This window comes from Musca vetustissima, unplaced genomic scaffold (assembly GCF_032173495.1).
Source record: "Musca vetustissima isolate MV318-11 ecotype Yass unplaced genomic scaffold, APGP_CSIRO_Mvet_v1 utg99366, whole genome shotgun sequence".
In the NCBI taxonomy this organism is placed as follows: Eukaryota; Metazoa; Arthropoda; class Insecta; order Diptera; family Muscidae; genus Musca; species Musca vetustissima.
Window position 1 is genome coordinate 4968 of NW_026886852.1, and position 72089 is coordinate 77056.

At 35.7% G+C, this 72089-nt stretch overlaps 2 protein-coding genes and 1 long non-coding RNA gene across 3 annotated transcripts; 1 reads left to right on the forward strand and 2 right to left on the reverse strand.

Annotated features, from left to right (window-relative positions):
* The first annotated feature begins 11451 nt into the window (after nt 1–11451).
* LOC133334337 (uncharacterized) lies at nt 11452–18192 on the forward strand. Its single transcript, XM_061542626.1, is given in 3 exon segments — nt 11452–13260; nt 17253–17455; nt 17529–18192. Coding segments are annotated over 3 exon segments (2676 nt in total).
* A 158-nt stretch (nt 18193–18350) lies between these two features.
* LOC133334336 (uncharacterized) lies at nt 18351–26791 on the reverse strand. Its single transcript, XR_009754490.1, has 2 exons — nt 26707–26791; nt 18351–18542 (listed from the first exon to the last, which is right to left on the reverse strand). It is a non-coding gene; the product is annotated as an uncharacterized LOC133334336 (long non-coding RNA).
* A 29-nt stretch (nt 26792–26820) lies between these two features.
* LOC133334339 (alkaline phosphatase 4-like) lies at nt 26821–27976 on the reverse strand. The gene is made up of 3 exons (XM_061542628.1): nt 27546–27976; nt 26889–27482; nt 26821–26826 (listed from the first exon to the last, which is right to left on the reverse strand). The coding sequence occupies exons 1-3, from the start codon at nt 27942–27944 to the stop codon at nt 26821–26823; spliced, it is 999 nt and encodes a 332-aa protein (XP_061398612.1). The 5' UTR covers nt 27945–27976.
* Between the last annotated feature and the right edge of the window lie 44113 nt (nt 27977–72089).

A 72089-nucleotide genomic window follows, 5' to 3' on the forward strand; every position in this document is an offset into this window, starting at 1 on the left:
GAAAATATACATATGTGTGATCCTAAAACATGTACTCCATCCACACACCTTTTATATGTATGAACGGTATGACCAGATTTATGTGGGAAACCAATGACAATGCATATTCCTTTTCAAGGTGACAAAATGGATAAAATAGAATAATCAAAATACTAATTTTCCCATTTCAATGGAAATGAGGTAGAATTTTTTAAACATAAAATGGAAACAAAATTTTCCGAAGGGTTAAGTCGGCCGGTAAATACACTAAGGCATTATACCCTTGATACGATACGAAAATGTGCCTCATCGAAATGTCGGTTTCAGAGCCCATGTTTGGGCTCTTTCCATTTCAGATTCGAAATCGTTCAAAAAGAACAAAAAAAGGGTCCAACCGATTGGTTCAAACTTGGCACATCCTGGTACTCATTCCAAACAAAATTCAAGGATCAGAGTAGGATAATTCTATGCCGATTTAGCCATGCCCCTCAGTTCAAATCACGTATTTATGTTACTCCTACTTTTTGGATTTTTGACATTGGAAATGGGATGTTTCAATCCACTTTTTCATATAGTCTTCATATAACGGTAAGGATCAACTGTAGTATCTTAAAGCTTCTAGCCACATTTTCCAACTGAAGGGTCTGTAATTTGGCATTTCGAATTTTTAAATAGTACAAAAACTATATTCAATATTTGGACACAGTCCTCACAACTGAGTCCTTTAGATGTTTTGATGGTCCTAGAGTCAGTTTCCGTTATTAGTGGCTGTAATACACAATTCCGGATTATTGGTTAGAAAGGACCGTATGTTTCACCTTGATGTCATACAAAGTTCCAGCCCCATTTTAGAGGAAGACAAAGATAAGCAGAGCAAAGACATATTTTACGAGCGCCTAGAAACTGCATAGATCCGCTGCCCTGGCTATGCCATTAAAATTCTGCTAGGAGATTTTAATGCAAAATTCGAAAGGGAAAATATTTTTGGCCAAACCGTCGGAAAATTCAGCCTCCATGAAGAAACATACGACAAGGGCATGAAGTTGATTGACTTGACGGCAGCATAAATATGGTAGTTAGCAGCACCAGATTTAAGGGGACCCCCCCCCCATTCTCGGGGTCAAAATATTTGTTGATATAATTCGAATCTACACTGATTAAAGAATGTCTCTACAAAATTTCAAGTGAAAATCTCAAGAACTCTTGAAGATATAGCCGATTTATTTTGTCAGCATCAAGTGACGGCTGAAGGGCTTCTCAAACTTTAAACGCGTTTTACTCTAAACATTTTTTTGCGAATGGCGGGCACGATAAATCAAAAACTAATAATCCAATCGGTTCCAAATTTTGCAACGTTTCTCTGGGAGTGTATAACTCTCGTATGAACTAGGATAAAGCCAATCGGTGAAGATCTTCCTTATTTTTTAACTTGTATTTTGGTAAAAAATCGGCGATTTTCCAAAAATATTTTTTCAAAGGTCCGCCATTTTGTTAATTTTAAAGCGAAGTCAATAATCCTAGTTCATACGAGAGCCAGACATGTACTCTTTCTAACACCGTTTCGGATTCCGATGTTCCAGTGAGGAGTTATCATGCCCGCCATCAAAAATAAGGTCTTTTCTTCAATTACAAAAAACAACAACAAAACAAAAACAAAATTTTTTTGTAAATTATTTTTCTTCTCTTTTAAATCTTCAATTATATATGTGTAAAGTTACAAACAAACAAACAAGCATTTGTATTCATTTACCAGCCCATTGAAAATCTTGAAAAATTAAAATCGAGAATGGGGGGAGGGGGTGTTCCCTTAAGCATCTCGATATACACACGGACACCTGGATTTCTCCTGATCAAGCAACGAGAAATAAAATTGATAATGTTGTGATGGACGCAAGGCATACATCTAGCGTTTTAGACGTTCGATAGATCAGAGAAGCAAAAGCAACATTTGGGTACCAAAGACCACCATCAAGAAACCCGTGATACGATCAGGGGTGCCGTAATACTACTGAGTTGAAACTTCCAGCGTATACGACAACCCTGCCAACAGTAGCATCACGCAATGCGAGAGAGAATTATTGAGAGAAAAGTAGAGAGGAGAAACGTATTAAAAATAATAATAAAGAAGAAGAAAGAAGAAGAAAAACGTGAGTGTGAGCAAATCGAGATGTACAATATTCGGAATGAAGACCGGACATGATGAAGAAGATACCCCAGAACTAATAAGAGATGACGGTATAGATTGTATACCACCTAGCCAAGATGAGTTCAGAATAACATTTGATCGGCTGGAGTATAATAAAGCAGCAGATGCCGATGGATTACCACCCGAAATATTCAAGACTGGTGGTTAAACACTGATCAGAAGTATACACCAGCTGGTTAGTACAATTTGGCTAGAGGAATGTATAACCAATAATTGGAACCTCAGCAACCTGTGTCCCGTGCACAACAAATTGGGAAATAGACGATATGTGTCAACTTTAGAGGCATAGTCTGCTTCCCATCGCATGTAAAGTGTTATCCAGGGTGCTGTGTAAACGACTGAAGCCTATGGTCAATGATATTATCGACCATACCAATGTGGCTTCAGACCTGGCAATTGTACCATACACCAGATTTTCACACTACGCCAAATCCTAGAGCCCGATTCGCTCAGAGATTTTTAAAGTCATGTTTGCGTTCGGCATTCCTGCAAAATTAATACGGCTATGTGGGCACAAATATAGCATTTAAAGTCGGAAAGGACCTCTCGGAGCCGTTTAATACCGAACGAAGATTCAGACAAGGCGACAGTTTGTCGTGTGATGTTCCCAATTTTCCAGTTCCTGTATTCGCATTCCTCGAAGAAGACTGGGAAATTTATTGGATAGGTGCTCATATTTTCACATATATTTCGTTTTCAATCGACTCACCCCTTACAAGGAGCTTCTTCAGCTTCTCCATTAGAATGTGGTATTCGATCAGCAGGTTTAAATCTAACAACTGCATATGTTATAATATCTCCAAATTTACTTTCCTCTAACCGTATGTGAATCTATCACATACAAAGGTTGACGAATCCTCGCCAGTATGGTTAGCGAAAATGTGCCTTTCGATTGAGAAGAGATGGTCTGAAATTATGGACTCTCAGTTAAGGACATGTTTCAATTATTGTACACAGCAAAAAGTGTTGTCAATGTCCGGGTTTCCGCATTTTATGAACGCAATTCATAAAATTTTACATGCCGGTTTCCATATCAAAGAGAGTGGATGCAGGTATGTGGCTCAACACTCCTGTTCACTTGTTTTGGATATCAACACATATTTCATATATTGTATTTAGCATTTATATCGAAATAATTTGGAAAATGCATATGCGAATTTTGTAACACCAATGCGGTAGTAATGCCTGAAATAAGGAAACAATGGAATGCAAAACTAACCACAATCTTGTGAGTGCAAAACAAACAGTAAACTAACAACCACCAAGTGAGAGTAGGGGAGAGGACAATACAGAAACAAAAAACACCTGATGAACGCAAATATTGGTATAGAGCAAAATAGGAAAATACGGTTGATATTAAGGACTTATTTAATTTTTTTTTTGAAAAATAAAGGCATGTATATTAGAAAAAAATAAAGTATGACACTATAAAATTATGAAAATAGTCATTAAATATTTTTTCTGTGTATGGGAAATCCAATTGTACCGCGCACAGCTTGGAGTTATCAATTTGCTCTGTGCCGTTGCAGTCATTACCTAGAACTGAATGCCGTATGAAGATGGAGTGTATAAAAATCATCTAAATCATCATCTAAATAAGCTATTATTCGGGCGTTCGAAACATTACTGTTACTCTATACTATCGATTGTCCATGGCTTAGCTCAAGGGAGATAAGTGTATATTAAAACAAGTGAGCTGAGCAGTATAGTCCGATGGAGCCGACCATACGATACCCTACACAACTACCACGGAACTCAAACTTTCTGCGGATTTTTATTCCCTCTTGACCGACTAGAGGTAAAAAAATATTACTAATATTCAGTACAGCCCTTCTAATCATTTGTCCAGATTCGCTTCCTAGTGAGTTGTGTAGTGATGTTCGGCTTTCAATTGTGGCCTATAAATCGACTCGAAAAAACATAAACAAATTAAGTTTTCAGTCCAATTCATCCCAATATTATTAACTGATCATTAACGAAAATTATAGGCTTTATCCTTAACCATATGTGGATCCTCATGGAAATTTAAAAGCGATCAGCGCTATATTTCCGCCCTCTAGTGTGGTAATGGGTTACTAAATAATATATGAAGATTTAGGTGTAAATCCCACATTCGAGTACATACGACAATAATTGGTATCAATTTAAAGGTCAACCACTCCTCTTGGATACAATATCAACTTCTCGGGTGTATGTCCTTCAGGTGTAAATATATACGCCATAGAAAACAAATTTTGTCATTTTTCACACAAAAATCCGGATCCATTTGACCCGATCCACTTCTCTATGTAAAAATTCGCGATGCTTAAGCCATAATTATGGCCTCTGGAGCGACCAGAAAATCAGACAAAAATAAAGTTTTTGGTTCATATCATCCCCTAAATATTAACCGATCTTTACCTTAAACAATAGGGGTCTTCATTGGCCAGAACATTGCTACATGCAAAATTTCGTGAAGATTTGGCCCATAACTGTGGCCTGTATCGTGTTTACAAATCATAATGGAGAGACGGACGGACGGACGGATGGACCCACATGTCTAGATCGACCCAGGTAGTCGAGATATGACGATCGGTATACTCAAAAATGGGTCTAGGGCTGCACAAAACAATAGAGTAGAGTATAATTATTATGTCCGGAGATTTCTGATCATTTGAGAAACGAAAGTGTAAAATGCAGGTAGAACCTATGTCAAAATATTGTTCGATGTTGGAAATGTACCAAATATGGACTATATCGAACTTTACATATAAAAAAAATTTACTATATTGAAAAATATAGCTCCATTTTATGGTTGAGGATTTAGAAAAGGGTAACCGTTCTTTTGGTTAAACTCAGACTCTGGATCACTAACCGATTCCGATACCACAGTGTATTATAGGGTATAACATGTTCGGTTCCGGTTGACCATAACCTTAGCTCTTCATTGATTTTCTTTGTATCTTTTTTTGATATCGATTTAAAAATTAATTTATAAAATTTAATCAATGAACATTTTCAAATGACATTTTTCAAATTTCTTTCTTCACACGAAAAAATATTGAAAAATTCCAAATTGTCCTATATGGAGCAGTAGGGACAACAACAAGAACAACAACATCATTATCATTGTCAAACGCAAAAATTCATGTCACTATAACTATTTGTTGTCGTTAAATCAGAAATATGGGCGGTCCTATGCATCCCGTCACACACACACACGCATTGGTATGAAATCAAAACAAAAACCAATGGAATACCCCTAGAAGCAGGATGCCAATGCATGGTGAAATTTGTTAAGGTTTTCTTAAGCCCAAGGACAAAACGTAAACATCAACAAAAATAAGCTCTGACACTGGGACTGGTGTATGAAAGAACTCAGTTTTTTAGCTGTGGGCGGTTACGTTCATGCGCAGTGTGGAGATTTTCTTCATTTGTCCAAAAGGGGGTGTTGTGCATTGGGGGATGATGTCCAGCAATGCCATGTAGCCAGCCAAACAGGCAGCCAGCCAGCAATCAAGCAATAACTCAACGGGTTTTTGTTGTGTTGTGGAGAAATGCAAAAGCAAGGCATTCCAACGCAGACTGCCACTGCCATCGACTGACTGGTGACCCAAAACAACAATGCCCAGTGAATGGTTAGCAGAGTAGGATGTAGAGCAGGGTAGTCTATGCTTTAGGCTATTTGGGTAAGAGTAAGAGAGCGAATGTGTTTTAGAGTAGCTCATCAATGCGTTCCGATAGTTTTTTTAGGCAAAAGGATGAGTAAAGACACACACACTCAGCCAAAACATTATCGTGACGGGTGGTGGTTGATGCGCCCCCAGAGTGGGTGAATGGGCTTGTGGCTTTGTTTTGGTGGTGGTTGTAGCGCATTGTCGTTTCTTGATAGGTTATAATACCTTTTTGGTATACACCCCCCTGTTCACATGTCATTGGCGGCATTCAAATCTAATTTGAGAGCGAACAGCAGTCAGGTGTCCTAAAGCTACGTAATGTCTTGTAGCTTTCAGTTCTTGGCGACGCGTCCAACAATAAGGATTAAAATTGTCCGTGATACGGTAGTGCAAATAAATATCTAGAAATAAAATTGAAAATCAAGGAAATTTTCTTAGAGAAATAATAACTGAAAAAGAGGAATATTTAAAATCTTAAAAATTTATTGTGCTGAATAATTGTAAATGTTAAATATTCGAAAGTTGTGTGTGCGTTTAAGGATACAAATAATAAAAAAATACGAAGAAAATATACACATTTGGTAATATTATATAAAAAACAAGGTTTGACATACATATCTAAGGAATAAAAACAGCGGGTTCAGTAATTAAAAACATTTAAAAAAGCCGAACTAAGCCATCTATCTACCAAGAAGAATAAAAAAAAATTAAAAATTCGGATCGAATCGATATATCTGAAAACATGTAATACGAAAATTCCAGCAAAATCGCAAAATGCGTCTAGGATCATGTAAATAGCTTAAGTTGGGGCGTGGCCGTTATATTAATGCAATTTCAAACCATGAAATGCCTATATAGGCGTTTTTTTTAAATGTCAGGCAAATAGGATGGCACCTCTATATGGACGTATGTCAAAACCTCTACAATAAACGTTCTTTCCGAGGAAGCTATTTACGCTTTGATAACCTCGGGGAATCAGTATAAAAATTCATCCACCGTTAGATTTGTGTATACTATTCGATTTTGTGATATTGTTCGCAACACCTCGAAATATCCGTCAGAGACCCCATAAAGTATAAATATGTTATTGCTCAGAATAAAATTGTGTTAAAATCTCGATAGAGATCACAATATTAAGCATTGGACTTTGCAATTTTGACATTACTACAATCCAAGGATGTTTGGTATTGAAAATGGGATATTACGATTGAGGGATCAGTGTAGCACCCATAAAATCAAACTACCAATTTTCGGTATTTTCGATTATCGATATTCGAAAAGATTTTACAATAAATAAATATTTTGACTTTTTCCAGAAGGAGTGAACAAATGGGTTCCATCTTCCTACTTGACAAATTTGGTTCAAATCTGACATTCCATTCGCCTGATATTGGATTTATGAATATTGAAAATTTTGAACCTCTGAGGGAGCGGTACCAGGAGTAGTGAACCAATGGGTTCCATCTTTCTACTTGACATAGGGTCAGTAAAGATAATAGGTTGCACAAAGTTTCGTTAAAATCCGTCCCGTCCGTAGCCCGTTATTATAAAATTAATTTTTAGCACAATTTTTACCCTTTTGTGCGAGAGGTACCAGAAGGAGTGGGCCAATGAGTCCAATCTTCAAACTTGATCTAGGCTTGGTTAAGATAATAGGCTAATTCCATTAGCCTGATATTGGATTTATAAATATTGAAAATTTTGACCCTGTCCTAGTACCTCCCCCACACCAGAAGGTGGGGACCAATGGGTCCCTTCTTCCTACTTGATATAGGCTTGGTAAAGATAACAGATTGTACGAAATTTCGTTAAGTCGGATAGTTCGTTCGCATGTTATTAAAAAAATATTTTTTAGCACAATTTTTACCATTTTGTGGCAGAGGTACAAGAACGAGTGGACCGATATTCTTCGAACTTAAACTAAGTTTGGAGAAAATAAAAAGATGTATAAAGTTTGGATAAAATCGAGTATTCCCTTCGAGAGTTATCGTGCGCACCAGCCAGCCAGATTGACGGACAACGGACGGACGGATATGTGTAAATCGACTCCAAATTTTCTGAAACGGGTCTACAACCAATATTTCGCTGAGGCACATTTTCACCGTATCAAAGTGTATATACCCTAATTAACCATAAGGCTGAAAGTATAAAAAGGGAATACGTGTTTAGCTGCCACCGCTGTCGTCTCTTTTTTGTGCATTAGTGTTCTAGACGTTTTTTTTCAACCAAAGTGGCTGTAATTGGCCATTCATTTTTATTCCGATGTTCCGAATGTGAATAATAAATTACAGTCACTTTAGTTTTGATATGTGGTCAAGGACTTTCGTGTAAGTAAAATCGGACGGTACATTTATGGATGATTTGTCAAGGTACTGATCTATACTTTTCTCAATATATACATATATATTTCTGGTTGAAATTATTCCTAAAATCCGACTTTGAGGCTAAATTGAAAAGCTTTTCAACATGAAATAAAGTCGTTATCCCACGGTACTGCTGTATGGATAATACATCAAACAGTAAACTGGGATTAATCTTTTTTGTAAATAGATTTTATGGCGTATGTCAATTTATCAGTTTCGGATCTTCTGGAACTCGAAAGATAATTTTGGTTTTCTGTCAACCGAAAACCGCAAAGCCATAACATTTGAGATACCTATAATAAATACTACACATGTAAAATAAATGATCGGTTTAGTTTAGCTTTGACCTGCTTTATGCCGAACATTTTTATACCCTCAACCTTGTGGCTAATGAGGGTATATACACTTTGATACGGCAAATATCTGTCTCATCGAAATATTGTTTTTTTTTATATCTCATGTTTCTTTAGACCATATCAGTTTCAGACAATTTAGAGTCGCTTTAGAAATGTCCGTTCGTCTGTCTGGCCGGCTGGTGCAATTAATTCTACCTTGGATTCGAAGATGGAGCATATCGGACCACTCCTTATTTTTAGTAATGGATCAAATTTTTGAAAACTTGTACTTCTCATAGGAAGCGAATGGAATATCAAAATCCATCGAAGCTAAGGACTTGGGATTATGTTAACCTTTCCTAGTTTATGTCACGATATGAGACCCTTCGGCCCACTCCTTCTTGTGCTCCACAACAAAATGGAGAAAATTTGGCTGAAAATTAATTTCGGGAATGGACTATCCGAGTTGAACTAAACTTTGCATAACTACTCCGGCATTAATTAGTTCACATTATTGAGAGTTCATTGTTTTGGATATTCACATTATTATGTGAATTACAACATTAGAATGTTGTTAGATAGGACTTATCAGTCCACTTCTCATATGAAGCGAACGAAAGGAATATACAATTTCATCGAAAATTTGCACATCGTAATAAGTTTACCTTTCATAGATCAAGTTCGAATGTGGGACCCTTCGGTCCTATCCTCAGATAGGTCAACATTTTAAAAACCTCTAAATACATTTTTAAGTGAATTTACAACAGATGGGCATCCTCTTCACAGATGGCCAAAAAATTGAATCAATGTAAAAGTAGAATCGGCTCAGGAAAACATTTTTATGCGGGCGTTCAAATTATTTTGAAATCGTTGTTTGCAGATATGTATATACGAAGGATACTATACATATTTCTGGCCTAGGCAATTCTATTGGAAAGTTTGAAATTTTTAATTTAAATTTATAATATGTGCCACAGTACATTTAAACCATTCGCGCCGTATTATCGACACAGATAACGAATCATAAAAAACGTACGAATCCCAAACAAAATATCAATAGACGGCGATGACCATAGGCAACGACCAAAATCCAATAAAAGTTATTCGTGAATGAAATTTCCAACATCTGCACCAACATCATAAAAACCCAATAACCTTATTCTAGTCTCAATTCAATATGTTGGCCAAATTTCGTTGCACTCGGCGCACCATTTACCTAAAATCTGAACTGATTTCAATGAAACTTGCCAAAGATTTTACAGATTACATTTTATGTAAATTTTACAATTTACATAACATCGGGGAAAAATATATATGTGAGCTATATCTAAATCTGAACCGATTTTCACGAAACTTTGCACATATCATTCTAGACTCAGTTCAGTACGCTATCCCAAATTTCCTGCAAATTAAAAAGATAGATAGAGGATTATAAAAATTTATATGGGAGCTATATGTAAATGTAAACTGATTTTTACGAAACTTAGCCACACATCATTGTGGTCTTAATGTAGTACGCTGTACAAATGTCGTGCACATCGAAAGATATATACGGACTTTGGTGCACTATTTACATTAAATCGGACGAAAATATGTATGGGAGCTATATCTAAATCTGAACCGTTTTTCTCAACATCGATAGGGTTCTTCCCGAATTGATAAGCTGTGCCAAGTTTCAAGTGTCAAGTTTACAATTTAACATGCACAGACGAACGGACAAAGGAACCATGGTTCTATCTCGTTTCATTTTGTCTGTTACAAACATATGTACAAAGACATAATACCCTGTAGCATAGTGTGATGCTCGTCACATACAATTTGTTTTAGTTAAAAAATATTCTCTCAAATCGGCTATTCAATTCACTTCAAATTCCATTTGTGAGGAAGGTTCCACAATGAGAGAACCGACGGGACCCACCTTCGGGTTTGATCTAGGTTTGGTAAAGATAAAAGTTTGGTTCAAATCAGACATTCCATTCGCCTAATATTGGATTTAATATTTATTTCAAATTTCGACCATTAACAGTACCAGAAGGAGTGGGCCAATAGGTCCCATGCCCAAACTTAAACTAAGTTTGGAAGAAATACTACGATGTTCGAAGTTTGGACTAGCCAGTCCGGCAGACGAACATTTGTAAATCGACTCAAAATTGTCTGAAAAATTACCACTATATTTGGGCTTTGGCAAAATATTCTTTTTGCAATGACCACCTTATTTAGACATTGCAAAAAGTATTCTTTGAAATATCCACTCCTTATTTGACCCTTATAAATGAAACATTCTTGAAAATTCCCCCTACTTAGTCGTGGCTTGAAAACATATTCGTTAATAAATCTACATATTAATATAGACACGAAATAATGATCATTAAACAATCACAATTTATTTGGGCTTTGAAACATATTTAAAAAAATCACGCCTTAATTAAGATTAGGTAAACTATTCGTAAAAAATCCTCTCTTTTTTGGGACATATAAAATATTCTTTAAAAATGAACGATTTATTTGTGTCTTAAAAAATTCCACGCTTTATTTTGGGGTTTACAAAAATCTTCGCTTTTGCCCCCCTTCATCTGGGACTTGAAAAAGATCCACACTTAAAAAGAAATAGGTTCTAAAAAAACAGACCTAATTCCGATCTTACAAATATATTCCCTGATGGTTCTCCAAAAAATTGCGCTTTATTTGAGGGTTTGAAAAATATCTTAAAAATCTCCCCTTTGATTGGGTCTTCAAGAAATATTTTAAAAAATCAGACTTAATTTCGACATTACAAACATATTTTTTATTTGGGCCTAGACCAAATATATATGTTATTAATTGATCTGTATTTTAACAAAAATTTAATATACAAATTCGAAATTAATTAGACATTCTTCGTTTTCGTTTCTCAATTACAGTAACCATTGAAAATGATGAACGAGGCATATACGGAATGCCGTGTTCTGCCAGCGATTAATGAAACATTTCCTCAATTCAGTGCCAGACCAGCAATATTAGAACATCAACATCACCTGCAGCCACAACCTTCTCTGCTCCACCCACCAACAGTGCCACAGTCTCAGACAATTTCACATCAACAACAAAGGCAAATAACACCAGTCAACAATTTAATAATTTCCCCATTGGATCTTTCGCTGAGGGCAGGAGTTAATATTGTGCCCATAACACCGCCATCGACACCCTCGCCACCAAGGAAACGGTCAAGATTTATGACAGAGGAACAGCAACAGCATTTTTTGTGGCGACCGCATGTCATGGGAACCACAATACCGCAAACACAAGGGGACAGGCACTCACCAACAACAGCACTAACAAATACTCCACTGAGAAGAAGTCCGAATAGAGTCATGGTAACGGAAAGTCAAAACTTTGTCGCCTCCGCTTATGCTCGTCGAGAGGAATTACCTTTATTCACAATGCAGGACAATGAGGGATATGAAACATTAAGGCAACAACAACAAATGTTTGGAGAACGAAACAATGCCAATACACAGCTGCAGCAGAGCAGTGGATCAGGAGAGGATGGTAGCAATTTTCCGGAAATACCGAAAAGTCAACGAAGTGTAATGATAATGGACGAATATCGCCGGCAGCCTCAGCAACTACCCAGTATGCCAACAATTTATGTCGATGATGAGACAATTGTCCTGACCGAAGATGAGGATGAGGGAGGGGCGGATGATGAGGTCAACAATGAAGTCAATGAAAACGATGTTTCCGAAGAGGACGAAGAAATTGATGAAGAAAATGAAACACTTGTCAGTTCTCAAGAGCTCAACGAAGATGCGGAACTTAATGAGACCCATCACAACAATCATCACCACCACAACATCTCTTCGCCACATAGTTCGTCGCATAACAGTAGTTCCGAACCAACAACTAGGTATTCCAATGGAGAAAAGCGACAAGACGAAAACGCCAACGAGGAAGAGGCGGACGAAGAAGAATATGTTGACATTCTAAGTAACGATGACGACGACATAAATCCTTTGTCCAGCAAAGCCATCACCATGCTCCGACTGCAGAGTCAAAACGAAATCGAACAAGAACTGGCCAAGGATGGCCAAGTGTTGACACGCAACAAATTGGTCTACGAAAATGAAGAATTACACAATCGAGCTGTCGATGGACTGGCGAAATTATTTGACAGGGATTTTAACAAAGGAAATTCCAACAACGATTGTGGCAGCGGCGGTGGCAACGACAACAATGTGAAAACCTACATTGATTTGACAAATTGCACAAAGCCCTGCGAGGAGAATCCTTACACGGCACGGACGGACACCCACGACAAACTAGACACAATTATGATAACCTCAAACTCCAGTGTACCTAATAATGTGAACCCCCAACTAGACTCACTGCCGACACATATTCGACCACCTTCGTATAAAACCCATAAGACCGAACGTAAACGTATGAAACTTCGTAAGCACATGTCACTCGACGAGGAGACCATTAGTCCAGTTTCTGGCACTATTATTCGAAAACTACGAGACGACGAGGAATTGGTGGTGCGTAAAGGCGACATTGATCCAGCTTTCAATGTGGTCGAAGTCACCGAGGAAGCTAAAGCGATTTTGGCCAGTATCGATAATAAGATTGGTGCGTATTTGTGTCAGCTGTGTCGCACGCTGTACGATGATGCCTTTAAGTTGGCCCAACATCGTTGTCCTCGAATTGTTCACATTGAATACAAATGTTCGGAATGTGAAAAGGTGAGTAGTGCAAGGGAATTTTATTTAAGAAAATAAATTTAGTTTTTTATAAAGCGAGTAAAAGTTTTGAAGTTATAGTTTTCGTTTATTATACCCTTCACCATAGCATGGAGGGTATATTAATTTTGTCATTCCGTTTGTAACTCATCGACATATTCATTTCCGACCCTATATATTGTAATCACACTGTCTTCTGATGGAATTGAGATAGGGTGCTGAATTTTTGCATCGAAGATTAGCTATATCGGTTCACGTTTAGGCATAGCCCCCATGTAAAGGTACCCCCAAATTTTCTGGGGTTGTACAGGGCGTTTGGGTTATTATTGGGTACCAAATGTCTCCACTAAAAACTATAAATACAATGTACCATCCAATTTTCGGTATATTTAGGATTTGGAGCATGTTTTCAACTGAATTTGCTGTGATTTCGTATTAAGTAACAAATTTCCGTTTCGAAAATGATTTATATTCGCCGACTTTTGGGGGTAGTCCCCATATAACGCCTTTTTATACCCTCCACCATAGTATGGAGGGTATACTATTTTTATTTTTCCGTTTGTAACACATCGAAATAATCATTTCCGACCCTATAAAGTATATTTTTGATCAACGTAAAAAATATGTGACGATTTGGCCATGTCCGGCTGTCTGTTGTAATAGCCAAAATTTTGCATAGAGTCATCTTTTGTCTGCAGGCAGTTCGAAGATGAGCAGATGATATAAGGGTACCCCTCAATTTTCTGTATTTTAGGGTTCTTGAGCGCGTTTTTCAACTGAATTCGCTGAAATTTGGTACATTGGGTTCTTATTGGGTACCACATTCAATTTTTTTCTGGTAGCCACCATATGGCGGTACCCCCCAATTTTCAGAATTTTTGGGTTTTTAGCGAATTTTTCGACTGATTTGGCTGTAATTTAGTACTTTGAGTTCTTATAGAAAATCTCCCCACAACAAATTATAAATATTGGTCAGTTTTTCGGGTAGCCCCCAACCGAATTTGCTGTAATTTGGTATTTTGTAGTCGTAGTGGCAACAAATCTCCCTACCAAAAATGTATTAATATTCACCCCCCATTTTAGGGGTAGTGCCTATATAACCCCCATTTTTATATTTGTTCCGGATTTTTGGTTACCTCCATATACCCGTATTCCACCATAATATGAGGGATATGCTGTACTCTAAATTGTTTGTTTATACCCTATATAGGGTGGAATTGTAATGCGATTTAGTCGATTTATCCATATGTTGTAATCATTCTTCCTTTGGAGGATATCGAAATAAAAAAACTCAGATTCGATAATGTATATATCGACGCGCATTTAGACATAGCCCCTATATAAATGCAATCGGCTTAAATTTGAGTCTTTGGTGCATTATTTACCTAAAATCGGGCGAAATTATATATGTGAGCTATATTTTTTAAGTAAGTTATTTATACTCTTTCGAGACGAGCTTAATGATGTATGTTTTGCAGTGAAAAGGAAAGCCAGTAGAAGAACCTACGAACCCACCATTATGCGACGCGTTTCGCCGTTGGTTAAGCGGCTCATCAGGCATATTGGGCTATGTGGCTTTACACAGGTCGTATGTTGATAACTTGTATTTATTCCACCCTGACTTGCATATGCAAATTAAATTCCAATTTGTCAAGATTCGACATTTGTCTTCTTTCTAGAAACAATCCCAATCCAAAGCAGATTTTTGTTGTAGCGATGGATAATTAATCCACACACCTACAATTGCTACCTTGGTATACACATGATTTTTGCGCAACCGTTTTTAGAGGGTGTTGTTGATGGCTCAGAACGTTAAGTGGTCTGGCAACATTTGTGTTGCTCTGAGGACCGAAGTTCGAGCCCTAGCCGTGCTCAGCTGAAATAATTTTTGTTATTTGAATTTTGCCTTGTGGGGTCAGTGATCATTTGAAAGTAATTTTTAAGTGAGTTATTTATACTCTTTCGAGTCGAGCTAGGGCTAAGGCTCAAACTTCGGTCCTCAGAGCAACACAAATGAGATGTGCCAAATTTTATCCAATTTTGATCATAAATGCGACGTGTACTTTGTTTACAATTTAACGTGGGCAGACAGAAGGACGGACATACTAAAATCGACTCGGAAAGACATAATACCCTGTACCACAATGTGGTGAAGGGTATTAATATTAGGTTCGAAATTGAGCTATCGGTCCTTAATTAGGCATAACCCTTCATATTATAAAAAAACCAAACATTCGTTAATTCCTACACAATATTGTCAATATTGGTCCCGCTTAAGGTATGCCTCATATAACTTTACCCTCTAAATTGCAGTATTTTCAAGATTTTATACCCATATTTCACCCCACATGCGTTCATAATATAGATCCAAATTTTGGGGTTTTAAGTTTTTAGGAAATATCCCCATTAGAGATTTGTATTTGTATGGGGGATATTCCTACAAAGTATGGGGGATATTCCTACAAAGTATGGAAGTATGGACGATTTAGCCATCGGACGATATCGAGATAAAAATCTAGAACGTCAGGTTTAGACATATATCGGTCCGCATTTAGGCCTAGACCCTATATAACCTACAGATGTAATAATTATGGTGAAGGAAGATATTGTGATACAGACTTTGCCTTGTAAATTGCAGTATTTTGAAGATTTTATACACATTTTCAAAAAATGCCTTTTCGGGCTTTCCGATATTATGAAAAATCAACATTAAATATTGCCGAAATTTGTATTTGGTGTACATTATGGTTTACGAAAATCGATTAGGAATCGATGAGGAATGTTTATTATAAATTGAAAGAATATTCATTGACTTTTTTCCAATCGTTGAGTCCAATTGTCGATGGCTATCGACCGGCCTGAAACTCAACTTCAAGTAATCTTCTCCCGGAGTGTTTCTTCAAAAGGCGATGAAAACGCGCCGACTTTTGTCAGGATAAATTTCTTGAACCTCTTTATGTTTCATACTGTAGTGTTAGATAAAGTATAGGATTAATGAAAGTCCAAAGTATTTATGAGAAGTGATCAAAAACAATTGATTTTCATAAAATTTCATGAGTTACGTATATTCATGAATTCTTGCCACAGAATCTTGTCTGGAAAATACGTCCCGTTTTCATCGGAAACACAAAAAATCGATGCTTGCGCATAAGTTTTTGCCCAAAAGCCAAAGCGCAATCATGCCTTAAACATCGTATTCACCGGAGCTGTCCTCGGCGCACATTTTCGTCTTCCCAAAAACTGTAGGCACCGACGAAAGGGCTGATCTATTGATTATATTTAACAGCGCATTTCTGAAATCTTTCGAGGCTTAGACAAAAGTGTATTATATATATTAATAAATAAACAAACGGTTAATTTTTTATCGGACCTTTACTGTTCGATTTTGATCGGAACTGGATTATAGTTTGAAAGTTGATTTGTACAGGTCAAATTTAAATCTCAACAATTTCTATTTAAACAAGTAAAAAAGTGTCAGTCAGTGTTGGCAACAGATATATACCCTCAGTCTTCGGAATTACACACAGATTTTATTATTCGCTTTTTACATATAAGGTATACGATTTTATCAAAGAGGTTTCGGATTGGATGTTAATCAAATCGGTTATTAAAAATTAAACCAGTATTGCCATGAGGCACATTTTTGCCGTATCTAAGTGTATATATCCTCATTAGCCATAAGGCTGAGGGCAGGGACGTACGCAGGGGGGCGGCCCTGAAGGCCCGGCCCCCCCCCCCGAAATGCATTTTTTCAAAGTAAATTTATGTTTGCAACAGCGATTTTTTTCATTTTGTACTATCGGAAATGCGAAAATGCGAAGTACAGGTACATGTTCATGTTCCTAGCCTTAGAGTCTGTGACTCGGTATTTAACAAAAACATACTAGCAGTTCACGATGTTTCTATTAAAAATGTAGTTGAATTGTTTCCCTAAACAACAATCTACTCGTAGAATTCTTATTTTCCTGTTAATAATAAATTTCGATTTCTTGTAGGTCTTCAATTGTCCCGCAAATTTGGCATCACATCGGCGTTGGCATAAACCCAAATCGGAACTATTGGCTAATAGTCAGGCCAAGAAGCGACAACATTCAGAACGGCTTCCCACATCAGTTAGACATTCTCCAGACAAAAATATCAATGACGATGGAGTCGATGGGATATTCCCATGTAATCAATGTGGCAAAACATTCCGACGGTAAGTGTTAATAAAAGCTCACATATTTTAACTTAAAGTCTAATAAGAAATATAAATTTTATTCTCATTTTAGACAAGCCTATTTGAAAAAACATCAAGCTTCGCATCAGATGTTGGAAAATCTCAAATCATTGGATATATTTAAAAACTCCTCCGCAAACTCAGCAAACCTTCACCCACCCGTGGGAACACACTTAAATGCAGCACTTCACACACCATCACGTATTCCCAATACACCAATATATCCACCAATGATACCGCCTCGGCCATATCCTACAACACGTTTTGGCGCCTTTCCATTCGGAGCTCCCTTCGACCACCGACGTTTCTATACCCTGGGCGAATTCTATTTATCCCAACAATTGGAACGTTCATCGGCCTTTCAATATGTCCAAGCTAATCATTTGCGTAATCTAAGTAATGTTGCTGCGGGGAATTTCGGTAATCGTCCTACACCTCTAGTCCCGCTACCCGTTAAATGACAAAATATTTTACGGCCAGTGCCAAGGATAGCTGCAGCGGCCTCGTCAACAATTACCGCAACCACCACAATTAGTCAGGAATCTTCTACTCCGTCTGTGGCCACTGGACGTCCGCCAATATTAAACCACTCTAATCCTCCCTTACCACCACGACCCGTTGCAAATCCCTCACCCATAAAACCCTTTAACTTGATGACATCTAATATTTATGGTTCTAGTAATTCTAATTCACGTTCTGAATTTGAGGATGTGTAAATTTAAATTTTAAATAAATTTCTATTATTGTTAGCCAAATATATTTGAAAAAAAAACTAAAATAAAAAAACAACAGAATAAAAATTTACAATCACATCAATAAATTTCAATTTAAACTGTTACGCATCGATGTTTAAACTTTTTTCTTTGATTTTCGGGGTTGAAATGGTCCCATTTGTAGGGAGTAAGAGATAACATGGGCCATATAGGTTTCATCGTGTATACTGTGAAATAGATGTGAGTTGGGTCCCTTGGCAAAAAGTAAGATGTCTTCGGAAGACACACGATCGTTGGAGGATTGTGTAAAGTCCATAAATGCCACCAGCACCAGCGTGGATTCGGGTGAAAATCTGTAAAATAAATTTGATATCATTTTTAATGAAAATTTCAAAAACAAAAAAAAATAAATATTTTTCAAGCTTTAAAATAGGCGTGGATGCTCTATAATAGACGTGGATTTTTATACCCTTCACCACACTGTGGTACAGGGTATTATGGCTATGTACATATGTTTGTAAGAGGCAAAATGAAACGCGATAGACACATGGTTCCTTTTGAGAATATGCATAGAATCACTTTTTGAGTCGATTTATGCATGTCCGTCCGTCTGTTGGTGTCAAAATGTAAACAAAGTACAGGTCGCATTTATGATCCGAATTGGATGAAATTTGGCATAGGTCACTCAATTGGCCCTATTGAAATTGGGGAAAATCGGTTCAGATTTAAATATAGCTGCCATATATAGTTTCGTCCGATTTTATGTAAATGGTGCACCATAGCCCCCATATATCCTTCGATTTACACGTAGGGCATTGGCATAGGGTACTGAATTGGGTGTGGAATAATGTGTGCAAAGTTTCGTGAAAATAGCTCCCACATATATTTTCGACCGATTTAATGTAAATGGTGCACCAAAGTCCCTATATATATCCGTCGATTTGTACGAAATTTGGCATAGGGTACTGAATTTGGTGTAGAATAATGTGTGCTAAGTTTCGAGAAAATCGGTTCAGATTTAGATATAGCTCCCATATATATTTTCGTCCGATTTTATGTAAATGGTGCACCAAAGCCTCTATATATCTTTCGATTTGCACTAAATTTGCCACAGCGTAGGGAACTAAGTCTAAAATTATGTGTGCAAAGTTTCGTGAAAATCGGTTCAGATTTAGATATAGCTCCCACATATATTTTCGTCCGATTTAATGTAACTGGTGCACCAAAATCCTTATATATCCGTCGATTTGCACCAAATTTGGCACAGCGTACGGAATTAATTCTAAAATGATGTGTGCTGATTTTCGATAATATCGGTTCAGATTCAGATATAGCTCCCATATATACATTCGTCCGATTTTATGTAAATGGTACACTAAAGCCCCTATATATCTTCCGATTTGCACGAAATTTGGCACAGCGTACGGTTTTAAGTCTAAAATGATGTGTGCAAAATTTCGTGAAAATCGGTTCAGATTTCGATATAGCTCCTATATATATTTTCGTCCGATTTTATGTAAATAGTGTACCAAAGTATCTATATATCTTTCGATTTGCACGAAATTGGACACAGCGTACGGATTTAAGTCTAAAATGATGTGTGCAAAGTTTCGTAAAGATCGGTTCAGATTTAGATATAGCTCCCATATATATTTTCGTCCGATTTTATGTAAATGGTACACTAAAGCCCCTATATATCTTCCGATTTGCACGAAATTTGGCACAGCGTACGGTTTTAAGTCTAAAATGATGTGTGCAAAATTTCGTGAAAATCGGTTCAGATTTCGATATAGCTCCTATATATATTTTCGTCCGATTTTATGTAAATGGTGTACCAAAGTATCTATATATCTTTCGATTTGCACGAAATTGGACACAGCGTACGGATTTAAGTCTAAAATGATGTGTGGAAAGTTTCGTGAAAATCGGTTCAGATTTAGATATAGCTCCCATATAGAGTTTCGTCCGATTTTAGGTAAATGGTGTACGAGATTCCCTACATATCTTTCGATTTGCACGAAATTTGCCACAGCGTACTGGATTAAGTATGGAATTGTGTGTGTTATGATTTATGAACATCGGTAAAGATTTAGATATAGCTCCCATATATAGTTTCGTCCGATTTTATGTTAATGGTGCACCAAATTCCCAATATATCTTTCTTGGTGCAGAATGATGTGTGTTAATCAGATACCCGATTGAGATTAAATTTATGTAAATAAAATCGATTACATAAATTTGTTACATTGTACGCAAAAGACTTTAAACTTGCCCGAATGTAATGAAATTTAGCATAGGTTCCAGATAACATATTCAAGTTTGTTCAATGTCATGTAATTGTTCTTTCGAAAAGGCGGAGTCTGTTAGGAGACATATGTACCCAAAGTGGTGAAGGGTATCATATAGTCGGCCCAGTCCGACTTTAATACTTTCCTTACTGGTTTTAAAATGTTTTTTTCATGCTCTAAAAGGCGTGGATTTAAGAAAATTTTAAAAAATAAGGCCTACAAAAAAAGTAAGGTCTACAATAGGAGTGGATTTTAAAAAAGTAAAAATTAAGGACTAAAATAAGCGTGAGTTTAAAAAAATGCAAGGTTTACAAAAAAATAAGGTATACAATAGACGTGGATTTTTTACATTTTTTAGCGTCTGTAGTATGCGCGAATTTAAAATATTGTTACGAATATAACTTTAGATTTAAGTTAATTTAGATGAATTCCGTTAATTTAAGAATTTGAATTGTAACGTAAATTTCTACTACGCAGTTTATTTGAATAACTTCACAACAACAACTACTGTATAGATTTTTCCACATCCTTCCATTTCCTCTTTCATTTCCTATTTTTTGTTGACGTACAAATCTTGTTAAACGTCATCATTCCTCTTTCTTTGTTACCCCCTCGCCTGTATATGCGTTGTTGTTATTGTTTACTCACTGTAAGGTTGTATGTGTTTGTTGCATTTGTAGATTGTTCGTAATCTAGGTGTTACCAGATCGTCTAGAAACTTCTGTAGCGACAGGCGAGGCTCATATAAATAGGGGAAATGGAAAGGCAGTCAGTCAGTTGTGAATCAGATCCCGAATTGAAACCGTCAAGTAACGTAAAGCTGTAAAGTAACGTGCAAAGTAAAGTTGTGTAAATAAAATCATTGTAATAATCGTAATCAGAAAGAACCCGCGTTTTATTTAGTACGAACTGTGCTGGGAAATAAAACAACGTCTACACGGGATTAAGTAAAATCCAAGAACGTAACAATATATTATTCGCTTCGCTAAAATTGAGAAACTTTACACGTCTGTCAAGGCCTCCCAAGCCCATATGGATTTTGACACTACCAAATAAGGCTGTGTCCATCGAGAATATATCACAATTGGCCGTCTAACCACAGCCCCTCTGCAGATCAGAAACCACATAAATTTTTTTTTTTTTTTTGGAAATTCTCTTTAAGATTTTTCTACCGTTTAGTTTTTTATATATTTTTAGTTTAAAATTACATTAAATTGTACGCATTTTCCGATTTTAATAATTAAATTATTCTCTCTATAAATATATTAAATATTTTTCCCAAGTCAAAAAATATTTAAAAGCAAGCAACGATATTAGCGTTTTTTTTTCTAGTTTTCAATAAAGTCGTTGACCATTTTCATAACATTGACAACACTGTTCTCTCCTAACTGCTCATCCTTCAGTTGTCAATTTTTTACACGGTTGTCGGTCGTGAACGCTGCTCGTCTATTTAAAAAGTTAAGATTTTGCGGAATTAATTGGTTAAAAATAACAGAAAAGTGTGAACTTATATAAATTACAACATTTATTATATAATTATTATCAAATTCAAGTGTTTTCTGGAGTATTTCATTCCTAATTTGAAGTTTCTTTTTTTTACATTTCTATGGCAAGGCAATTGTTTTGTTTTTCTTTTTCTTTCGTCGTTGAATTCGTTCGTGTGTGCATTGTGTGAGAGAATTACTATTGTGTTGTTGTTGTTATGTTTTGCCGGTTGTGATTTATTTCAGGCATGCTTACCCATATACGCTACCGTAACTGAGGGTCGATGGGTAAACACAAGTTCTCTTTTTCTCTCTTTATGTCAGTCGTTGTTAATGGTGAATTCTCAGTTACGCTAGCACACACTTGCTCTCAATTTAATTTTGCCCAACACTGATTTATTTACGTTTTAACTATGATCTTTCGGTCGGGTGTTTTTTTCTAATCGTTTCAATGAGAGCTTCGTGCGAATGTTATGTACATATGTATTATTGTCAGAAATTGAACTGCATAAGCAAGTGTCAGAGAAAGGTTTCTTACATTGGAGAGCGCTGATGAAACTCTTCTTGCCATACCGTTTGTTTTTATTGGATACTGTGATTGTCAAAAAAGGTAAGTTCAATTAGAAAATAAAATATTTGTAAAATGCTTCAAAAATTGAAAAATCTAACAGAGAAAGAATAATGATATGCATAATAAGTTTGTTCATGCCCAGTAGTTATACCATTTACTACACTGTGGTGCAGGTTGTAATGTATTTGTGCATATTAATCGTTTATTTTAAAAGTGGTTTAATTTCAAATAGGCTTCTGATACCAATCTTGGGTTTCTAGAAAAGTTTACAAAACACATTACGTTATGTATTAATCATGTTTAAGGACACAAAGGCAGGAACAAAATCAATACCACTTAACAAAATTTTTGAAACCAATAAAAGCTAAACCTTAAAATATATTAAAATAAAGACAAAATGGACCTATACCACTTTCAAAATAAACGACTCATATGTTTCGGAATGTCCAACTTGGGCACCGTTTTTTTTTTTTTTTTTGTATGATTTGTTGCCATTTTAAAAGTAACTTCATAATGTCTCTCTTATAGAAGTCCTGCTCTCTATTTCCAAAAAAAAAAAACTCAAATCGTCGATTTTCACAATTCCCTTAGATACCAATTTATCATTAAAAAAAAAATTGCAATGCAAGAAAAATTTGATAATCGCTTGGTGCCAAGTTCGAACTGTATGGCGAATGCAATAAAACTCCCCAACCAAGCTCCCGAATTTTCTGGCGAGTCACTGTAGATGTGTGTGGCTTAGCGTTGTCCTGTTGGAACACGACACCTCTACTTTTGGCCAATTCAGGCCGGTTCTGATCAATTGTAGATGATTTAAAAATAAAAAAAAAAAAAATAAAAAAATGTATGGTCGATTTTTATCTCCTGAGTGATGTTACAACTGCTAACATGCCGGTCAACTTCCATCATTTCTCGGATTTTATCGACATTTTCAAAAATTCCTGAACGGAATCTATGAAACCAGAATTGCACGTAATTGGCTGTTACAGTATCAGAACCACCACTCACAATTTTAGCCGCTTGGCTTGCAATTTCGCCTTTGTCAAAGAAAAACTGTAAAATGTACCGAATTTTCTCTTTGTTCACTTTCACCTGTAACTCACAACTGAATGCACCAAACAAGAAAAGCAAAATATTTTTTACTGCGAAACTTCCAACGAGCATAAATTTGAAATTGTTTGATCGATACTTTACGATAAATCTATCAGTACAGACATCTGCCAAAAAACAATGGATTTCCCAAACTATTATTTTCATTCGATTTTATGTAAATCACCCATTGAGACGAAATATTTGGTCTAGAATGATGTTCGTTAAGATTCGCTGAAATCGGTTCAAATTTAGATATAGATCTCACATATATTCGGCCGATTTTATCTAAATGGTGCACTAAATACCCAACGTTTAAACGTCATGACATGTTGCACAGCATATCTAATGGAGTCTGAAATAAAGCTTATTAAGTTCAAATCGGTTCAAATTTAAATATTGCTCCCATATACATATATTTTTGTCCGATTTCAGAAAATTATGACCAAATACCCAAGTTATTTCGATTGAGAAGAAATTTTTTCAAATTGATTATAACTTGTATTAATCGTATTTATTGTCAGATTTATATAAAATTTTGCATGTATTATAGTTTTGGTCCTAACGCTAACTCTAAAGGGAATGGTGAATATTGGTCCAAATTTAAATACAGTTTCCGCATGTATAATCCGCCGCTAAAAAATATAGCCTTAAGCGACAAACATTGAGTCGCATATTAAAACAAAATATAACCTGTAGAGGATCTGAATTCCAACCAGACTGATAGCAATACCAGTAGTGTTGGCGGTTTATTTGGGATACCATTTGTATTTAATTTTTGCAAAATAGTCAGGCTGAATCCCATTTTGTTGTTTTTTTTTATAAAAAACAACTAGATAAGATGAGCATTTGTTCTACGTACTTATAAGTCTTATATATAAAACCAGTAAGGAAAATTCAAAAGTCGGACGGGGCCGACTATTTGATACCCTTCACATACTTGTGTACATACAAGTGACGCTCATATGTACAATATCCTGTAGATAGAATATACATAGCATCTTTGGGGACCATTGAAATGGTATCGGACGAAATTAACTGTCTGAACTAAATTAAAACAACCCATACATCTACCATTCTGAAATTTATTAAAAATTGAATGTCAATCATTTGTATGAAATCGAGCAAAATATGTATGGTGCTATATATAAATGTGCGTATTTGAGCAACCGTATGCCGCAGCACAGTGCGCTATCCAAAATGTAGCTCGACACAAAATCCAATACACGTTATTCTAGATTCCATTTGGTACGTTGTGCACTAATACGTCCTAATCGGAGAAACTTTAGTTATATATATGTATGGAATGTATATCGAAACATCAATCATCTTCAATCCAATACGCAATATTTCATGTAAATTGAACACCATTTGTATGTGGCAGCTATATCTACATCTGAACATGATTTCAGAAACCTTCATGGATTTTGTCGCAATCGGACAAATATTGGCAGTATGGTGCTCCAAATCGGACGAAACGAAAAGCTTTATCTAAATCTTAACCGATTCCAACAAAACTTCGCTCTCATCAATCAGGACCTAATTCAATAACGGACGAAACTATATATGGGAACTATATCTAAATCTGAACCGATTTTCTCCAATTTCATTAGGGTTTGCCCTTGGGCCAAATAAGTGAACTGTGCCAAATTTTATTAAAATCGTATCATAAATGGCCTGAATTTGTTCACAAAAATACATGGACGGACGGACATGCGTAAATCGACTCAGAAAGTGATTCTATGCATATTCTCAAAAGGAACCATGGGTCTATCTCAATTCCTTTTGCCTGTACCACAGTGTGGTGAAGGGTATAAAAACAATATGAATATCTGTACCGAAATATTCCTGAAACGTTCATAGAACTGTTACAGAAATAATTAATATCTTTACTAAATTTATCAATCTGATCGGGAATACTTAATTTTGAAGCGGAATAGGAATCTAAGTTTAAACTATGACAAATTCATCAATTCGTAACGACGAATTGGGAATGGGAATTCTCACTTTTAAGTGACAATAATTCGATATAATGTAGAAATAGTGCTAAATATGTAATTGGGGTGCTATTGTATTTTTTACTTCCAAATAGTGCTAAAATTAGTACAATTGTACCAACTTTTGCATCCCTGATATGTACTGAGTTATAAAGTCTAAACAAAAAGTGCGAAGCTGCCCCCGTCTTCCCTACCCATCACAATTACCAGTTAAATCTATGGTTCTGCGGATCTATATCACAAGCTTGCACACTCTTGACCGATTAGAGCTCAACCACCCCTCGGCGGCATCTATTTCGAAACATGTACTCCCGGAATAAAAAGTACTTCATATGATCTACATATTGTTTTTTACACAAAAATGTTTAGATTATATAGACCCGCTAACCATTGATCTTCATTATCATAGAAAAATGTTGATGTTCGGCTGGTAATTGTGGCGTCAAGAGACTATTCCATATTTCATATCCTAAATATCTTATGTTCATAATATAAACTTATAGGCGCCTTCCTAGACCATAACCAAAACTTTCTGCCAAATTGTCTAGCTATCTGGGTCTGCGTTTGTTTGAATACGCTAAATATTGACCTATCTTCATCAAAACAGTCATGCCTGTTCAATGATCAGACTACTTTCTTTTTTTAAAATTCCTTGATGTTTGGGTCAAAATTGTGGCCTCTAGAGCCACCAGAAAAACGTATAAAAATAAAGTTGTTGGTACATTTCATGAGATACCCATATCATTAAGATATTAAAATGTAGTTCAAAAGTTATTAGTTAGGATGTTGGTGCTATATGAAAGGTGGAAAGATCGACTTTCTTTCAATCCATTAAAAAATATAAAAACAAAAAAACTTAATATGCATATTTCCATACGATTTTTAGATAATGTCTCCTGTTCGGTATTTTAAAGGTTTTTAGGTCATTTTCCCACCGAAATGATTTTAAATTGTCATTTCGGATTCCTGGTGAATAAAAATCTGCTTCTCAGAAATTTTTCAATTTAAGTTTTATACAGGTAGTATACACTTCTCCAAAAATCGAAATCATTTAAATTCAATATCCTCTTCTATCACTTTATACTCACCTTGAATTATCTATAGTATCCGTTATGGTCCGATTAAATTCCAACAGTGTTTCACGAAAATCTCCCACACCATTACCTCGTACATCCGTTTCGGCCACAAAAACATACCCCGCATTAGGTCTCCACAAAACATTCAGGGCTTTTGAAACCATATCGCTAAATGCAGGACTTTTCTCCCGAACATTGCCATTGGCAAAGATGCCCAAGACATAGTCACGCGAGGTACCATTAAATTTCAGCAGATCTTTTGTTGTTTCCAATAATTTAAATTTGACATTCTCTTCCAATTTTGTGGCTTTCCAATCTTGTAAAAGATTTCGCTTATCTTTCGAATCACAAGCGCCGGCATCAACATCGGTATCGTTAGCGAGAAGTGACAGCAAGGTCTGTTTACCACCACCCATAATGACGTTGAGTTGTTGACCCGTTTCACTGTTCATTAACTGTTCCGCAACATCCAGACAATCGGAAGATAAACGTTTTTCTTTTGGCATGGCGGTATCACATTCCCAGTCTGTATCGGCAGTGTGGGCGTAGAGGGCTGCCACCGGATTACTTGTAACCCGTTTGGTGGTAATAAACCCAGTCCGCAACTGCTTGGCCTGAGCCTGTTCCATAATGCTTTGTACATGATATGTTGCCATATTCGCTTGACTACAATTTTGAAACTCTACACGTCTATCGAGGCCTCCCAAACCCATACGGGTTTTCACACCACCGAATAGGGCGGTGCCCATGGAGAAGATATCACAATTGGCTGTGTAGCCACAGCTACTCTGGAAATTCGGAAACCACAAAAATTTATTTTTGGAAATTATCTTCAAGAACCCTCCTCCTACCTTCAATACCCCCAAATGGGGAAATGAATCCCATAGATAATCCGTTACATTTCCATCCTCCCCAAATCGTGCCCTTGCCAACATTTCCGTCGTTACACCATCCGCCAGAAAAACAATAACATTTTTCACCTCCCCCTTATAGCGTTGAGTACCCTTGGAGGTTAGCCTTAGATCTTCCAGGCCCCTTGCAAACCATTCCTCTTGCTCCGGTGGCAAATTCATTGTCCAATATCCAATACTGCCAGCATCTACCGTGTCCGTATCCACTTCATAGCGTACTGTCAGACCTATACAAATCAACGATATGACCATGGCCATTAACACCGTTCCGGCCACAATGAAAATTTGCGTTGACTTCAATTTAACGCGACTTGCCACCGACTTCACTTTGTTATCCATTGCCAGACGAGATGAGAACCGTTTCAAGACTAATATCTCGAATTGAATAATAACGCCCAGCCAGCCAACCAGCCACTGAGTCGGCTCATTCAGAATTCGCATGTAATTGAAATTTATCTGCTGCAGCTGCGTCTCATCGTCGTCGTCAGATTTTTATGACGTTTAGCCATAAAGATAACATCAGACAAGTTTATTGTAAAGTTTTTCATGTCTTATGTATTGACACTTGTTGTTGTTTTTATTATTGTTATTATTTGTTTATTTATATTTAAAATGAATGATTTATCTCAGATGCGATTAGGCTATAAAACCAAAACAAACACCGCAATTCATTTTTAGAAACTTTGTTGATTCACTCTCCTCTCTCAGATCGTTATGTGTTTGTCATTAAAATATTTGTTTTACTTATTCTAGGCAGTTGTGGATGTTGTTGTTGTGGGAATGTTAACTTGTTGGTATATCCCCTCTTCTAGGGGATTCCGATTGGAAATTGAAAAAAAAACTCAATATTTTGACTGGAAAATTTTATTAACAATTAAAACAAATTAATTAAAACCTTGTTAGCAAAACAGTATGGGAAGCATGACCGACCATGTGATCCACAATATAGCTACCACGGTATTTTTTAGTACTGTATTGAAAAATATCCGTTGGTCTCAGAAGTACATGTTTCTTCTATATGGGTCTACCACAAGACATCATTTGTTTCTATAGAAGTTTATATTTTCTACAGACAAGAATCTTAGTTCTAGAAAAAAATGTCGCCTAAAGTCGGTGTTGCCTACAGATATTTAACCTCAGCCTATGGTTTGCGGAGGTTTTAGGAATTCCGCACTGGTTTTATTATTCGATTTATATAAAGTATATGCTATATTTCCGATTTAATGAAGATCAAATCTAATTCGCATCAAATTAAATTAAAAAGTTTATAACATATTGAATCTTTGTGGGGGAGGTATCAGAGTGGGATGGTAGAGGGTTCCACTTTCGAACTTGATTAAGACTTGGTAAATATAATAGGTTGTGAAAAGTTTGGTTCATATCGGAAGGCGAATGGAATGCCTTTGATATTGGATTTGTAAATATTAAAATGTTTGACCACGTGTGGAGGAGGTACCAGAATGAGTGGACCAATGGGTCCCATCTTTGGACTAGATGTAGACTTGGTAGAAATAATAGGTTCTGCATAGTTTGGTTCAATTTGTTGGGTGTTTGCCAGAAGGAGTGAACCCGTTGGTCCTATCGAATTTGATTTAGTCTTCGATAGTAGATTGTACAAAGTTTTGTTTTAAGGGAACCCCCCACCCCTTTTTCTATTTTAATTTTTCAAGATTTTCAATGGGCTGGTAAATCAATACCAATACTTGTTAAGGTTTGTAACTTTGCATATATATATTTGAAGATTTAAAAAGGAAGAAAAATAATTTAAAAAAAATTTTTGCTGTTGTCTTGTTGTTATTTTTTGTGATCAAAGAAAAGTCCTTATTTATGATGGCGGGCATGATAACTCCTCACTGGAACATCGGAATCCGAAAATTCCAACGGTGTTAGAAAGAGTACATGTCTGGCTCTCGTATGAACTAGGATTATTGACTTCGCTCTAAAATTAACAAAATGGCGGACCTTTGAAAAAATATTTTTGGAAAATCGCCGATTTTTTACCAAAAACCAAGTTAAAAAATAAGGAAGATCTTCGCCGATTGGCTTTATCCTAGTTCATACGATAGCTATACAGTCACAGAGAATCGTGTAAAATTGGGTTCGATTGGGTTATTAGTTTTTGAGTTACCGTGTCCGCCATTCGCAATAAAAAAAATGTTTAGAGAAAAACGCGTTTAAAGTTTGAGAAGCCCTTCAGCCGTCACTTGATGCTGACACAATAAATCGGCTATATCTTCAAGAGTTCTTGAGATTGTTACTTGAAATTTTGTAGGAACATTCTTGAATTAGTGTAGATTGGAATTAAGTCAACAAAAATGTTGACCCCGAGAATGGGACCCCTCATTCCCCCATTCCTTAAATGAAGCCGGCACTAGACTATATTCATATATAGTTGTGTTTTTCAATCAATGTTTTTATTCTAAACGAAATTACAACAAAGTAATAAAGTGTTTTGAATATTGGAATTTTCGGATTCCGATGTTCCAGTGAGGAGTTATCATGCCCGCCATCAAAAATAAGGACTTTTCTTTAATTACAAAAAACAACAACAAAACAATAACAACATTTTCTTGTAAATTATTTTTCTTCTCTTTTAAATCGTCAAATATATATGTGCAAAGTTACAAACCTTAACAAGCATTGGTATTGATTTACCAGCCCATTGAAAATCTTGAAAAATTAAAATCGTGAATGGAGGGGTTCGCTTAAACCTTTTATGTACAGCCCGCAAAAACCTGTGTGTAAATTACACATTATGTACTTTTTCTCTGCAAACGTTTGTGTGGCAATGAATTCGTGTTGAATAATTAAAAAGTTCGCAAAGGAGAAATAGATTTGATGTAAATGGAATTTCCGCTAAACCGATTATATCCTGTGACTATTCGATGATTTTTTTTTTAAATCTATTACCTTGGGCGATGGTGCAAAATTAAAAAAGTTAAATTTTGCGTTCCTTAAATATGAGATGAGTTAAAAAAATTGATAGAAAATACATGGAAAAGCATTGATAATCATAAAAATTTATTAAAACTAAAACAAAAATATATAACTGCATTATTCTTAATGAAAATGTTTTGCATATTAAAAAAAAAAATAAATAATGTGTATTTCAAATCAGGTCTTCTATTTATATTTTTTTTAGTAATGTGGTCAGTATTTACTACAGATTTTTGCACAGATAGAAGAACGTGGGCTTTGTATTTGATTTTTCAGCTACTTTTTTACTCGATATGTGGTAGAAAACCTTCTTTCAGCTGATGCTGTGGTTACCGCCATTGCTATTCAAATTTGTAACAATCGCCCATGTGCTGCATTTCGAATTGAAACATTTTCTCGAATGTGAAACATTTTCCCAAATTTGGTTTGCCCCATTCCGAATTCCCAAAAAAATATTGGGAATATAATTCGAGCACATATAGCCTTGTGGATTGAAAACGAAATGAGATCGTACGTGTTTTTCTGAGTACGTACAAGTCGAAAAAGAACGCTGAAGTAATATTTAACGTGTTTTTACAATATTTATTTAAAAAAATGCAGTATTTACATTAGTTTTTATAGTAAAATTAAAGAAAATAAAAAAGGGCTCCTTTTATCAAAAACAGCGCGTAACATTTTTGAGATCAATTTGGCAACTCAACCACCATATGATCAAAATAAAAATAGAATCTATAAAAAATCTACTTTTAAGATTTCCAATAGTCCTTTTAATAATGTTTCTTGCAGATGTGTGCACTTTATTATATCGATGTTGACAAGATCCATGCTCCACTTGTTTATAGGGCGTCAAAAAATGTTTCTAAAGCGTAACCACTGTCTCATAGAAGCCAACTATTTTGCGTACCATTTCCTCTTTTGTTAATACTGCCTAGCTGCATTCATATGCCAAATAAAAGCATCATGGCTGGATCCTGGTCTGCAGCTGTCCACAGCTTGCACACACTTTGTCTTTCAGGACTTTCAATATTTCAATATTTAAATCATTTGCCACTACCCTCTGAAACCCACCAACAGCCAGAAATCTTAAGATACCTGATAACCCTGCTACCCTTGTGTATGAAAGGACCCAATTCTCTCAAAATATCCATAAATGTTTATTTTAACACGTTCCAGTATCATTAGACTTATTCTGGTAGAAACCAGGGCAATTAATAAGCCAGCAGTCATATTTTTTCTTAATTTTGTTTGTAAACAAATTGCAAATTCCAATGAAACATAGGTTTTTTTATTGAACACATTTCGTAACATATTGAACACAGCTATGCTTTCGAGTCGCACTTTCGCTCGAAATTGAGCACACCATTTTGCACAACATGGGAATTTAAAAAAGTATGGGAATTCAAAAACTCTCGGAACATGTCACATGGGCGAATATATTTATATTTGGAAATAGATTTTCGTCATATACTACAATTGCATCAGATATTTTTTCATAAAAGTGTATGATTTCTTTAAAATCTTAACATGAAAATTTTATAATTCTCGATGATGTTTTAACTATTTTTCATTTTCCAGAAATCTGTTTGTTATATTTACAATTAGTTCGTTCAATATTGTAATTCTATACAATATTCGGAGTTCGAACTCATTACATTTGACCTGAAACATTTACTTCTTAGAAATCAATCCAAATTAAATCTTACCATTTTCCAACGATTCCACTATCTCTTCTATATTTGTATGCAATCATGCTGCTCAATCTGTCGTGTTTCACAATATGAATATAATCATTTGAACGATTTATTTGCTACTCGAAATATTCTACAAAAAGTAGCAGACCTTTTTTGGATTTTGTAAAGAATTTCCAAAATTGTAGAATCCAAAGCTGCAGCTGCATTTAATCCAAATTTTAAAATGTGAAAATAATGTATACCGCAGAAATGAATTTTTATTTAATAATGGTCTGCACCCCATTATAATTGCCTGACATGTTAGACGCGCCATCATATCCTTGACATCTCAAAAATGTTGCATCCAAAGCCAAACGGATTACTATGTTTATTCTGACGGTCGAAAATGATTTTGCTGTTAACCATTCTAATTCCACGTAGCAAAGGAAACATTCTTTGACTTTTTAGATACCTTGTCAAAAATTATATACATATATAGTTTCATTCGCGAAAACCGAAAAGAATACAGCACTTTTCACTTCTTCGACAATAGACTTCTGGATGTATTCTCCAATTAGTTTTATTAACTCGTTCTCTATTCTGGGACTCAGATATGTTGGATTTTTGGGTGTACTCTCCAAACATTCTAAGGCGATATTCACTCAAGGCGATATCTTCTCAAGCTTCTTCGTCAGTAACATGTTCTATACGTTTTGAGACATCTTTCATTCTCGATATAACGTCCTGAGTTCTCATCATCGCATCTTTGTGGTATACCTTATTTTCTTGAAACTATTAAATAATATTTACCACTTTCATTAACAATTCACAATTATTTTAATGATAGCATTTCTTTTTTATTCACTAACAAATTTTATACAATTGAAAATGTGTATGATGCAATTTAGTACAGGTAAAATAGAATATATTTCGACATGATGGGACAAATTTGTATTGTTGTTTGTACGTACAGACAAACGTGAAACCCTTAAATATTGACTTTGAATGTTCACCATTTCTTAAAAAATAATATGTTTAATTTTGTTTCGTTTAAGGGAATGATTATTAGGCTCTTAAAGTTCCCACAAAAATATATATGCTGATCGTTTTATGTGATCTCGATCATAAGTGAGCACCGTAAACTGTTTAGAAATTTGTTTATTTGATAGGTCGACATTTCTCAAACTATGCACTATTTTTTAATAAAAAAATGTTCGTAAATTTCAATAAATTGAATTTGTATAGTACAAAACCAATAAATATTAATATGAAAACATTTGCGTTTTTTTATTTTTAAATTGTGTTGCGTTTTCATAACATTGACAACACCGTTCTCTCCTAATTGCTCTTCCTTCAGTTGTCAATTATTTTACACGGTGGTTGGTCGTAAACGGTGCTCGTCTATTTAAAAAGTTTAATTTTACGGAATAAATTTGTTAAAAACAACAGAAAAGTGTGAATTATATAAATATACAACATTTATTATATAATTATTATCAAATTCAAGTGTTTTCTGGAGTATTTCATTTAAAATTTTGTGTTTCTTTTTTCGGGACGGCAAATCTTTTGTTTTTTTCCTTTCGTCGTTAAATTCGTTCGTGTGTGCGTTTTTTGAGAGAATTACTATTGTGTTGTTGTTATTATGTTTTGCCGGTTGTGATTTGTTTACGTTTTACCTGCGATCTTTCGTTCGGGTGTTTTTTTCTAATTGTTTCAGTGAGTGCTTCGTGCAAATGTTGTTATGTACATATGTATGTGTTATTGTCACAAATTGAACCCCATAAACAAGTGTCAGAGTAAAGGTTCTAACATTGGAGAGTGCTAATGAAACTCTTTTTGTGTATGTTGTCATGCTGCTTGTTGTTATTGAACACTACCCACGGTGTGATTGTTAAAAGGGTGAGTGCATAAATGGAAATAGACAAACGAAGCTTTAAGGGGACCCCACCCATTCTCGATTTTAATTTTTCAAGATTTTCAATGGGCTGGTAAATCAATACCAATGCTTATTAAGGTTTGTAACTTTGCACATATATAATTGAAGATTTAAAAGAGAAGAAAAATAATTTACAAAAATTTTTTATTATTGTTTTGTTGTTGTTTTTTGTAATTAAAGAAAAGTCTTTATTTTTGATGGCGGGCATGATAACTCCTCACTGGAACATCGGAATCCGAAAATTCCAACGGTGTTAGAAAGAGTACATGTCTGGCTCTCGTATGAACTAGGATTATTGACTTCGCTCTAATATTAACGAAATGGTGGACCTTTGAAAAAAAAATTTTGGAAAATCGCCACTTTTTTACGAAAAACCAAGTTAAAAAATAAGGAAGATCTTCACCGATTGGCTTTATCCTAGTTCATACGAGAGCTATACACTCCCAGAGAAACGTTGCAAAATTTGGAACCGATTGGATTATTAGTTTTTGAGTTATCGTGCCCGCCATTCGCAAACAAATGTTTAGAGAAAAACGCGTTTAAAGTTTGAGAAGCCCTTCAGCCGTCACTTGATGCTGACACAATGAATCGGCTATATCTTCAAGAGTTCTCGAGATTTTCACTTGAAATTTTGTAGAGACATTCTTTAATCAGTGTAGATTCGAATTATATCAACAACAATTTTGACCCCGAGAATGGGGGGGGTCCCCTTAAAACATATTTTTAATAATCTTTTTCCAATATTACTGTTACTGTTACTATTTTGTAGGCTTATAACATTGCATACATTTATTTGAATACTCAAAAGACTTGACAAACCATTTTTTATAGTAGGGAGTACATGAGTTATTTTATCTTAACTCAGGTTGTTATTGTTATTGTTGACCTGTGATATGTTAATTCTTGTGGGTTTTTGTTTGGCTCTAGGTCAATTGAAAAACTCGTTGGTTACGGTTTTTGTTTTTTGTTTGTTTCTATTTTCCAATATTTCGACTGTCTTTGGCAGTCATCTTCAGGGAAATACTACAAGTATTTTAAAGAAATATAAAAAAAATATATTGCACAAATCTTACGGTTATTAGAAAAGCAACCGATTTTTATCACCGTCTATGCTAAACTAAGTTTCTCTTCGTCTGTGCTTATGAACTATGTTTCTGTGTACAGTGGTCTGTGTCAGTCAGGTATTTTAAAATTCCAAATTTATTGGACTATATCTTTTTTTACACCAGCTAAGGTGTCATGTTTTCTATTTGCTAAATGGTAGCTGATAATGCATCTTTCAGCCCATATAGACTTTTGTTATTGTCCCGTAAAGTCTGTTTAACATGTTTTATTGCACAGCACCGCGGAGCTTTTGAATATTTATTTTTGATGTTTAGCACATTTCTTATAAAATACATAATCTTATTACCAAAATGATTAGTATTGAAAAAATATTTCTCAAAAACAAAAAAAACAAAATTTTGACGTTCAATATGTGTCGATTTAAAATATTAAAACATACCTTTAATTCATCTGCACCTTCTGAACTGTATTTGATCAATTAATTTTCATTGGAAAGTTCATAACTGAAGAATCATGCCTGGGTATGCCTTTGACCTTGTTTGTTTGACCTTCTCACATAGATACCTGTGCGTGCGGACTTGACTCCGCACTTGGCCACGTTGTCATCTTCTTCTTAATATCAAAAACTATAAATCTAATCGATTCGGTTTAACACCTTATTCTGGACCAAGATTGCTATCGTATGAACAAGTATAAATGTAATCGGCCACGGCTTTCATATTTTCCACCTTGGTTTTTGGTCGAAAATATACGATTTTCCAAAAAATAATTTTCCTAGGTCCGCCATTTTACTAATTTTCTTGTGATATCCATAATCCTAGGTTATACCCTTAAGTCAAATCTATCTCGAGTCCTTGTGCATCTTATTCCCCCCTATTTTCTTGAACCTTAAACTAAATTGCACAACATGAGATTTTTCTTGAACTACAAATATTTTACAAAAGACAGACATATTTTACAAAAGACAGATAACAAATCGATATTCGTATGTTTTCATCATAATTTTCCACTATTGTGGATTTCCAATTAAAACTACTCGAAATATCACATTCACTCTTCAACAATGTTTTATCCCTTAATAGGATCTACAAATTTTAATTTGAGATAAAATCGAAAAAGCTAATGTTGCTGTTTTTTTTGGTTTTATCTCAAATTAAACTGGCACATCTGTCAAAAAACATAGATTTTGGAAGCTTTTTCATGATTTTTCGCACTGAGTTTAGAACTTGCTATTCATTTGGCCAACAATATATGTCAGCAAGATAGCTAAAAGGAAAAACAAATTTCCTTAAAACTCAGTTTGGATTGTAAGGGTTCAAGAAGCGTTGTTCGAAAGCTCAAATAATACTATAATTTATTAAAATATATTTTTGTATTCGGTGGACAGATGAAAAGGAATTTGTGCGAGAGTTCTTAAATTTAATTGTTAAATAAAAATGTTACTCACCAGGTGTGACATCAAATCTCAATAAAGTTAAATGAATGCATATTTGACCGAAATAATTTGAGGAAGTGTGCAAGTAAACCTGTTTTACAGCTTTCAAATTCATTCAATACAAAATTGTGTTAGTCGGAATTCATATTAAATAAAACATTTATTATATGTAAATGAAATCAAAAATACGACTCGCCGAAATATCAATTTCAGACCCCAAATTTATTTGATTCTTGTTTAATAAATTATGAACCCAAACTTATCACATCGTAAAATTTCACCCAGTTGCTGGGGACAAGAATCGTATTCTAATTTATATGTATGTAAATGTATGAACGTTTTCAAATTAATTATTAATTTTATACATTTCAAAATTATTTTCATCGCTCTGGCATGAGACAACTTAACTTGTGGCCAAGAGGTTAAAACCCCATAATTAACATTGGCAATTAATTAAACATTTATTTGCTAATTTGTCAATTGGCCCCATAATGCATAGCATAGTAACGAACACACTTAAACATGAGTATGTATGCATGTATGTTCGCATGTGCATTTTCACAATTTATTGATTCAGGTAACCTGACATTATTTACTTTAACAAATAGTGATAATTACAGTATGCAAGCAAAATGGGAAATATTAGGGGTAAGCAAAATAAAGTACTGGTGCCATGAGCCAGCCCACAAAGACTGCTTTGAGGTCAGCCTATAAGGACTACCTTGAGTTCAGCCTATAGACTGCGTTGTCAGCCAGCCTATATAGACTGCCTTGTCAGCCAGCCAGCCTATAATGACTGCCTTGTCAGTCAGCCTATATAGACTGCCTTGTCAGTCAGCCTATATAGACTGCCTTGTCAGCCAGCCAGCCTATATAGACTGCCTTGTCAGCCAGCCAGCCTATATAGACTGCCTTGTCAGCCAGCCAGCCTATATAGACTGCCTTGTCAGCCAGCCAGCCTATATAGACTGCCTTGTCAGCCAGCCAGCCTATATAGACTGCCTTGTGGCCAGCCTATAGAAACTGCATTGAACCAGTCTTGAGTAAGACTGTAACTTAACTGAAGTCAGCCTATAGAGATTGCATTCAGGACAGTCTGTAGAGGCTGCCTTCAGCCCATTCTACTAGCCATTACTTTTTCGGACCTCTAATATTAATATAAAAACAATCATACAAATAGTAGCAACTACAATTGATTTGTTGCAATTGAAATTCTATAAAACCAATGCTAGTATGCGAATAAATTAACCGCAATGACCTCGGCGTTCCATTTCTCCAAGTAGTGGTATTCGTTGCGGTCAATTTGTATTTTTTTCTCACTCCTCCTTCATGTCCTGTAAAATGCAATGACAATTGTATTCGCCGAACAAATTGATATCCTTAATTGTGGAGTATTCCAATAGCAAATTTTGTAAGGTTGTAGTATGATACACCTGTTGGTTGGTGATGGAAAACAAGTAGGAGGAGTTCACAGTTTGAGGACAATTTGTGTAACGACAAAACAAAAATTGTCATATTGTCAACTGCATGGCAAACAAAACTAATAATTGTTGTATAATTTCGAGGCAGTAGTTGTCCGTCCCGTTAAAAAACGAAAAATATTCGGTTGTGGCTCCTTCGTCCTGTTTTTCAGTAATAACAACCTTTCCTTCATGTGTCTTATTTGAATGTCCTATTGTTTTGATTGTTTTCCATTTTTCTTTTTCATATTTTCATTTTTTTGGTTTGTACGAATGTCCTTTGTTCCTTGCATGTGGTCAATTAATTTCTTAAAGGTTCATCCCCACACACACAAGTATTTTTATTTCTTTGGTTCTTTGGTATGAAGTGGAGGTTTAGTTAAAAACCCACATATATGTCGCAGGTGTGGGAGTAAGTTTGTCAAGTGTGTGCATGTGTGTGATTGTGTTTTGAAGTATCTTGACAACAAATTGTCATATAATTTTCACAGACAAAAAATATTTTGTCATATTATTTTGTGTTATTGACATTTAAAACAAACAAACGACACCGGAAGTGTGGTAACATTTCATTTTGGTTTTTTTTGTCATAGGTTTTCAATTTTTATTGTCCTTAACAAATTGGCCAGCAATTGTCGGTTGAATGAGGTAAATTGATTTTTTTATGTGAGGCAAAATTGTTAAATGTCAATAACATAAATTGCTTGGGGTTTGGTGGAATTGGAGGGGTATTAAATATGTTAAAATGGATTTTGTAATGGTTAAAAAATATTTTCGTTGTTATATCACCCATGTACTTGTTTATAGTAATTTTGACGATTATCGACAAGAGCTTAACTCCAAGTAATATTTACTCCCTCCAACATTTCGATTTTGAAAGTTTAGTATATTCGTTCACCAAATGTCCACTATATTAAATGCTGCACCATTTAAAAAAGTACCCAGTCATGACGTACAATATCAAAAGGGAGAGATTTCAACAACTTGAGAAGCAAGTGAAGATAGCCGCAAGAAAAGACTGAAGGGAGTTAAAATCGGCCAAAATAGCCGTGGAAACAGCTAGGTAGGAGGGAACAGTTTGAATAAATAAAAAGTAACAAATCAGCAGGGAAGATTCTTTACTTCGATCTAACAGGTTTGGAGGAAGAAGGCTACACAAAAATTGCGACATAAAATATTGCAATGTTGTGTGGTCCAGGCCAACACAAGACGATTCACAATAGACCAATATTTAGAAACGCACCAACTGGGAAGTTAAACACAATTGTATTGAAAGAAATAATGAATAAAGTCTGCTCAATGAGAAGAGGCATACCATGAAGTCTCTAACGACAACTCGAAACAATTTGCCGATGACTTGGTGTTCTCTATCACAAGATCTCCCACACGCGATCAAAATTGGAAAGTCTAGAGAGACTGGCTCGCAATGTTGGACTTGAGATTAATATCAATGACTAGAAGGTGGATGGAGAAACTTGGCTAAATCTGAAGGGTTCTCAAAGACTTACTTAGCTGGCTTATGACAGAACGGTTGTTTCATAAGCTGAGCTTAAAAAAGATTCCCAAGACCATTTTCCGAGATGTTGTCTTCTACGTGATCTTTCATCGGATTTGTGGCATTCCCCTTCTGCGTGAACCATCACTTGGCTCGTTTTTATATGCTTATTGAGCTGGGGCATCTTCATCCATTCACACAATATGTCTGACTATGTCGATGTCCAAGAATAGTTAGTAGAACTCATAGTTAATTCGACGGCGATATTCACCGTCAGCACAGATCTTTCGGAGAATATTTCTCTCAAACACCCCAAGAGCTGACTCATCTGCCTGCGTAAGTACCCATGCTTCATATTCATATAACAGCATAGGTAGTATCAGGTTCTTCTAGAGTGTGAGTTTGGTCTGGCTGGAGGTGTCCTTGTTTCTAATGTGTTTACTTAGATCATAGTAGCATCTGTTCTGTTGACCAACACCATCTTTCTCCGCATTTCTAATCTAATGTCATAGATTTATTTATGGCGGTACCAAGGTATATAACATCTTCATCAGGTATATAACCTCAAAGCTGTAGTTCTCAAGTTCCACAGTTGGTACGAGTCTACTGGACCATCAGACCCACATTGGCAGACTCCATCTCAATTTGTTAAAAGGTTTTATGTCGATGTTTGGCGAAGTGTGAAAATCTGATCAATGGTGGATTTTCCAGGTCTGAAGCCGCATTGATATGCCGTTCACACAGCACGCTATCCAGCGTGCCTCTTATACCTTTGTCTGTTTCTGATCGCTTGTAAAATATGTTTTTGCTCTCTTCATCCTTATATTCTGTCGAAGAATCGGCCCAAATGAGACTGATGTAGAAGAACTTCGCTTCTATACAAATTATAGCAAATCGCTCATCTACTGGACTGAATCTAGAGACGGGGTCTTTTAATCACCTATTTACCATAAATCCGCAGCCAAATCCATGTCAGTTTCATGGCAGCTATAATACAGGGCATAATTATCATCCTTTAAGGCAATAATGCCGACATTGTACTTCTTGAGTACATCCGCCAAAGCGAAAACTGCGCCTGTTCTAAACAACGTGCGCACATTCCAAGTTTAGATTCGCAGATCGTGGTCCTTTATACGTTTACTGGGGTCGTCAACATTACGTGACCCCAGGTGACACCGCGGGGTGGTCAGTGTCCACAATTGAGATGAAAGAGGGGCCAAGATAAGCCTGGGCTTCGCCATCCACTATGCTAGCCCAAGATATCCTACATGCAATCAGCATTAGAAGTTCTAGAGAGACTGGCTCGCAATGTTGAACTTGAGATTAATATCAATAAATCTAAGGTCATTAACAAATTAACCAAGGTTAATAAAATCAAGGTATATAAAATCGTTCACTACCTCGAAGCTGTAGTTTTTAAGTTCCGAGTCTACTGGACGTCTTGCGCATTGATATCATCAACTTGGACTTTTCGCCATTTTTTACCGGTTCCACGTTGGCAGACTACTTAATTCGTTAAAATGTCTGTTATTTAGACAAATTTTTATTGGATTCTCATGTAGTACAAAATCTCTCAAAAAAATATTGGCCAATGTTTCGTAGTAGTTCTTATAGATGGGTCCCGAATCAGGCATGTATATGTAGCATATAACTAACATTGCTAGAAGGAGATGGATTTTGAGGCATTTTTAAGCGAGAGCACGTTTGGTTCCGGCCTTATTACTCGTCGTAATGGGGTGGGTTCATTAGCTTCATGCCTGTCCTTCAGCTACCTATAATTATTTTAATATACGTGCTCGGTAATATTTTCAAAGAGAGCGTTTGGATAGTCGAAGTATTCAGTGTTTAAAGAGGAAAGGATATTATATTGATGGCCATTTTATTACAAGGACGAATAGATGTTTTTTTCGTCCAATCTGCCCTCCCAACCTGATCACACTAAGACGACACCATTGACTCATTCATTATTAGCTGTGATCCCTAGTCCAAAATATCATTCCTACCTTACAACTCTATGGAATCAAACAGTTAAAATATTTACACAAAGCGACACATCATCGTATCGTTAAAATGAAATTCAAATTTATTCATAATTATTCTATAACTAATTTTCACTTAACTCTCTTATTGAATATAAATAATATTAATAATTGATATAAATTATAACTCCAACATAGCAATTCAAAATGCTCTATAAGAGGCATAGAATAATTTAAAAATATCGTTAAATGTAATAAATAAAAAATCGATGGTAAATATAAAATTGAGACCCACATTAATGTACTCTTAATTAAATGTAATAAATAAAAAATCGATGGTAAATATAAAATTGAGACCCACACTAATGTACTCTTCGCAACACGCATATCAAATATAGTACTATCGGATTCATAATAACAGCAACATTTAGCGGAGCACACAACCCATTATTCTGATCACTTACAGTTGTAATATCAGTATGTCACATTATATGTACGTTATGATGATTGTGTATCCATATATGGATCACTTACAAATGTAACATGAATATTTAAGTTCGTATATAGGTTATGACGTGTGTATATCTGGGTTGGGTGCTTGCTTGTTTGATGAGACAAAAAGGTAGAGGAAAAAACTTATTTAGTAATAACCAAATACACAGTGTAACTAATTATCGACACTTCAACTTCAAATGGTTAGCGCACAATAATCATTTTGGGACTTTTCTTTTTTTTAATTTTAAAATTATTTATTACTATATAATGATATTTGACTAAAAAAATAACTTCTGACTATAATTGAATCGAACTTGAAATTCATTTTTCTTCATCTTCGATTTTCTAGTGGCTTGTTGTTGATTTTTTTCAGATTAATTGGCTATTAGGTCCTCTTGCTCAGACACTTTTGTTGGTGCATTTCTATAATGTTGGCATTGTATTTTGGAATTTTTTCCTCCAATCTCCAATTTAGATATAATTAATTGTATTTATGCACCAATTTTTGATAATTTCTGAATTTTTTAAAACGGACTTTGTGGTGTTACTGAATTATTTTAAATAACAAATCACTCTTGCATTGCTTAGCACAAAGGAGAATTACGAAATGACTGATATTGAACGCACAGCTACTACGCACATTGGAGGCTTAAAATCAAAACCAGTATTTTTCTGTTCTTTGCTTTGAGTAGCTGATACAATGTACTGGGTGCCAAATCTATAGAAAATACATAAAGGAATTTCTCATTTAAATTGAGAAGATGAACAATATAAATGAAATAATTACCGCTTATGACGATATGGCACCACAATAATCATACAAGATGACGAAATAAATTGAGGTTGGAAATTTCAAGCTTTTCAGAAGTTGAAACAAGTTTGTAGGATATTGACAGCAATCAGCAGAAATTAAATAGTTTCAATTTTTTTACAAAAGAAAATCACTGGTTGCAAACTTACCAATTTTCAAATATAATTGAATTTAAATTACAAAAAGAAAACTACAACAATTAAACAACTACAACAATTAAATAATGTGTTGAGTTGATATAAAAAAATATAGCTGAAGACTGTAGACCTTATACGAGGGATTTATGACGGCAAAATGGCCGAGAAAAATTATTTTTGCATCCAACAAACCTCTTGTCCAATACCAAAAGCTCTTATAGCCCAAATAAGGTAACGATACAAAGACATATCTACCAAATAGCTAATAAATAACCAGTCATTTTTGCCTATAGATGGCGTTGAAAATTTTAAATGAAGCACATAAAATTCTATTTCACCGCTGCAAAAGGATTAAACAGTTTTTGTAGAGGAAATTATTTTCTGGCAAGCACCACTCTACATATACGGGATTTCATTTCGGTTGGCCCCGCTAATCAAGTATAAAAATATCCGTTGCAAAAATAATATTTTTGGAATTTGGAATACCATTTTTTGGGAGGCGGGCATACACACAGAAATTGCCGCCCAATTTTCGATATCAACACCATTCAACACCTCCGGGTTTTGGATTTTCTAAGAGTATAACAACAACATAACCACTATTTTACTTGTTTTATGTATTTTGAGGACTTCAGACATGTTGACTGTAATTTGATATTTTGAAGTTTCATTGGGTTGCAAATCCTCCTACCAAATATAAATATCGGTCGATATTTGGGAATAGCCTATATTTGGCAGCCTGAAGAGACTGCAATTGGCATTCCGGAATCTTGGTTCGTAGATAACATTTCAAAAAATATCAGAGACCCGATTCAAATTAGGTATTTGGAATGTCAGCCAGTAGGTGGAGTGAATATCATGTTCGGAAATACCAATATCTCAGCACCGTTTTTTCCTGTTACTTTTGTAAGAACTTAATATAGCATCAACTGTTCTGTAAAGCTCTGCACATTCAGTATTAAGTTTAATTTTAACAGAAAGCTACGACCTTACGAATTTTGCAAACACAACCTGAGCTTTTAGTTGCGACTTGAACCCTATGTAGTGTAACACAGCTTTTATTATGTTTAACACACAGGGTGATTCGCAAACAAAAAGACGTTGTGTATAACATTACTAAAGTGGAAACATTCTTTTATATATACAATTTCGATTCGACAAGCCACAATCAAAGGTCGTTATTTCCTCTTTAAAACCGCAGAATAATAATATTTTAAAATTCAAGCAATAATAACATGAAAAGAAACCGCCGGTGTAATAAAACCTATATTCACTTTGACTACAAGGTCTTATTGCGTCCATCATACAAACACCATTAGAAAGGACTCTTTAAAATCGCACCAATATGGCTGTCGAATGTGGTTTTATTGTCGACGAATAGGTGGAATGTGTCGATGCGTTTTTCATGGGTCTTTTCCAGGATCTGACGCGGGATGAAAATCTGGTCAATGGTGGATTTACCAGGCCTGATGCCACATTGGTTTGGTCCAATACTGACATTGGCCATTGACGTCAGTCGTTCAAACTGGATATCACAATATGGACATAAATTTTCAGATTCTTTATACATTTAAATTGAATCTGTCATTAAAAATAGAACCGATATTTCCATAAACTACATCCAATCTGGCAAACATAATATACACTCCACGCCCATCCATAGCTAGAGAGGATATCCTCTAAATCATGTATTTTATTTGATTTATTTCAAATCTAGAAGATTTAAGAAGTGCTTAAAAATGTGTGTCCGCACTTTGACATTTTAAATATTTTCCCTTGACAGTCATAACGATTTGCTATTGCGATTTCAAGGCAATAAAAGATTGTGGCAATTAAATATCCATTAGATTCGAATGCTGTTGGGGTGTTAAGACGAAAGGGATATGGCACACGAGCCACAACCAACCGATGACGACAACGATTTTGTAGACAATGACGAATGCATATCCTTTGAGAACATTAAGTCAACTTCTTCGTTGCTGTAGTGTATTTTTTAATGTTATAATTCAATTTATAGGTGATCTCTGCAAAATTGCAACATCTGGATTGTAATGGCTGCAATATGTGTGACAACAACAACAACAAAAGTAGGTTATAGTGTTATCAATATTGATTAAGAGCATGTGTAACATAGTGCGGATGATTGAACCTTCTTGGTGTGAATGCACATATGGAGACATAGGAAGTGAACTTGATATTATAGTAGAAGGCAAACGCAGTTTACAGCTAATAAAATTTGCAGGATACTTGTCAGCAAAATAAGTGCATTTGTGAATATATATATGTATATATATATATATATATCTGAGATGATTTTTCCACTTTTAAAAACAGGTTGATAAACGATCAATTTTGGCAGATCAATTAACATTTTTTTCTAAATAAATTCATCGGCGATATAAATGGTTACATATCAAGATTATTATATACTCATCTTTGGTTGAATTTATTTTTGCAACGGTGCAGATCATTATTCTGATGCAATCTATTTGTTGTTCTGACAGTGTGACCTTAATAAGAATTTATCAGACTATAATAAAATCGCTGCCGAGAGTTCACCCAAAAGAACTATAAAAAATGGGTTAAGGCCTCGGGTTAGTTGCCCACTCTCGGAAAACCCAACCTACTATGAAAAATCAAAGAAAAACAAAGCAAAACCCCCGCAAACGTATAAAGGACCACGATCTGCGAATCTGCACTTGGAATGTGCGCACGTTGGACAGAACTGGCGCAGTTTTCGCTTTGGCGGATGTACTCTAGTACAAAGCCGATATTATTGCCTTACAGAAAATGCAATGGAAAGGGTTAGCAGGCGTAAGTAAATCAGACAATTACGCACTGTATTATAACTGTCATGAAACGATACATGAATTTGGCTGCGGATTTATGGTTAACAGGAGAATAAAAGACCTCGTCTCTCTCTAGTAGATGAGCGAATTGCTATAATCCGCATAAAAGCAAAGTTCTTCTCCATCCGTCTTATTTGCGCCCATGCTCCAACCGAAGACAAAGATGAGCAGACCAAAGACATATTTTACGAGCGCCCAGAAACAGCATAAGACCGCTGTCCTGGACATAACATTAAAATTCTGCTAGAAGATTTTTAATGCAAAAATCGGAAGGGAAAATATCTTTGGCCCCACCGTCGGAAAATTCAGCCTTCATGAAGAAACATCCGACAACGGCATGAGGTTGATTGACTTCGCAGCAAAGGTGCGATCTAACACAACGCGGAAACTCGACGTCGAAAGGCTGCAAACACAACAGATAGCCGAGACCTACTCCGCTCAACTTATCCACCTGCTTGAATAAAGCACATCTTGCCCCGATAATAGTATAGAAGCACAATGGCAAAAAATTGCCCACTTCCTACAAACTGCAGCAAAAACACTTGGGTACCTAAAGCCACCATCAAGAAACCCATGGTACGATCAGGAGTCTCGTAATGCTACTCATGTGAAAAACGCAGCGTATAGTGCAACCCTGCAGACAGTAGCAGCACGTAATGTGATGGAGAATTATCGGGAGAAAAGGGGGAAAGAACAAGAAGAAATGAGCGTTAGCAAATCGCGATGTACAGGAGAATGAAGTCTGGAAATTTTAGCAACGAGTAAAACACCAAACCGAAGGTTTTGGTACAGGCACATCTTCCTGTAGAGATTAAGAAGGAAAACTGATGACAGCGTGTTGAGGATCTGAAAGGAGCACTTCGAAAAAATTTTGGTATCAAATAGTAGCGGTGAAGAGGACGCCCCAGAAGCAATAATAGATCAAGAGTAATAAAGCAGCAGGAGCCGATGGATTACCAGCCGAACTATTCAAGACTGGTGGTCAGATGCTGGTCAGGAGCATGCACCAGCTGATTAGTACAATTTGGCTACAGGAATGCATGTGCACAAAAAAGGAGACAAGACGACTATAGAGGAATTAGTCTCCTCCCCATCGCACATAAAGTGCTATTCAGCGTGCTGTGTGAACAACAGAAGCCAATGGTCAATGATATTATTGGACCATACCAATGCGGCTTAAGACCTGACAAATCCACCATTGACTAGATTTTCACTCTGCACCAAATTCTGGAAAAAACCCACCAAAAACACATCGCCACATTCTACCTATTCGTCGACTATAAATCCGCATTCGACAGCCCTATCCGTTCAGAGGTATTTAAAGCCATGTCTTCGTTTGACATTCCTGCAAAATTCCGTACTAATTTTGCAGGATAACTTTAACTGGTACAAGATCTGCATTTAAAGTCGGAAAAGACCTCTCGGGGCCCTTTAATACTGAACGAGGATTCAGACAAGGTGACAGTTTGTCGTGTGACCTTTTTAACATCCAGCTGGAAAAGGTCATACGGAGGCAAAAATGAACAGAAATGGTACTCTGTACACCAAACAACACATGTTACTCGCCTACGCCGATGACATCGACATAATGGGTCGAACATTACGAGCGGTAACATCCACTTTTGAAGGAATTGAGAAGGAGTCGGCCAAAGTGGGACTGACTGTAAATGACGAGAAGACCAACCTGATGGTATTAATGCGCTAAACGTCCAGTAGACTCGGACCAACTGTGGAACTTGAGAACTACAGCTTCGAGGTAGTCAAAGATTTTATATACCTTGGTACCGCCATAAATAAAACGAATGACAACAGGTTTGAAATTCGGAGAAGGATTGTGATGGCCAACAGAACAAGGCTACCGCTAGACCAAAATAACGCTCTACAAGACGCTGATACTACCCATGCTGTTATATGGATCTGAAACATGGGTACTTACGCAAGCAGATGAGGCAGCTCTTGTTTGAGAGAACAATTCTCCGAAAGATCTATGAACCGATATGCGTTGACGATGAATTTCGCCGTCGAATGAACCATGAGTTGTACCAGCTATTCATCGACATTGTTAGACGTATTGAGCTGCAGGGACTACGTTGCCTAGGTCATGTTTTGAGAATGGATAAAGATGCCCCAGCTCAAAAGGCATATCAAATCGAACCAGCTGATGGCTCACGCAGAAGGGGAAGGCCACGAGTCAGATGGAAAGAGCAAGTGGAAGACAACATTGCCGAACATGATCTTTCAAATTGGAAAAACTGTGCAAAAGACCGACGCGCCTGGAAATCTTTTTTAAGCTCGGCATATGGAACGAAAGTTTTGTCACAAGCCAGGTAAGTAAGTAAGTATGTCTATGGGTGACGAATGAGTCCCATCAAGTGCCGGCATATTTATATGGTGGGTTATATTGAGTTTTCATACCGAAGTATGTTTTTATGCACTTATAACCTGAAATGAAAAAATACACCCCTTTTTTGGAAATGGTATACTCTTCAAAATACTGCAAATGGGGAGGTTCTAATTACTTGGAAGCTCTTTCAAACGTGGTTCGATATATCCCGTTTTCAATTCTAAATATCCTTTGATACCTTCGTAAGGTATAAAACAGCCAATTGCTTCAAATATTCTTTCTACGTTTGATTTCACTTAAACCATGCCAAGATTATGATCCTCATGTTAACACCTCCCACTGTTCGGATTGTTGCATCCAGTAATTAATCAAACTTTGTTAAATCTAACCAAAAACTTTTAAATCGCAAAAAAAATATGTAAAATATTCCGCATACTCGTAAATAAGTAAATATACTTGTAAATCCCTCCCCCTCATACTCACTACAACATCTATTTGCTGGTATATGTGGGTGCATATATATTTCTTCCTATGATCCGAAAGTGCATTAAAACTGACGACACATCTGACCTTTAAAAGCAGCAGCATCGAAGGCAGCGACACCACCAACACCCATTCCACAATTGAATTACAAATTCCATTATCACACTCAAACCAAAACAAAGTAACGAACAAGAGGACCAGCAGTATGGTCCAGCAGTACTGACTGTTATGTTTGTCCATCCTTTCTGTCCTCTGTTTTTTTTTATCCTCCATAAAGCCTCACAACGCCCTATCTCTTTGACATCATAAAGGCCATCATCATCAGCATATTCCAGATAGTCAGTGGAACAGCAACACGCGTTATATCCTTTTTAATGTATCCTGTGGTTTCAAGGACAGCCATTCACAAACACACAAGCACACACCCATACACCGACTCAAACATGTGTGTATGGCCACAACATTCGACACATGTGTGATGCGATAAAAAAAAAAAAACAAAAGACAAACTGCATTCGACATATTGACAACCATCGTATGCCAGATACGGCGATGATGATGATGACGGTAGCCAACAGACCAGAAGAAGTCATCGGAATATGTAATTAACTATATTCCCATATTGTCATGTAAACGTATATGTGTGTGTGTTTGTTCGTGGAAACACCTAACATTGTCCATCATGGGTCCTGTAATATTTCATTGCGAACTTTTATTTATGTTGTAGTTTTGAGTCCTGTACAAGCTGTACATGCATTTCCTTTTTTTGTACACTTGGGTATATTTCAGTACAGCCGAACTTTCGACCATTGCATGTGGGGTGTGTAGGCTGGAGGAGTACTGCGAGAAAAAGCTCTGTTTTTTCCACTATTGCACCGGTTTTCTGGTGACTATGATAGAGAGGGAGAAAAGGGCTCCTCTTCCTCCAATGTTCGAGAGAATTTATGAAACGTTTCAGAATTTTTCTGAAATGTCATTCCAAACTGTACGTGTGTGTGTCTAAATATGTGTGGGTGTAAGTATACAAGATGCATGCCTTTCCATGTCCTTTCCCATTTCCTGCACATGCTGCACATTTTATTCCATTTTTGCAAAAGCTTTTATTTCCAATTGTTTGCCATTTGTTGTTTTTTTTTCTCTGCAATTCCAACTATCCTCTGAGTACCTCATGAATCGTTGTTGTTTTTTTTTCATTCGTTCTTTCCACGATGACATTTATCATCAGCGACAACACACATACATGCATTCGTAACTATCTCCCTTTCCACAAATATCCTTTGACAGCTTTAAAGCATAGTGATGATGCATTACTGCGCAGATGCAGTTTGCAAGCCGAAGCTGCAATCGTTCGTTTCGTTTCTATTTTTTTGTTATTTCGTTGCATCCTTTTTGGCATCCTCGTGATGTTGTTAATGATGTGACTACACACACCCCGGTTGTGTGTGCTCACATTTCGCCATAGCAACAAACACCAGAATAACCATTATGGTACAATGTAGTTGCTATATATACATGAATACATATGTATATGAATGGCATACATGTGGCATATGAATACATATGTATGGGTTTGAGATTTAAACAGTGGTGTTAAATTAAATAAAACCACATTGAAAACTATTTTTAGAAAACGTGGTTAATTTCAGATCGAGCTTTTAAAACTCTGCACTATGTGGGTAGCCTTGTTAATGATCTGAAAAGAAAAAAAAGATACCAAACTGCAGACTGGGCTAGGGACATCGACGTACCGAAAATCAGGTGGAACCATTGTAAAGGTTATATTAAAAAAAAAACTGAACATTTTCTGGGAGGAAGGTTTTTATTTACTAGGAATCTGAAATGCCAAACTATAACCATTTCACTGATAAAATGCGGCTGAAACTTTCAAAATGCGAAACTTAGAATGTCCTTCTTTATATGGGACGAATGACGAAACTTGAACCTCACAACGCCCTATCTCTTTGACATCATAAAGGTCATCATCATATTCCCGATAGCGAGAGGTACATGAAAACAATAATAAGCGTTACATCCTTTATAATATATCCTGTGGTTTCAAGGACAACGTTTCACATACACTCATACACCAACGCAGACATGATGTAATAAAAAAACAAAAGGCAAACTGCATTTGACATACACAAAGTGCATTAACTGAAAGAATCCTCCAAGAACCCTTAATGCCAAATTGCAAGGACTTTTGTTGGAGCATGCAGTTAACACCTTCAAAATATCGACATTATGGCTTTTATGATGGCAATGCCAAAATATTGATCCATGTCGATCATTTTCTCGGGGTCAAAATTTTTGTTGATATAATTCGAATCTACACTGATTAAAGAATGTCTCTACAAAATTTCAAGTGAAAATCTCAAGAACTCTTGAAGATATAGCCGATTTATTGTGCCAGCATCCAGTGACGGCTGAAGGGCTTCTCAAACTTTAAACGCGTTTTTCTCTTAACATTTTTTTGCGAATGGCGGGCACGATCACTCAAAAACTAATAATCCAATCGGTTCCAAATTTTGCAACGTTTCTCTGGGAGTGTATAGCTCTCGTATGAACTAGGATAAAGCCAATCGGTGAAGATCTTCCTTATTTTTAAATTGTTTTTTATTAAAAAATCGGCGATTTTCCAAAAATATTTTTTCAAAGGTCCACCATTTACTTAATTTTGGAGCGAAGTCAATAATCCTAGTTCATACGAGAACCAGACATGTACTCTTTCTAACACCGTTGGAATTTTCGGATTCCGATGTTCCAGTGAGGAGTTATCATGCCCGCCATCAAAAATAAGGACTTTTCTTTAATTACAAAAAACAACAACAAAACAATAACAAAATTTTGTTGTAAATTATTTTTCTTCTCTTTCAAATCTTCAATTATATATGTGCAAAGTTACAAACCTTAACAAGCATTTGTATTCATTTACCAGCCCATTGAAAATCTTGAAAAATTAAAATCGAGAGTGGGGGGGGGGGGTTCCCTTAAATCTTCCAATAACCTGTACGGCTAAATATCAGCCCCTTCGGATACTTCGGTGTGTAAATGTGGCTAAATCCCTAAAATAGCGAAATTGGGACGGGGTAACGTCAAATGGGAGCTATACGGAAACCTTGTCCGCTATATTGGAAGGTTTCCGTATATATTGGCACTAAAATCTCTACGCGTTATATTATCTGGTAACATTTCATCATTACTAAAATATGTCTTCAAATATATGAAAGTTGAGTTGACCTACCATCATCGCAAAGAATGAAATTCGTCTTTACAACTGACTCGACGATTTCACCTTTTGTACGGTCGTATGCTTATTTAACCATGTCCACCTAGACATAGGCTTGACATAACTAAACCTCACCAGCAGATTTTGTAAATTAAATAACATTTGTTATGAAGGAAAATCTTGCGGAAATCTCCTTATTAACTACTACTGAGATATATCGGATATGTTTATGACTATCTCTAAATTAAAACCCAAATTCCACTGTTACATAATATTAAATTTAAGACGAGAGACCTATCGTCATGTTATATGACTAACACTAAATTGAGACCCAACCCATCCTTCTTGGTGCTTCCAATGAGCTGGGAGTCATATACATTCCCACGTGCTTAAAATAATTTTTGAATCACTTTTATTAATCTATTCAAAACCTGATTTCTTAATGTGCCGAAATAAATCAAAAAGTCAGTGCGTACATTGCCAGGATTGTATGGAGAATGCCTATCAATTGGGTAGGTGAACATCTATAACAATCTATCAAGCTACACACCCATATCGATCTCTAATAGTACGTAATTCCAAAACTACATCCATATCTCATCACTACACGCAATAACAATCTAACTAAATTTAACTAACTCTTTTTTTAAACCTTTTGTACTCTTGTAGTAATTATTTCCAAAACTAATACCAAATTTTAATTGATTCAACCTCTATGGGTTCACCATTTAGTACACTAATAAAAATTGCCATAAGTGCCCAACTTCAGGCCGATCGTTTCACTCATCCAAATTGTACTAAACAGGGTTCGAAGAATGATTAAAATACACTCTTTCTCAAGTGAATGATAAAGTTGCAATAAATGAACAAGCATTTGGAATCTCTCGCAAATGTTCGCTGCAAGCGGCGTCGATTCGTTCTTTTGCGAGCATTTGTTGCTGAAGAACATTCTTTTGAAAAATCCCAAAAAAAAAACAAATGTTCGCGAATGCTCGCGAAGCAACAACAAACAAAAATATCATTAAAAAAAGTAAACACTCACAAACAACGAAAGAATGTGTGTGTAGCATAATGCTGTGCAAGCATGAGACCTGGTGCCCTTGTTTAGATGTATCAATAGTTCGTTCTCTGCGTTCTCTTTTAGTAAGTCATTTCATATGGCGATTTCTCATTTACTCTCCGAGCATTTTCTCTTTGAAGTGTAGCAGAAAGTGTGTGGAATAACAAAACACATGTCGAACAACTATTGAGTTCACGAACGTTTGTTGTTATTCGCGAATTCGGGAATGTTTGTTTTCATTCGTGAGCGAATGTCAGAAAGAATTTCACCAAACGAAATGAACAATCGTTGTTGTGTGCTCTCACTCGTTTGTTATGAGTGTGCGAACATTCTTTGGTGAATGCTCGTTTGGTAAAGATTTTTTCGCCATAAATTCATTCGTAAAATAAGCACAAAACAAAAAAAATGTGTTTTGAATCATTCGCGAGCGAATCAATCCTATCAATCCTATACGTCAACAGTAATCTTAATTCCGAATTTGAGGATTCCAGTTCTATCCAAATTGTATAAAATTGAGTGCAATTTACTATAAATAAGTACAATTTTCCATTACTACCCACATTATTCAAGCGAACAAAAATCATATTTCCCAACTTCATCATTCTTTCCGAACTTCATCAGTAGAAATTTACAAAACTTTCTACGTACTCCAATCCAACACTCCAACAGTGATCCTTACTCCAAATTTCAGGATTCCAGTTCTATCGGTTCATTCAAAATTGAAATTGTGGCAACTTGGGTCCCATTTAGTACACATTAGTACGAATTTTCAAAACTTCCTACATACCCCTATTCTTTATTCAACAAGTGAAAAAGCGTGGATACCCTCCACCATAGATATACTGACAGGTACTAGAAATGAAAATATAGGGAACATACCAAAAAGTGGACCTATACCGACATGTCTAAAAACGGATTATGTAAACCATAATACAAATTTCAGAAATTTTTAATTGATAATTCAAATTCGAAGATGGGGAATATCAGTCCACTCCTTCTGAAACCTTCACACAGGGACCAGGTCTAAATGCGGCTATAGTTCATTATCGAACCTTACGTTCTAATTTTTTATCTCGCTATCCTCCGCAGGTGAAATGATTACAACAGAGTCTTAGAACCAAACTCAAAACGCGGAACAAATCAGATAACTATTTTAATATAAAAAAGGGGGTTATATGGAGACTACCCTAAACAGGGGACGAATAATAATAATTTTTGGTGGGGAGATTTGTTACCATATACGACTACAAAATACCAAATTGCTGCAAATTCGGTTAAAAAACGCGCTCAAGAACCCCAAAATACCGAAAATTGGGGGTACCCTTATATGGGGGGCTATCCGAAAAAATGGACCTATATTCATATTTTTTTGTGGGGAGATTTGGTAGCTATTAAGGACTCAAAATACTAAATTACAGCCAATTCGGTGAAAAAATCCGGTCAAACACCCCAAAAACTGGAAATTGGGAGGTACCCTTATATGGGGGCTACCAGAAAAAGTGGACCTATATTTATAATTTTTAGTGGGGAAGTTTGGTACCCAATAAGAACCCCATGTACCAAATTTCAGCGAGTTCGGTTGAAAACCGCGCTCAAGAACCCTAAAATACCGAACAATGGAAGGTATCGTTATATGGGGGGTACCAGAAAAAATTGACCTATATTTATAATTTTTAGTAGCGAGATTTGCTTCCCAATAAGAGCTCAAAGTACCAAATTTCAGCGAATTAGGTTGAAAAACACGCCCAGGAACCTCAAAATATCGAATATTGGGGGGTACCTTTATATGGGAGCTATGCCTAAACGTGGACCGATATATGCCATCTTCGAACTTGACCTGCCTGCAGACAAAAATTCAGCGCCCTATCTCAATTCCTTCAGAAGATAGCGTGATTACAACAGACGGACGGACAGACGGACGGACATGGCTAGATCGTCTTAGAATTTTACCCTGATCAAGAATATATATACTTTATAGGGTCGGAAATGAATATATCGATGTGTTACAAACGGAATGACAAAATTAATATACCCTCCATACTATGGTAAAGGGTATAAAAATGTAGTCTTAATTCCAAATATCAAGATTCCAGCTCTACTGATTCACCTAAATCCAAATTGATTCAAATTTAGTACCAGTTTGTACCAATTAGTACAAATTTCAAAACTACACCCATACCCCAATGCTTCACTCTAACTATGATCCTAACTCCAAATTTCTGGATTCTAGCCCTATCTGTTAACCCAATTTCAAATTGTACCAAATTTTGTACCATTTAGTGCACATTAGTACGAATTTTCAAAACTTTCTACAAAATACAATACAACGGTAATGTTAGTACAAAATTTCAGAATTCTAGCTCCATAAGTTTCTCCAAATACATTTTGTAACAAATGTTGCGAAATTGCACCAAAAACCCAGCCTTATCTGACACCTTCGAACCAAGAGTGACCCTTACCCCTAATTTGAAGATTCTAGCTTCAGCCGTTTCGTCTGGGTGTTGATAAATGGTTAAGTCGGTCAATCCCTTTACTATTTTAATAATATCCACAATTTTATGTAGCCCTCCATCTACAGTCCGATTTAGGATATACGAACCAAAGTGGTTGTACTTTGGCATATCAGTGGAATAGGAACAAAAGTCACGATCAGGGTAACAAGGATTAGCTTCCCAGCTCATAGTGGGCAGAACATAACATTAAGAAAAAGTATTCCTCCATCTGTGGTTTGTACCAAACACTGGGCTTATGACCCATATTATACCTTGCGATTTTCCGTATTTTAAAAGGATTGGATACATTTTCAAACCGAGAGTATTATGGTTTGACATTGATATAGCAAATCACCCTCCCAAAAATTTACCTTCCCTTCAAGGTATATATGGGAAATTACAAAAATCTTTTAAATTCCTTGAAACTGAGGTTTGCAAGGTTATAAGTCGCGAAATAAGAACATATTGCATATAATTTAAATTCAGTTCTATAAAATGAAGTGTTCTTGTCAAAATCTTAAAATATTGGTAATAAATAATAAGTTGCGTGGAAGCTGTGATGGTGGTAATGTAAAGAAATGGGTGAAAATGTGTTGAAGCCAACGAGTTTTTTTGTGTTCCTTCCTGATTTGTGGCTAAACTACACAAAGCACGCACATGTGATCAGTGACTATGTTGCAAAATACCCCATATGGTTCTAATATATTATTTTTCGATATAATCACTGCATCCACCAAAAATGGATGCTGACATTTTGAAGCCGGATTTTCGGTGTTTTTTGAATTTTTCTTATAATTAGGATGCGCATCCAGATAATGGACTAAACTAATTTTGCTTCGTTTAGTGTATATCTCATGAATGTGCTCACCGTAGCTTCTTTGCAATTGGGTTCCAAAAACGAAAATTTGGTGCGTAAATTTTTATAAAAACATATTTTTTGAGTATAAAATTAAGAAAATCCATTCAAATTCCGTGGAACCCCGCGTGATTTTAGTTTTTTTACGTGCTGGATCTAATGAGCCCATCCATGTTCAATTCCGCCTAATAAAACGGCGGTAGCTTGAATGTGGGAAAAACTGTAAAAACATATTTTGACAAATTCGCGTATATAATCGCGTTTTTCTTCGAATTGATTTCACATACATTCATTCTTGTGTTATCATATTCGCGAATCTGTGTGCAAATAGGTCAAAAATATATCGATACGCGAATAATATGCGTATTTTATTCAAAATCGGTTGTGGAGGCACATCCGCGGTTCTTAACCGATTCTTTTAAAATAGGTGTCCTTTTGTGTATTTTCGTGGGATATTACTGAAATCGGATGCGCATAAAAATCGTATGCACGTTTCGCCATTTTTAGTAATTTTTAGGGTTTTTGCATAGTAAAGTGCATTGAACGGTACACTTTGGCCGCTTAATGCAACCTCGAAAAATGCATAATTATTGGAAGAGATTGATTCGGTATATACGAAAACCGCATGCGCAACAACTGATTTCCACGAATACGCGAATTGAATGCTTTTCAATATTGACCATTTTTATGTATCGTAAGTGCAATATATTCAGTTATTTTTAACGTCGAAACTCTTATCAGATGAATCTACAGACATTTAACAATCATCTAGAAGAATTTGCAGAAGAAAGCGTCATATATTTTAGAAGATTAAGTCAAAACCGTATTCCCTTAACCATACTAAAAAATTTAAAATACAAATAAACGTTTTGTCTTAATTAAAAAATTAATTTATTTCATTTTCAGCATGAAGATATGCTTCTATTTGTTTTTCGCGACTATTGAACCGTATTTCAATGTGATTTGACTAGTGTACAAAGAAAACAAAGGTGTTTATGCATTTTTGAAGAAATTCGCAAATTACAACAAATAGGAATTAATTTAATTTATATTTGAAATACAAGATTTAAAGCCGCTATAACTTTTGTGCGCAGCTTCCGAATTTGTGAACGGGAACCGATTTCGAATCAGCATATTTTTCTTAACCTATGTACCAAAAATCATAAATGTGCCCGCAAAAAAAAAATCAAATTTTATTATGGAATTTTAAAAGAATTTTGTAACCGAATTTTGCTTTCAATTTCCTTATATTAATTCTTCTTAAATCTGTATCTTAGACTTGAAGTTCTCCCACTAAATTTTCGTACAATCTTGATTCAATTCCAGTACCAACTATTGGACCCTAGTAATCAATTATTCCTTTCCTTTTATATCAATGCTATTTAAGTGCTCATATGCAAATATAACCGACTGTACTTCTGTATCTATCTAAATGTAATTTGACTATACTACACAAAACCCTTTCTAAGGCGCTTAACGGGAGCTTTACAGTAAATGCAGCTTTTACAACAGCAAAAAATAGTAATGGTAATTGTACATTCCTTTGCCACGCATACAAATGCATTTAGCTCACCACAGGCAGGGGAAGTAGGCAGGCTACATCTACTATATATAAAAAAGTTCCCTACAGGGAAGAACCTTACCCTGTAATGCATTTCATAGAAGTAACTAAACAAACCCTGACAGTGTATTGACTTATATACTGGTACATATATATACACGCTCAGTAGTAGTACTAACTGGCACGAGCGCGTGTATGCACCAAAGAAAAAAATATATATACATACATATATAGGTGGATGGTTTTTGTGTGTTCTATGTATTCCAAGCAGCGAACCAACCATCATCTATCCGTCCGTATGCCGTATGACCTTGGCCTCTAAATAAGAATTTCAAGTTTATTTTCCATCTATGAAATTCTTTGCATCGATAACGGCATTGGCAGCAGCAGCCAGCCAGCTCTAGCCAGCATTTTTGTTGCTGTTGTTCTACTACCTTTATTCCAAAAACGAAAAATGCCTTGCATTCCATTTTCAGTAGATATACGTGCGGATGAATGTTTGTGTATACGATATAGCCTGGAAATAGTACGAAAGCATGAAGGCAATGAAATAGTTGGTCATAATAATGCATGGATATGAATTGATGCGGGTGGTATTCATACATATATGTGGATATTGGCATGTCTGAGAGTGTATGTGTTGCCGTTGTGTATTTCTTTTGGATTTTGCTATACATCATCATCATCAGCAAGCAAGCAACCAACAGCCTTAAGTTTTAATTAATCAGTGTAATTTAATTTAGCACAGAAATATAATTGTTGTTTCTTTTAGATTAGTTTTTTTCTTCTCCTTGTTCTACAGCTTTTGTTTATTTGTATAAACATTCCATTGTAGCCGCATTGCATAATGTTTATTTTTAACAGTTGGGAAGGAAAGGAATTTTCTTTTATGCATTTTTGTGTAACACCTCATACTGTAGGCAGGGAATGTATTTGTTTTTTTTTATAATATGAATGGATGTAATTACGGCAAATTAATTAAATAGTTTATTAATAGCATAAGTATCGTTAATATTAATATCGTTCGATAATAATCTACTGATTTTGCCCAAATATATCGGTCCCTTTGGCAAGGGCCAACAAGTTCCCGACGTTAGATTTTATTTCATAGAGAAAGAAGCACCAAACAATTTCATATCCTAAATATAGATATTTCCCTAAAAAATCATTAAAGCCTGAATAGATACATTCTGCATGAACGAATTTCTGAGTTTATTTTCCAAAAATTTCACTAAAAAAAAAAACAGTAAGGAAAGTAATAAAGTCGGACAGTCGGCATTTAAAGGACCAGTAAACTGAAATAGGATGCATAAACATGTCAACCTATACTAAATTTTTCATTTGGTCAGATATAGAGTTGCTTCTTGCAACGGGACAAAATTATGTAAATCCATTTAAAGCAAATATCAATCGGACACCCACTGTTTATTTGGATAAATATCTGATCAACATGAGGAGGAAAATATATATAAAAGTTTTATCGAAATCTAAACAGATTTCATCGAAACTTGTCACAGATTAGGTTATACTAATTTCAGTAGGTTTTGTGCATATGGGCCGCATTTTGAGTTCTTGGTGCATCATTTACTTAAAATATATATGGTAGATCCATCCAAATTTGAGCTGATTTCAACAAAACTTTCCACATGCTAGGTTATATTAACTTCTGTACGCTTTGGGTCTTTGGTGTCTAATTTACTTAAAATCGGAAAACTATATGTGGGAGCTATATCTAAATCGGAACCGATTCCTACAAAACTTGACAAACGTTAGGCAATACTAACTTCTGTACGTTGTGCAAAATTTGGAACCAAACGGCCTTTTGTCCACATTTTAGTTAAAATCGGACGAAACTACATATCTAAATCTGAACCGATTTCAACAAAACTTGCTGCACGTTATGCTATAGTATCTTCAGTACGTTGGGCAAAATTTTGTGCCAATCGGACCCACCTGGGGAGTTTGGTGCAGAATTTATAACTAACTTCTAGGATATACTAACTTCAGTACAATTTTGTGTAAAATCGGACGAAAATATATATGTAGAAGCTTTATCTAAATCTAAAGCGATTTCAATGAGATTTGTCAGAAATTAATTTATATTAACTACAGTTCATTGTACACAATTGTGGGGCAATCCGACAAAATTTGGCTCTTCAGTTCACAATGTCTAAATCTGCACTGAAACTTAGCACACATCATTATACCCTACACAACTATGTTGTCAGGGTATTATAGTTTTGTGCCGCCCCAAGAGTTTGTAACGCCGCGAAATATTGGTCCTAGACCCAACTTTAAGTATACCGATCGTCATATCTCGAAAAAATTTAGATTCTATGGCGTATATATTTACTCCTAAAGGACATAGACCCGAGAATTTGATAGCGTATCCAAGAGGAATGGCTGACCTTTAAATTGATACCAATTATATTGTCGTATGTTCTCGGATGTGGGAGTTATACTTAAATATTTACAGGTGCTTACGTATTCAGATATTATATAGTAACCCTTATCACACATTTGAAATTTTCCATGGGGTTCCAGTTATGGTCAAGGACAGCGCTTGTAATTTTCGGTGATGATCAGATAATAATTTTGGGATGAAGTGGACCGAAACTTAATTTTTTGTAATTTTTCGAATCGATATATAGGCCACAGTTATAAGCCGATCATCACCATACGCTGAAGTCAATCTGGACAAGTAATAAGAAGGGCTGTACTGAATATTGGTAATATTCGAAAAATATGTCAGGGTATGGAAGATGTGCTGTTGACCTCTAAGAGGGTGCAAATGTCACGAAATATTTCCCAGGCTCGGAATAAACTTCTTTAGTTGTGTAGGGTATCGTATGGTCGGCCCCGTCCTACTATACTGCTCCTCTCACTGGTTTTTGACTCAAATCAATAGGCTATGCCAAATTTTGTGCAAATCGAAAGGACTTTGGAACACCATTTCCATTAAATCGGACGAAAATATATATGAGAGCTATATCTAAATCTGACCCGATTTTCAGGAAATTTAACACACATCATTCTAGACCTAATTCAGTACGCTGTGTGAAATTTCGTGCAAATCGAAAGATATATAGGGACTTTGGAACACCATTTCCATTAAATCGGACGAAAATATAAATGAGAGCTATATCTAAATCTGAACCGATTTTCAGGAAACTTAACACACATCATTCTAGACCTAATTCAGTACGCTGTGTCAAATTTCGTGCAAATCGGAAGATATATGGACTTTGGTACACCATTTACAGTAAATCGGACGAAAATATATATGGGAGCTATATCTAAATCTGAACCGATTTTTCCCAATTTCAATAGGGTTCGTCCTTGGACCGAATAAGTGACCTATGCCAAATTTCATCCAAATCGGATCATAAATGCGACCTGTACTTTGTTTACAATTTAACATCGACAGACATGCATAAATCGACTCAGAAAGTGATTCTATGCTTATTCTCAAAGGGAATCATGTGTCTATCTCATTTCCATTTGTCTGTTACAAACATATGCACAGAGACAGTACCACAGTGTGGTGAAGGGTATAAAAATAAAATTGTATTTGACATATAATGTTACCATCAGCTGCGTTGACACTGTTACCTTATTAATATACCTTGTGTAGGGCTCTAAGTCTTGAAATTCAAATTGCAAAAATCGAGACTGGCTTCGTTGACTATCAAAATAATGGGACACTTCCTCCAAGAAAAATATTTGTTAGGGTCAATTTTAGCTATTTTTAATGCCACTTTGCTAATAGTTTTTTAGGGTATCACAGGATCCGCCCTGTATCGTCTTTAATCTGTCAAATGTTCGGGAGCTTGCACAAATGTATGGACAGGACCAATCTTTGTGTGCATTCCAAGTTATCCAAATTATTGGAATCCCCTGTAATCATTATACATAAACTACGCTTTCAAAATTTTTTTTCGATTTTATTGAGCCTTCATCACTGTTGGATTTTCTTCAATTACAGTTCAATTTGTTCAAAGGGTTATATACATTTAGTCATCATCATAAATTGCAAAATGCTACAAATAAACAATTATTGCATACAAACATATATCGCATTCACACAGCTCTCCACATCATCTATTAAAATGATTTGTTTATTTCTTTATTAGATAAATTATTATCGGGAATGCAATGGACGATATGGAGATTTGCAAAATGAAATAAACATTACGGCATGAATTCATGGGAATCTAATTTATATTTCTATGCAGAGTTCAGTAGAAGGCCCTTCTAAGTGGTGTGATGAAATGTCAGTTTTATAAATTGCGTCAAGGAGGCAAACGATGATGTTGGTGGTCACTTCTAATGATGTTTATATTGTCACGTAGTCAGTCAGTCACTTTGCATTCCATATGCGTAAACATTCAACATCTGCGTTTCGATTGTCAATCAACAGTTTCTTTTGCAATAGCAAATTTTATTTCGTCGATTTAATTGATTCTTTGGAAATATTCAATTGCATCGTTCGTTTGTTGAAGTGTGGGTGTCCCGCGGAAAGCAATATCTGTTTATTTTAAGTGTTAGTCTGCTATTAGTTTTGTGTTTGCAATTAAGTTTATTTCCGCATTGATACGCTGGATGAGAATCTATATATGTGGACAAATGTGTTAGCTTTTAAATGAAAATGTCATAGAATGATGAAAAATATTGATAAGTGAATTAATAAACAGGCAAAATGTATTCTGAACTGGGAAACATGTTCTCAAAGTCGTCTATAGTTGACAGAAAAAATCACCTCTAAAATTTCTACAGACTAAAAGCCATATTTATTTTATAAATATCTTCTATAAACACCCGAAGACCTCGAGCTCCTCTATAGACACTAGAACACCTCAAGATCTTCTATAGATACTAGAGGACCTTGATCTTTTGTATAGACACTAGAAGACCTCGAACTCTGGATATAGACACCAGGGGACCTCGAGCTCTTCCACGTAAACTAGAAGACCTCGAGCTTTTGTATAGATGCTAGAAGACCTCGAGCTCTTGATATAGACAAAAGAAGACCTCTAGTGCCTATAGAAGACATTTAGCTCTTCTATAGACATAGGAAGACCTCGAGCTCTTCTATAAATACTAGAAGGCCTCGAGCTCTTCTATAGATACTAGAAGACCTCGAGCTCTTCTATAGATACTAGAAGACCTCGAGCTCTTCTATAGATACTAGAAGACCTCGAGCTCTTCTATAGATACTAGAAGACCTCGAGCTCTTCTATAGATACTAGAAGACCTCGAGATCTTCTATGGACACTAGAAGACCTCGAGCTCTTGCATGGACACAAGTAGACCTCGAGCTCTTTTATAGACACTAGAAGACCTCGAGCTCTTTTATAGACACTAGAAGACCTCGAGCTCTTCTGTAGACACTAGTAAGCCTCGAGCTATTCTATAGACACTAGAAAGCCTCGAGCTCTATTATAGACCGTATAAAACATCAAGTTCTTCTGTAGACAATAGAAGACCTCTGGCTCTTCTATATAATCGATCTCATCTAAAGACAACATAAGACCTCGGGTTTTTTTACATACACTAGAAGACCTTAAGCTCTTCTACAGACACTAGAAGACCTCTTCTAGATACAATAGAATACCTCGAGCTCTTCTGTAGACACTAGAAGATCTCGAGCTTTTCTATAAACACTAGAAGATCTCGAGCTCTTCTATAGACACTAGGAGACCTCGAGCTCTTCTACAGACACTAGAAGACCTCGAGCTCTTCTATAGACACTAGAAGACCTCGAGCTCTTCTATAGACACTAGAAGACCTCGAGCTCTTCTATAGACACTAGAAGACCTCGAGCTCTTCTATAGACACTAGAAGATCTCGAGCTCTTCTATAGACACTAGAAGACCTCGAGCTCTTCTATAGACACTAGAAGACCTCGAGCTCTTCTATAGACACGAGAAGACCTCGAGCTCTTCTATAGACACGAGAATACCTCGAGCTCCTCTATAGACACTAAAAGACATCGAACTCTTCTATAGACACTAGAAGACCTCGAGCTCTTCTATAGACACTAGAAGATCTCGAGCTCATTTGTACACTAGAAGACCTCGAGCTCTTCTATAGACACTAGAAGACCTCGAGCTCTTCTATAGACACTAGAAGACCTCGAGCTCTTCTATAGACACTAGAAGACCTCGAGCTCTTCTATAGACACTAGAAGACCTCGAGCTCTTCTATAGACCCTAGAAGTCCTCGAGCTTTTCTATACACATTAGGAGACCTCGAGCTCTTCTATAGATACTTGGAGACCTCGAGATCTTCCTTAAACACTAGGAGATCTCCAGCTCTCATATTGAGACTAGAAGACCTCGAGCTCTCCTATAGAGACTAGAATACTCGAGCTCTCCTATAGAGACTAGAAGACCTCGAGATTTTCTATAGACACTAGAAGACTCGAGCTCTCCTATAGAGACTAGAAGACTCGAGCTCTCCTATAGAGACTAGAAGATCTCGAGCTCTCCTATAGAGAATAGAGGTCTCGAGGTCTTCTATAGACACGAGTAGACGATATTTATTCAAAGACACCAGAAGACCTCGAGCTTTTTTATTGACACTAGAAGAATTCGAGCTTTTCTATTGACACTAGAAGACGTCGAGCAATTTTATAGACACAAGTAGACCTGAAGACACTAGAAGACCTCGAGCTCTTCTATTGCCAACAGAAGACCTCTATTTATTCTGTAGAAAACCCCCAGCTGTATTCTTGAAGAGCTCAAGTTTTGTTATCTATGTGTCCTCTATAAAAATCGAAACCTCAATATTTCTATGAAAAACCATCCTGACTAAAATATTCCCTCTTCCCATCCAGATGCTAACTTTATATTTATTGATTGCTCTTTTTTGAGTTATGCCCTCTTTGTTCGATCACACTAAAATGTTTGGTGAACAAAAACCACCATTAAAGCAAATAAACAAATAAAAAACCAACTACCAACAAAGAAGCAGAGGCGAAAGAAGAATCCGAACAAACAAACCCATTTGTTAGTTGACAATTCTCTGGATACAAACCGAACCGAGAAGGTACACAAAATATTGTGTAAAACTTGGCATACATATTTATGGATGAGTGCATTGCATGAGTATGAGTGTATGTCGTTTGTTTGTGTGTACGCGAGTGTATGCAATTTATTGTGGCCTTGAACATGAACTGCATTTGCGCAAATTATTATTATTTTTGTTGTTGCTTTTGTTGTTGTGTGTCGTGTTTGTTTGAATGCTGATGTTCTGGTTGTTGTTGCTTTTGCTGCTGCTGTTGTTTGTATTCCTTTTTGTGCAGTGGTATTTTAATGCTCTTTCAGCTTGAGCTTCAAACAAAGTCCAACAAACATTTTACAAACACACACACTCACACATAAATTTAGACTCATGTATAGAAAATTGTATAAAAAAACCCAACCATATGGTAAAATACTTTGCAACCATCTAATTGATGACGACGACAAACATTATGTACGAGAGCATGACACAGAAAAGGGAATGGACGACAAAAGGAGAATAAAGTGCAAGCACACAACCAGGTTGTGTGCGAACAATAAATGTGTATCAGATGGAGAGTTGTCGTTGCACAAACTTCGTTAAGATGCTAAAATAGGGTCATAAATAAACTAAAAGGGATCAAACTAAACATTGAAAAAAATAATTGTCATAATGAAGAAATCTGAAACCTATAGTCCTGACGTAAGTGCAGCATATTATTGAGATTCAATGGCAACCCCATTAGTACGTATGCTGTATCCATGTAATATCACTTCATTTTTATACCTTATATTGAAGATGCGTTTTTTACTTTAAATTAATTATTACAGGTGGTTACAACTATCTGTAATTTATACAGATTAATAATATATCAAATTATAAATTTTTCTAAGATTAAATAGTAGAAACGACGTTAACTTCGGTCAAGTCCAACATTTAATATCCTCCACAACGAGATAGGCATAAACATTTTTAAACTCTGTCGGGACCTAAATCTATAAGCAGTAGAAGACGTCGAGCTGTTCTAAAAGTAATAGAATAACTTAAGCTCTTTTATCGAGATCTTCTATAACCGCAACTGAGGCTGAAAATGTTGTCTTATCCAGAAATTATATGAGTTTTGGGGCATCGACGAATATGTCGAAGTATTGCAAATTTATTTTCTTCACTAGATTTACCATTTATTTGCTTGTATGTATTCATTGAAATATTTCATTTTACAGGTGGTCTTGGAGCCCATTCAGGTATGCATGACTTTATATAGGGGAGACTGGGGCAACTTCGGCATCGGGGCACCTTCGGCAATCGCGTTTTCGATATGAAGCTCTCACCGTACATCACTAGTTTCGATACATAGGTATCGAATATCGAAATAAATAACTGACACAAAGTTTGAAATTTCTAGCTAATAAGCTTATTTAGATACATGGGTTTTTGTATTTTTATAGAGGTTTCTGTAATATTTCAATTCCATTTCGTAAGTATTTCGTGTATAAAACTTTTTAAATTATTAAGACAATATTATTAAAAAGTGGTTAACCAGGATGTGTATTATTATAGAAATATTTAAAAATATAAAGTTTTTACAAAACTGGTCGAAAAAAATGAAAAAAAACTATGAAAAGTACATTCGGCATTTTAAAGTGGGGCACATTCGGCCATGTACAGATTGAGCAATATTATTTCTTTAAACTGTTTTTGAGTTTGTCTTTAAAAATAATCCTTTAATATGGTTCGAAATTGCATATATAAGACCAAACGTGCTTGTATTGACGAAAATGCGATAGAAAATCCCTATTTCTGATGGTGTGTGCGACCTTGAGATGTAAACGTCCGCCGCTGGAAAATAAAGCCCTATAATTCAAACATTGTGTGTCGTCGTATTAAATCCAAATAGAGCCTTTAGAGGATCAGAATTTCAACCAGACTGATAGCGATGACAATTACCCGGCTATGGCTATGGTGCCGAATGTGCCCCATCAAATGCCGAAGCTACCCCGGGTTGGGTCACATTCGGCGAATTTGACTTTTTTTACAAAACTGTAAAATTTTTTAACTAATACTATTTTTTTATATTTTTTTTTTGGTACTATTTTTTATAATTAAGCGTCAGAGGACAATAATCTGTCATAAAGTTGTTATATATGTTGAATAAGTACTGAGATATAGAGCTCTAAAAAACAAGTGCCGAGGTGCCCCAGTCTCCCCTAATACATATATGAAACTAATTACCACTCCATAATTAAAATTAAGACTGACGGATCAATTGTAATGCAATTTGCAAAGTTGAAAAAAATTTAAATATGACGGAGAATAAAAGTTAAAAGTATTATGCCCGCCTATTTTTGATGGCGGGCATAATAACTCCTCACTGAAACATCGGAATCCGAAAATTCCAAAGGTGTTAGAAAGAGTACATGTCTGGCTCTCGCATGAACTAGGATTATTGACTTCGTAAAATAAATAACAAAATGGCGGAACTTTGAAAATTTTTTTTTGGAAAATCGCCTATTTTTGACCACAAACCAAGTTGAAAAATAAGGAAGATTTTCTCCGATTGGCTTTATCATACGAGAGCTATAAACTCCAATGCAAGAAAAAGTTGATAATCGGGTGCCAAGACCAGACTGTATGGCGGATGCATTAAAACTTCCCAACCAAGCTTCCCAACTCCAAGGCGAGTCACTGTAGATGTGTGTGGCCTAGCGTTGTCCTGCTGAACACGACACCTCTCCTGCTGGCTAATTCTGTGATCCATTTCTTATGTGATCTCATTTCTCATTTCTAGTCACCATCCGTTGATGAAATGGTTCTATCTCATTCCGTTTGGCCAAGACATTCGATCCAATTTTTTTATGTTAATTGGTTTGGCTCCCAAACATCGAGCTCCTTTTTGAATCTAGCTTTGTGTAAATGATTTAAAATAGTTTTATGGTCGATTTTTATACCCTTCACCACACTGTGGAATTATGTCTTTGTGTATATGTTTGTAACAGGCAAAAATAATCGAGATAGACCCATGGTTCCTTTTGAGAATATGCATAGAATCACATTCTGATGCATCACGATTTATGCATGTCCGTCTGTCCGTCCGCCCGTCTATGTATTTTTGTGAACAAAGTACAGGTCGCATTTATGATCCGATTTATATGAAATTTGGCACATGTCACTTAATTGGCCCAATGACGAACCCTATTGAAATTGGAGAAAATCGGTTCAGATTTAGATATAGCTCCTATATATAGTTTCGTCCGATTTTATGTGAATGGTGCACCATACTGTCAATATTGGCCCGATTTAGACAAAATTTTGAACAGAGTACTGAATTAGGTCAAGATTGATATGTGCCAAGCTTTGTTTAAATCGGTTCAGATTTCTATATAGCTCCCATATATAGTTTCGTCCGATTTTATGTAAATAAAGCACCATACTGCCAATATTGGTCCGATTGAGACAAAATTTTAAACAGAGTACTGAATTAGGTCTAGATTGATATGTGACAAGTTTTGTTGAAATCGGTTCAGATTTCGATATAGCTCCCATATATAGTTTCGTCCGAGTATAGGTAAATGGTGCACTAAACTGAAAATGTTTGCCTGATTGGGATACAATTTTGCACAGCGTACAGAATTTAGTCCAGTTTGACATCTGTGAAGTAAAGTATTGTTGAAATCGGTCCAAATTTATATATAGCTGTCATATATAGTTTCGTCCGATTTTTTGTAAATGGTGCACAAAACTTAAAATAATGGTCCAGTTTGACATCTATGAAGTTTTTCTTTAAATCGGTCCAGATTTAGATATATTTGTCCGATTGAGACAACATTTTGCACAGCAAATTAAGTCCAGTTTGATGTGTGCGAAGTTTTGTTTAAATTGGTGCAAAGTACATCTTTAACATCAAAAATTCCTGAACGGAATCTTCGAAACCGAATTTCACATAATTGCCTATTGCAGTGTCAGAACCATAAACATCATTCACAATTTTAGCCGCTTGGCTTGCAATTTCGTCCTTGTCAGAGGAAAACTATAAAATCTACTGAATTTTCTCTTTGTTCACTTCCATTTTTAACACCCTATAAGTCACAACTGAATGCACCAAACAAAAAACAGCAAAATATTTCCAACGAGCATAAATCTGAAATTGTTTGATCCATACTTTACGAGAAATATATCAGTACAGCCATGTGCCGAAAAAATAATGGCTTTATTTTTCCTCCACTTTAATATTTTGAGTACCAAAAATTAAAAACATAAATAAATAATCTTGGGGCGTTGTTTGTTGTCAATTCAATAAGCTCTTTTTAAATTTCGGTTTCGTTATCTTTGGCAACTTTATGGTATGGACATTTTTTCTTAAGGTGTGGCTAACCCATCTCCATTTTCTAAGTTCCATCTGATTTTCTATGGGTTGTTGGTTTTTTAGGTTCCTCCTCTTTACGTTTCTCAGAATATACTGAATATGATTTTGAGGCATTTGTTTTTTACGTGATGGTGTTAATCACAAACAACGTTTCACTTTTATTTAGCAGAATCGAGTTTATACATGATTCGAATGTTTTAAGTTTTTTCCTGGATATATATGAACTTCTCCATAAACATTGTATTCGTACGTATTCCTTTGCTTTGCCTTGTTGCATCCTTGTTATACCCTTCACCACACTGTGGTATAGGGTATTATGTCTTTGTGCATATGTTTGTAACAGGCAAAAATAATCGCGATAGACCAATGTTTCCTTTTGAGAATATGCATAGAATCATTTTCTGAGTCGATTTATGCATGTCCGTCCGTCCGTCTATCCATGTTAAATTGTAAACAAAGTACAGGTCGCATTTATGATCCGAATTGAATGAAATTTGGCACAGCTTATTTGTTTTGCCCAAGGACGAACTCTATTGAAATTGGGAAAAATCGGTTCAGATTTAGATGTAGCTCCCATATATATTTTCGTCCGATTTAAGGTAAATTGTGTACCAAAGCCCCTATATATCTTTCGATTTACACGAAATTTGGCACAGCGTACTAAATTAATACTAGAATGATGTGTGCAACATTTCGTGAAAATCGGTTCAGATTTAGATATAGCTCCCACATATAGGTTCGCCCGATTATAGGCAAATAGTCCACTAAAGTCCCTATATAAAGTCCCTGGAAATCTTTTCATTTGCACGAAATTTGGCACAGCGCAATGAATAAGGTCTGGAATGATGTCTGCCAAGTTTCGTGAAAATCGGTTCAGATTTAGATATAGCTCCCATATATATCTTTGTCCGATTTAAGGTAAATTGTGTACCTAAGTCCTTATATATCTTTCGATTTGCACGAAATTTGCCACAGCGTACCGAATTAAGTCTAGAGTGATATGAGCTAAGTTTCGTGAAAATCGGTTCAGATTTAGATATAGCTACCATATATAGTTTCGTCCGATTTTAGGTAAATAGTCCACTAAAGTCCCTGGAAATCTTTTCATTTGCACGAAATTTGGCACAGCGTAATGAATAAGATCTAGAATGATGTCTGCCAAATTTTCGTGGAAATCGGTTCAGATTTCGTGAAAAGATCCATAGCTAGGTCGGTTGACACAACTTACTGATGTAATATAAATTAGTCTCAGGCAAGTTTCCCTGAAATCGGTTCAGATATAGATATATAACAAAAACGCGTCGTCTGTTAGGATACATATGTAGAATATACCCAATGTGGTGAAGGGTATCATATAGTCGGCCCAGTCCGACTTTACTACTTTCCTTACTGGTTTTACTACCGCATTGGTTCTATATGATTGAAGAACTGAAATTATGCATCCTCGTACATCGATAGTTTTATTGCAATTATTTACTGGGGTAATCAATTAATGTAGCTCTGATGGTTTTGAAAGCTTTGTTAAAGTCCATGAATAGTAGATACGCCATTTTATAGATTGTTCTATAATAACAGGTAAGGTACTGACCTGGCCACAAAATAAAATATGTACAAAAAATTTTGGTTAGAAGTAAACCGATTATATTATTTCAAACAGAAGATGTGAGGGGAATTTCCCTTCCAAATGACTTGTTTCACTACATCATATAAACAATGACCTTCATTTAAAATATTACAATTTTTATTTCAACATTATTTAGTCTACCAAAATTTAAATTTCCATAGAATTTTGTTTATCATCTTGATAGAATATATTAAAAAAAAAACTATAATTCCATTTCATTTACGGTGAATCAACTGTAAAACTATAAATAAAGAGAGAGTGAGAGTATTACTAACCCAAAAAGCACTGTGACGGAAGCTCCTTACACAGGTCATACACAACGAAAGAGTGAAATGCAAAAAAAAACAAACACATTACAAAATAAAAAAAAAAACAACAAGTAATAAAATATGAAAATCCAAAGAAACGGCCACACAAAAATATTACTATACAATGCAAAAAACAACAAAAGCAAATAGATAATACATATATACAAAAATATGAATACATATCGCGGCACGTGTAAGCCATCAGTAAATAAACAAAGCAACAACAACAAAAACTTTTCAAGTGCATTTCGCCCTTTGGATGAAAGTGATGGCAGTGCAAAATGAAAAAAAAAAACAAAATAGTTTTCTGTATAATGGAAATGTCTATAATACAATTTGAGAAAAATTGTATTATATGCACTGAGGAATGTACAAACATACATTTATACAGGGAATGCATTTGAAATATTGTAGCTGTGGTTTTGACATGACCATCAGTTGCCTTATTCTATATATATAAAAGAGTTGCGTTATAAGTGACTGACTGATCATCAACGCCCAGACGAAACGGCTAAAGCTAGAAACTTGAAATTTGGCATGTAGGTGGGGTTTAGTGAGTAGGCGTGTGATAAGACGGGATTTTTGGAAATTCGTACTAAAAGGAACTAAAAAGTACTAAAAACTGTATTACGCGGGAACGGTTAGATGTAGAACTTTGAAATTTGGCACGTAGCTTTGCCTATGGCGAATGGACTTGAATGTGTGAAAAAATTTTGGAATTTAGTACTTAGATGTACTAAAAAGTACTAAATATTGTATTTGAATGGAAGTGGTGAAGATTCATATCTGAAACTTGGTATGGAGCTTAAGCTATTACAAAGAGAATACTGTGCAAAAATATTTTTTGGAAATTAGTACTAAAAGGTACTAAAAAGTACTAAAACAGTATTACT

Excerpts from the sequence above, each read along its gene's own strand:
- LOC133334339 (XM_061542628.1), bottom strand. The coding sequence starts at position 27,944 with ATGGATAACAAAGTGAAGTCGGTGGCAAGTCGCGTTAAATTGAAGTCA. Across the intron at positions 27,483-27,545 it reads CCCATTTGGGGGTATTGAAG|AGTAGCTGTGGCTACACAGC; the intron begins GTAGGAGGAGGG and ends CCGAATTTCCAG.